The sequence below is a fragment of the Rhinolophus sinicus genome, chromosome 17, assembly GCF_057876585.1.
Source record: "Rhinolophus sinicus isolate RSI-liver-muscle chromosome 17, RSI-T2T, whole genome shotgun sequence".
Taxonomy (NCBI): Eukaryota; Metazoa; Chordata; class Mammalia; order Chiroptera; family Rhinolophidae; genus Rhinolophus; species Rhinolophus sinicus.
In genome coordinates this window covers 17,945,251-18,017,339 of record NC_142517.1, presented here as the reverse complement: position 1 = coordinate 18,017,339, position 72,089 = coordinate 17,945,251, and positions in this window count along the sequence as shown.

Sequence of the window (72,089 nt, the reverse complement as noted above, 5' to 3'; positions counted from 1 at the left end):
GGAACCAGAACCCACCTTTTGATTATTTTCTAAGATGAAAAATGTGTAGTTGAAATAGAGGTCTTTAGCTGCCAAAAACCCCATATTGATCCGTTGGTCTGTGATATGACAGCAACTTCGTACAAAAACAATTACCCCAAAATACCACAGACTGAGAAAATTAAAAAGATTAGTGTCACTATAAAAGGCTTGTAAATAGGGAAGGTACAGATTTCTAATACCCCCCCCCCTTTCATTATATCTATTTAATCTGTCCTAACTTCTGGATTTTGTAGATTACAGAAGAATATCATATATGTACTATTGTTTTTACTCCCATGACAGCTGTTTTTCCAGACACAGCTTCTGTAATGGACAAAACAACATATTTCCGACAGCTAATATGCAGCATTTAATCCTTAAAGCTTTTCTGCTTTATGCATGCTCACAAGATATTCAGAAGCAGTTAGATTTTTCCTGAAGTAAGAGGCCCCAATGAGCAGCTGAGTCCACAACTAGGTCTATAATTGTTCTCCCTTCCCCTGGGTCTTCCTTCGGAACTACAGTCAGTGACAAGCTTGATGAGTTTCAGCTTTGAAACATTGAAACATTGAAAGGAGAGTTTCAGCTTGATGAGCTTCCCTTTCAGACCCTATAAATTTTACACTGGCTTAGTCAGCCCTGACAATTCCATGAGCCAATCAACTGTAGCAAGTCTCTTATCTGAATATAATATTCATATTTATCCTTAAAGATAAGGATAAGGAAAGGAAACAACTAAAAGAAAAGCATAAAGCATGATTATCTCAAGTAATTATTACCCAGTATCTCAGTACATTTTTTTTTCCAGAGAGCTCTTTAACTAGACGTTTTTTTTTTTAAATACCAGTGCTTAATAATTTTACTTGTTAATATCAGAGACTAATAGCTAAAACAAAGTGAAAAAACTATAAAAATTATTGTACTAAGTAAATTCTTTAAATAAGAAAAGGTGCTTTAGAAATACATTCAATGTGATGACTGCATTTCTAATTATTCCTTAGTTCTATGTGATTTAAGAGTTACAGTTAGAATGTTTTCTTTGACTACAAATTTATATTTATTGAGATTAATGAACTAGTAAGAACTATAAGACTCATGGCCTTCAAATATACTTATGTAATAAATTTGCCACGTACATTAGAAAATACTAGGACTGCAACATATCTTGCACTTCATTTTAGTTTACAGTTATATAACCCCAAGAAAAGTAAGGTAAAGCATAAAGGGTTTGTCTGTAGAGTAAGCACTGAGAGAATTTTTACCTGATACTGCCGGATTTGTCATCAGAAAATAAATTGTCCATGTGTCATCTCACGAAGTGTGTATAAAAGGATAGGATTTAGAAAGAAGTGCCATTGTACACAGAAAAGGATTCTTTCAACTCAGAATTTCATCAGAAAACAAAATGAGGACACTATATAAATAAAAAGGAAAAGGAAAAACTACATGTATGTGTGCATGTTCAAGTTATTTAAATTTTGAATTATTGAATGGTGTACTATAGATATAAACCAGTGTTTATATCAGGCAGTTGAGGATGACGGTAATTGATACTCAGTAATTAAGATTTTTCTCGGTGTGAGTCTTTAATTTTGACTTATTAAAGATAAAAGATGAGTATTAAAAAGAAGGTATTAAAAAAGAACAATAACAACACCTAAATGAGTTTGTTTTGTTTGTTTTAACAATACTAATGGGAAGTACCAGGAAAACAGTCTAGAGATATTTTAGATATTTTTTCTCTTTTTTTCATTTATTTGTTCAATTTGTCTTTTTGTAACTTTTTTTTTTTTTTTTTTTTCCCAAAATGAGAATAAGCAAGGAGTGACCAAAGGTGTCTAAATAACAAGACTGTGTAAAGGATTGGTTCATCTGAATCCTGTTAATGGAAATATGAGGCCTAATCTCCAATGAGAGGAGAAAGGCAAGGGGATGACAATCATTGAACTAAAAGAAGAGGGACTAAAATATGTATCTCACAAAGGGCAGCAAAGTGTAGATCTCAAATCCTATTTTAATCACATTTAATAACCCAATATTTACTTGCTCTCACAAGAGCAAAATAGAATGACATCAAAAACATCCAAGTCTAATTTTTGTACAGTAATATGAAGATGCTGGTATTTTATAACCTTCTTTTCACTTCTTTCACCTTTACACTCACTCACATTTAGACACAGGAAGAAAAGAGTAATGAAAGTACACTTTGAAGAAGCAACATTAAATAACATTTGACAAGATTGGGGGTGATCAGTGTGGTATGGTAAAAAGCAGATCAGGGACACAATTTTGAACATATTATAACACCGGGTCTTATATTAATTTTTGCTCTGAAAGACGCATTAGAGCTGATTGTCTGGCTAGGTCTTATTTTCAGGGAAACATGGTACATAACATGCAGACATATGTCGTGAACATATTACATGGCATTTGCATTTTTTGCTGAAGAATAGCACCTGCAGAGGCATGAAGTTTCAATACAGGGACATTTAAGAAGTAGATTATTAGATAAATGACAGTCAAAGAAGCCTACTAATAAGGCTATTAATTAATCAATAACTAAAATGGTTTAATGGGCAGAAATTGTTGATGGGATGGGTGAGTGGAGGGGAAAAAAGTAAGAGTCAAAGAGGAGCAAAATAAATGTTAAAGTAGAATCAGTTTTTGATTAATTAAACATGATAGATGAGGAAGAAGGAGTCAGATTATAACTACCTATTTCATAGACTAGAGAGTTTGGAGAAATATATTATTATGATGAAAATTAAGGAGTTATAATGAGGCTCTAGTTTTAAATGAATGTGATTAGATCAGTTTCATCCATATTAAACTTGAGCTAATACTGGAAAATAAGCATAAAAACAGACAAAGAAAAGCAGAAACATTTTAGAAAGGGGACAGAAGGAGGTCTGGGATATATAAGGGCATTCTAAAGATGATGTTCTGAAGACAAATGTTGACAAAATTTTGGGAAATACCCATGTGTGAGAACAAGATTTGAGGAATACAGAAAAGTAATGGAAGTACCAGAAAGTAATAAGCAAATATAGGAAAATAATAGGATACATATACTAAATATGCCTGCACATAGAGAGGATTGAATTTCTGGAAGATAATGATTCCTCATTACAAATGCTCCTGACATGAAAAGAAAGGAATAAAAAACATAGATCTAAAACATGAATTAAATATAATAATTACATTGTATGCTAGAAATTGTGTAGGGGAAGTTATATTTACCGTTAATGCTAAAATATTCATTTTCAAATTAGCATGAACTGCTTTTAAAACATGCAAACTTCTTGTGAAATGCGCCATAATGTAAACTATTAATCATTCCCTTGAAATTTTAGAGACTAGAAGAAAATATGAGAAGTGGCTATGCATCATATTGACACTCATGTCCAAGAAATTGATACTCATTCCATTCTTAGTGTCAAAGTTGTTTGATGTTAATTATTCAAAATACACACAAATTGTGAATAGAATCTTATGTACATGCCCGCACACAATATCTACCTATATTGTACATTTGGTTCATCTGATCTTACTTTTTCTTATTTTGATAAATATTTTAAAGGTATTATATTATTTCAAGTCTAGATACATTGCAATGGGTCTTAAAATACATTTTTTACAAAACTGTATGAACTATATCATATCTAACAAGATCAGCAAGAACCCCCATTATACACTGTGCATATTCAAATTATTGGTATTATTTTAAATGACCCATATAAATTATTTAAATGGATTTTCACATGTCAATTTTTAGACAGGTTAATATGGCAGAGTATAATAACCCTTCATGTATCATTCAGCTATAACAATTATCATCTCATGGCAAAAATTATTTTATATTTTTATTTCTCTAACCAAATTATTATGAAGAAAATCACAGATATCTAATTTAATTAAATTTTTAAATATTTCCACATACAGGTCTACAAAATAAGGTCTTATGTTACATAACTCCAACAGTATTATTATTATTATTATTATTATTATGCTGAAAATATTAATTGCTGCATAAATTTTACACATACACACATAGACATACACACTCAGAGTTATTGTTGGTTATTTGTATCATGCTTCAAATGCAACTTATAAATTGAAATAGGTTGTTATGTCTCAAATTTGTTTTTAATATATCACTTCTTTCTCTAGCTCTTTATTTTGCCTTGAATAGGTATAGGAAAGATTTAACTCAGATAGGCCTGGGTTACTCCAACCCTCCAGGTTTCCAAGAAATCTCTGACCTTGCAACTGGTCCTTGCCTGACTTCTGTGAGATGAGCTCTAAGCCCTTGAATTATTTTGCCTGACAAGTGTTGTGTGTGTGTGTGTGTGTGTGTGTTTTGTTTTGTTTTGTTTTCAATGCTTCTCACCTTTGGGCACAGGGCACTAAATTGATCAGATAGTTTATGCTGATGTTATCTATGGTGAATACCTGTTTTTGCTCTGGGAGTTAGTCTTACCATGTGAGGTCAAACATGCAGACACTGCATGAATAAGTTACAGACCTCCAATAAATACCTTGGACACAGCGTCAGATGAATTTTCCTTGTTGGGAAATGTTTGCCCATGTCACACGTTCTTGCTGGGAAAATCAACTACATCTAGGTATTTCCACTGGGAGAGGACAACTGGAAGCTTGAGCCAGTTTCTTCCACATTTTGCCCCATGTGCCTTTTCCTTTGCTTATTTTCATCTTTATATTTTTACTGTAATAATACTGTGTTTGTATCATGAGTATAACAGCTTCTCGGAGTCTTGTGCATTCTAAGTCATCATTGAGCCTGATGGTATCATTGGGGAGTCCCAACAAACTGTCATTTATACTTGAAGTTTCTAGCTTGTGTAGGCTACATTATTAGAGGGACACAAAAGCCCCGGCAGAGAATGAATGTCTGCTTCCTTGAGTTGTCTCCAAACCAAATTTATCCATAAATGTTATTGGTTCAATATCAAGATTAGTGTCCTTATGAGAATAAGAAGGTACCTGGGGAGTTGTGTCTATAAGACTCTTGATCTCCTCAATGTCGTCTGAACTCTTCTCTGGCTGTATGGCGCTATTTGCCTTTGTTAAATCCTTATGTGATTATGCTCCGTGTGTTGTTGTGAATACTTTCAAATTCATAAACCTCAGTGACCTTTATACCTTTATTACAAAATGAACAATTAAAACTAATATTAAAGCATTTGAAATAATAGTACTAAGCATTTGTGATCTAATATTGACCATTTCAATAACTTCATAAAATGAACTGATCTGATCAGGTACATAAAATCAATTCTGTTATCAAAATGTTTTTGTATTTAAAGAGGAAAAATTGCAATTAAGCTGCACCTGTATTCATTGATGTAAGAAATGGACCAGGATACCAAGGAAATGTCATAGCAAGTAAATAAATCCATTGGAAGAAATTCAAACTTTCAATATCATAGTATTAAATTGCATGCATAAAAATAAAAATCTTAAAAAATATAAAACCAAAACCAATTTGATACAAAGTCTTGAATAATTTCATTACAATTAGTATTTTGCTGACCCATATTTTCAGTATGTCTAAAGAACAGAGGTAGATTCCAGTTTCTTTTTGTTGTTGTTGTTGAAGCTTCTTAATTAGAATTTGTTTTCTGAGATTTCCACAAAGCAGCTCTACACAAAATAGAAAGTAATTAAGGCATTTCTTACTACTCCTGCCCATAGGAGATGAAAGCATCAAAAAATTAATTGAATAATAAATACCACAACAGGGAAACATTTTTTGAATATCACCAGCCTCCTGGCTGCAGTCCCAGAAGCAAATGAACTTATGGTTTGTCAAAACTGGAAAGCAAGTCATAGGTTCTCCTTTAATTCTACATGAGAAGAATATATGAATATATATATATATATATATATATATATATATATATATATATATATATGATCTCCTAAATCACCAGTGATAAATTATAACATAATGTAAAGTCCTATAAATGAAATGAAAGAAAATAACATGATCTGTATTTATACAGCACTGCTAAGTTAAAAATGTTGTGTAAGATTTTTGGAATAATGGCTATATAGGCCAATAATAACACATATTGCACATGTTTTTATAAAACCACATCATGGCATTTGTTTCTATTGCTTTGTCAGCCTGTCAGCATTATTATTTTTTCTAGCCAGTCAAAAAAAAGTATAAGAATATTCTAGACCTTATATAGGTCATACTGTTGTTTACTATTTTCATCAATAAAATGGATGATACAATAGCATACTAATTTGGTTAGCAGATACCATTTCTTTTTGAAATATTTGCTTGGAGGTTTGGATTAGAAATCAATTAGAACTGAACAGGCAAGTTTTGAGACTGAAGTTGTCAGAGATAAGTTATTAGGAATCAATACTTTAGCATAATCACAGCATGAAGAGAAATGTCTGTAGATCTAGCTCATGACATTCACTTGGATCTAGGTCTTGCTCATCTCTGTAATCCTTATCTTAGCCATTCTTTATACTCTCACAACTATCTCCACAAACTCATTGTTCAGCCAAAAGGAATGACCCCATTCTTCCAGAGGGCTATAATGGCCACTTTTTTTTTCTTATTACCCTATTGTATTCACTCAGCTTCAGTCATTCCATAAAGTATCATCGACCTCAGAGACTTTATGTTCACCCTAACATGATCTTTATGTCACAGGTTAGGATTAGTATTTCAAAAATGTATTAACTACCCTTTTACTTTTTCCACTTTGGTCAGATGTCCTTATTTGGAGCTCTTACTACATACACCCTCTAATGCTTACAATCATAGCATGAACCATATATTTCTGCATTTGTTTTTTATTTGTAATTTTACCTTACGATTGAAACCTTCTTGAGGGAAGTGGGCATATTAATGTTATTAATTTTCTACAAATGATATATAGCACAGTGGTTGATATTAAGCAAGTACCCAATAATTTTTTTTTTTTTAAATTTTAAACATTTTCACTTTGTTTAATGTGAAACATTAACTTTGTTTAATGTGAAACATTTGTTTGTTTGTTTCCACAGCTTAATGGGGGAATAGTTGCCAGAGGGTAATGGAGGTGGTAAAGGGGGTCAAATATATGATGATGGAGGGAAAATTGACTCTGGGTGGTGAACACACAATGTGATATATAGATAATGTATTATAGTATTGTACACTTGAAACCTATAAACTTTTACTAACAAAGTCACCTCAATAAATTTAATTTAAAAAATAATATCAGAATGTCAGGGAAATAAAAAAAAAGAACAGTACTAGAAACAAACTCTCTGGGGAAGAATATTCTCCCCTTGTCATCCCTGCTTGTTCCCCATTTTGATACTGGATTTCACTTGGGATTGTTATACTTTCAACAGTTAAAATTCTGGCAGCCATATATTTCTGAAAGATCCCCAAAGCACTGCTGCTCAAGTACAGGGGTCTGTATATTTTGGTTCCAGAAGCACATCACCCTAACAAAAAAAGATATTGCTCAGCCAACCCCTATGGCCCACACAGGCCATGCACATGTAGTGGTTAGAAAGCCACATTATCCTCCTTAAAGTACCTTTCCGAAGGAAATTTTAATTGACCAATAAATGAAATTACAAACTTCAGTTCTTATTTTTGGCAATTTAAATATTACAACTCAATATCAATGAAGCATCAAACAACTATCCAAGACTGAAACCCCTACATAAATAGGGGTTTAAGCCTACATAAATAGGGGTTTAAGCCTACATAAATAGGGTTCTCCTATAAAATAGGAAAACAACCTATTTTATAGCTGTGTGACCATAGCTATTTACCAGTGAAACAATACAATATTATGAAAATAGTGGTTACATGAATCATAATTTTGTCAGGCAAAAATCACTATCAAGATTTTGATCAACACAGTATACAGTCATGTTTATTAAGACTCATGAAAAATTAATATATAACAATGAAGGTAAGGATGCAGACTGCATGTCATGGAAGTATCCCTCAACTTGAAACATGAGACTGTAAAAGGAAAGCAAAACTTCATACTGGAACATATTTAAATATGAGAACATTTAATGAACATATACAACCCAAAAGATTATTGTGAAATGTAACATTTTTTAGCTTCAGGTGGATATAAAGGATTTTTCTTTAATTACTCATCATTCTAATTTATATTTAAAATACTACTATATATGGCTGTTTGTTTTTTAAAAGCAAAATGTAAGATTTTTTTAGACAAAAGATGAATAAAAAAGAATTTTTCATGATATGCTTACATAAACCAAACTACCCAGTGACTATGGATAATTAATTATAGATTTGTAGATTTAAAGAATTACAACAGTTCAGCATATATAGAGGGTGCAAAAAAATGTATACAAGTTTTAAGAAAGAAAAAATCTGTGTTAAAATTGTAATACAGTGAATGATGCTAGCATTCATTTGATTAACACCATCTTTTGAGCAAACGCCATAATACACATTGTTACCGTAATTCAATTCAACTTTGAAAAGTAATACATAGAAAACATTTCTTAAAATGTGTACATTTTTTGGCACCCCCAGTATTTAGTGTGATAAGAATTACCTGTGCTACACAACTGAAAGCATTTTCTCACTTGATGACCGATTTCCATTTATTTATTTATTTTTTTACATTATTGTAAAACTCTTCCTACCTTCAGCAGAAAATGGCTTTAATAACCTTCACCCTTTTGTTCTAGTATGTTTCCAGAACAGTAGGCATCTTTTCTCATGAGACCATCCTTTAAATATATGAAGATCTCTGTTGGAGGCATACATGGAGAGGACGTGACCACCTATTGGTTGCCTCTTGAACTGGACCTGAGCAATTGGAGACTACTCACCTCTTCCAGTCGTTGGAGTGTTTGTTTTACCTACTATTCCTGTACTAGCTGCCATTCCAGTATGCAGCCTTGAGAGAGTAGGGTGTTGAGACCATTTGAACTGTATATATGGCTGAACCCTGCAAAGGCCAATATATACACTTTTAAGACTTTGATGGCTGGGTGCAGAGATCTACTCATTTTGCAGATGCCCAGAGCAAGCCTCATATGTGAGTTCCCTGGCTTGTTAAAACTGCCACCTACCAATCTGGAGTGTTCTACTTCTTTCTTTGATTTCTCCTTGCCTTCCTACATGTATGGGGGCCAGCTTCAAATTTCACCTGTAGATTCATGTAGATTCAACGTTGTAAATCTACAGTCTCATTTACTGATAGGAATTTTTAGTTTGTTTTGCTTGTTTTGTTTTGTTTTGTTTTGTTTTGTTTTGTTTTGTTTTTTTTCCCTAATGCTGCAGGTCGTTTCATTCCAGTACATCTAATGAAAATGGCTTTAGATTTCTAATTTCCTGGATATGCTGATCTGACAATATCTAGTTTTATAAATCAGCTTAATAAATAAATGCAGTCAAGATATGATTCTAGAAACAGAACTTTCATTGTTATGAATCCTAGACTTTTGTTTTCCACCCTAGACTGCACTGGTTTAATGATTTCCACTGTATTTGTACAATGAGGATACTGCAGTGAACTAAAACTCTTTGTAGCCAGTCCTATAGAGGTCATGTGTTTCAGACTGAAATATGGTACCTTACCTTGATCCATATTAAACTTTAATTTCATTTCTTAACACTATCACCTTGCCAACAAAACTCTTTCTTAAATCATGGTCCTGGTTTTTATTTGTAGAATATTTATTAGCATACACAAATGTTTTTATTTCATTTAAAGGCTGATTATGCTCTGCTTTTCAGAAAACGAATTATTTTTATACTCAGAAAAATAAGTAATGTAAGTAGCTATCTTTTCAAATTTATTTTTATTTATTTTTATTTGTTTATTATTAGAACTAATCTTAAGCAATCTCTGAGTTAATAAACTTGTCATGCACCCTTTCCAATTGCTTTTAAAATTTATTTATAAAGTTATTTGTCACCACTATGATAACTCACTCAATGTATTCTAATAATATTTAGCTTAATAGATTTCTTGACTGAAAACTGGTCAAACAACTTATTATGTAGTGGGAAGATAAAAACAAGCAAACCAACAACAACAAAATAACTTTTCTCATTCTCCATCCAGTTATATTTTTGGATGCTTTTCCTATAATAGATGCATAAGAAATGTTTCCTGATTTTTTTGTTTCTTTGTTTAGTATTATTCATTTATGGTATTTGAACAAGATAGGAATAGGAATGATGCAATCACAATTTGGACTTGGAAATACTATCCAGTAGATAATTAAATACATTGCATATAATTAAGGCTGAAAATACTTCTGATGAGTAAAATTTCCTCAAAATCATATACAAATGTAATCTTAAGGAAGATTGAAGGGCAGTTGTGCTATTATTAAAGTTATTAATTTTTTTAAGGTTTATTGCTTGTACTGTTACAAAGAAAATCTAAGACGTGTTGTTAAACCTGTCATAAAAATTTGCAGAGACTCTATTTGTTTTCTAGAGCATTTGCATTATTGATTTAAAAAAGAGAAATAAATACTTGGAGGAATTAATTTAGGTGGGATTGAGTTTTCAATTAACAAAAACAACTAATAGGTTGTGGTATTACAAAACAGATTTTTTTTTTTTTTTGTGGAGGTGGGTATTTTTTTTTTAGATAAGAAGCACCTCTGTACGTTGTGATCAAATGAAAGGACAACATGAAGACTGGTTCTTTGATCAGTATTTTTCTTCAGTCTTATCCTCTCTTAAAATAGGTCATATTTACAAATGACCATGTTGGTTATATGTCATGTAAATAGAAGTTTCAAGATGTGCTGACATTAATTGGAAAAAAAATATCCATGCCTTCTTCCCTAAGATATACCTATATGTTGTCATTTTCCCAGAATAGTAACTTTAATCATCACCTTTGGAAAACACTCACCTACTAATTTCATAAAATATATTCAACCTAAGCAGTGACTTATAGTGCTATTTTTCAAACAAACTGTCATTTTTAGACACATTAATCATGTTTATTGATTGTAACAAATCAGGGCACACTAGGGCAATTTAATGCACACCATTAAAATAGAACAAATTAAGATATGGTCTACTCGTGCCAGACACTGTAAACATTACACCATGGCTGTGGATCATGTGACTACACTCCAATGCAAAAAATTACATGTTTGGAGTCAGAATTTGGCAATTGATAGATAAATTATACTCATGAGCTAGCATGAACTTAATGAAATGAAATATACCTGGTCGTCTGCATACAAGCATACAACATTAAGTTTAGAAGTTCAACATAAAATTTTCTACCACAAATTTATATAGTTGGAAACATGTTTGCTAAATGTTACCTAGACTATTATACAACTACATAGATTTCAGATTTTCTGTTTATTTTTATGCTAGTCTTATGCTTTGATTCCCAAACTTATTAAATTCTCAGTAGGTTGGGGGGAAAAAAAAAGGGAGGGAGAATTATTCCTTTTCCAACACACACACACACACACACACACACACACACACACACACACGCACAGAGATACACACTCATGCATACTCCATGACAAAAACATTTTTCTGGTGCAGTATCATTCTGTTTAATGTGTTTAATCCCAGGAGACACTGTAGAAACTTTTTGGAGTTGTAACCAAAAATCATGATTGAGGGAATTCTAAAGTGACAGAATCTTTTGCTCTAGAGCAGTGGTTGGCAAACTTTTCCTAATGGCATGATAGTTAATATTTTTAGGCTTTATGACACATTCAGTCTGTCATAACCACTCAGCTCTGCTGCTGCAGTATGAAAGTAGCCATAGACAATACAAAACAAATGGGTCTGTTCCAATAAATTGTCATTTAGAGAAAGACATGGACGGTTGAAGTTGCCTTGAGATCCTTAGTATGCAGATCCTGGGTCTAAGACTAAATCAAAACACATGAAGAGTTTAAACCATCATGCTTATGATAGGCAAAGATAAGCCAAGGCAAAACTTTTTATTTTTTTTCTAATGATAAGATTTATGATTAAAGATATCAGTATGCACACTTAAACCCTAATACCTTTCTTGGTAGAAAGTGAATATAACTGTAATAGTTGTGGTCTATGTTAATAAATTGACTTATATTTGCTTCAACATTACTACCTCCAGTACCCTTTTTTCTCCATTTGTGTAAAGAGCAAAATAAGAATATTGAGGCACCTTTATATAAGGCTAAATTGTGTATATATTTATCAATTTTATATATTTTTATTTGTTAAATGTAAACAGCATTTATGTTAAGAATGATCTTAACTAATCATTCTACTGGCCTATTTCTTTCTACTGTTCATATATACAGTCTTTTAGATACATAATTATATACGTTCACTGTTTTATTTCAAATTCCTAATTTTAATTAAAAACTATTATGTAATAATCTTCTGAGATTAATTGAAATGATATATGACATTGAATTCATACTACTGGAACCTAGGATCACATACACTGAACTGGTTTAAGTTCTACCTAAATACAATTATTTTTGTAAATTTAAGTTTTCCTTCACTTGTTAATTTATTTTCCATAAATACACATGTAAAGATGAGATGATCAAATTTTATCATACGATCACCACTTTTGACCCAAAACCATACTGTTTTCTGTGAGTTCCACAATTACTGACAATAAAAGTACTAAATTTGACAATAACATCCTCCACTGATAGGTTCCATTTTATTCGTAATATATTTTCTATTTCCTTCATTTGTTATTTTCTACAATATATTTTTGTTTTGTTACTGGTGATACAATTTTTGATTATTTATATTTGTTTATTGACCAAATATATTCAAAATTTGAATGAATTACTATATGGTATATTTCAACATTATTTGTCATCGTGTCAAAATATTTCCCACCTCTTCTGACTTATCATTTTATTTTCTTTGATTTTGTTGATTAAAATTTTTAAGTAGACATATACTTCTAACTGCCAATGTTTCTCTGTAATGTAATTTTATTGCTTTAAAAGACTGCAAAGATATGAAAAACAAATGATGTGTTAGTAAAATTTGACCAGAATTTTCTGTGCTAATAAATCTGAGGTGTGGCTGTGATACAAATGATTAATAATTATTGCATGTTTATAAGTATTATTCTTCTTTATCATAAATATTACAAAACCTCACTTTACGTTATGTTACATATAATTGTTATGAGACAAATAAAATGAGATAATGCAAATGACAGTGGATTATAGGCTGCAAAGTGCATTGAAAATAAAGTCTATTATGATAACTATATGCCATAACCAAAGAAAGTTCTGAATTTGCATGATGTGTGTCAAGCAACTTAGAACCAATTTCTATACTCACTGTTGGGATAGTGTGATTGACATTGCAAAATGGTAATGGAAATCATGACATTTTAATTCAGTGCATATAGTTTCTTAGTATTGGAATTTAGTGGATATAAACTATGTGTAATAAAAATGCATATTATATGACACAAAACAAAAATCAAAACTTTCTAGACATTACACTTTCAAATACCAATTAGCGAAGTTTGCCTTATAAAGGTACTTTTTGATATGTTGTAGTGGAACTTTTGTATTTTAGCCTCACATTACACAATTTGACCATTTAAATCTTTTTACTTTGTTACTTTTGATTGAAAGATTATCCAATGAACTATGCATTTAGAAAATGAAAATATGTGACTTAGAAAAAATAAGGAAGAAATGGTTAAAGAAACTAGTTTGGAAAAAGAATAAAAGAAACATACAAACAAAACCAAAAGGTCTATTCTTATATAGTGTTGCTTATATTGTGCTGAATTTTCTTATATAGTGTTGCTTATAAAATGGTAAGCAATAAATAAACACACACACACACACACACACACACACACACACATTTTAATGCTGATAGAAGCCTGATGAGTTAAATTCTATCTTACTTATTTTACATACAGGAAAGCTGAAGTACTGAGAGATAAAGTAACATGTCCTGAACGGAACTAAAATTTGAATGTAGGAAATTCAGCTGTACTTTTCATAACCGTAAATACAATACTATACTGGTATTCAGAATTTTCAAAACACCCCTTCTTGTCGAACTCTTTCTTTAAACTCTCCTTCATAGCAAGTGCTTAAACTGCACTGCTTCTCCTTGCTATTTAAATATAAAGTTTTTGAAACTAAGGAGGCGGTTATTTTTTTAATCCTCATATTCTAAGTTCCTAATGTTATCTACTGGCACATAATCATTTCTAAATAAATGTTTGCTAGGAGCACGAATTCTACCTCCAAATTGGTATGCTTTTAACTACATCCCCAACCTCATCTTAATGTCTTTCTAGTTATTCATCAAAGACTCGGTTCCAATTCTCTTGCCAAATGTGTCATTACTCAAAATCTCCTCGGACTCACATACATTTTATGATATTCTGTTCAATGTTCCCCAGGATTCTGTATGTACTTCTACAATAGCACTTTTCATTGTATTGTCTTTAATTTTTGGCCCACCCATGTCCCCACCAGGCTGTTTCAGGTTAGGTATCATCAAGTATTTATAGTTGCATTCCCATGCCAACACAAAATGCTTCATCTGTCATAGTGTAACCACTTAAAAAGTTCTGCAAGTTAAAAGACAGTAATTTCTCTTTTCTCTCTGCCTTCAGTATTAAGAGACTAATGAAATTTTGGCCAGTTCAGACTCTATACATTAAATAATGAAATTCGTTGTAAGATACATGATTATTTCTAATATGTAAAAAAAAAAAAAAAAAAAAGTATAAAGGGAACAAAAGTGAATCTCAGAATCCAGGAAGGAGAGTAAATTCCTAAATACACCATAACAATTTGGGCAGCGTGTCATTGGGTAGGGGAACGTGTAGGTTTTTAAATCATAGTTGTGATGAGCCATCCTCCTGCCACTTACAAATTATGTCTTTGGTCAAGTCACCATGTTACTTAGACTTAGTTTTGCATTTTGTAGTTAACCATGCATATTTATGAGGTTACTTTAAGGGTGAATTGAAATATATGCGAAAAAGCTTTGTAAAATGTCAGTATAGTTCATGCAAAGCTAAGTAATGTGCAAGACCCCAACCTGCCACAGCCTCGATGCATAAACTAAAACAATGGTTTAAGCATTTTTGACACTGAACTAAAGTTGGTGTGTGTATTATAATTTTATGTTTTAATAGTATAAGTAAATATTTTGGAATGGTATACATATAAATGCGTGTTTGCATGTTTTATTTTATTTTACATGTATATAAAACTTCACAAATAGTTGTGTTTGACTATGAACTTTGCTATGTTCTATTATTTTATTCTATGATACTTGTCATTTATTTATAAATGCTATTTAAAACACAATTACATAACTGATTTTGTTACCCACAGTTGAATCAAGTCCCAGAATTTGAAAACCACTGTGTGATAGTCTGGCTTACTTTGGGGAAGATAACAAGTGTTATCATGGGAAAGAGGATTTCAATGAATTGTGAAAATTATTTTGGTACTCATTAGGAAAATTTAGAAATATTCTGGTTTTCCCCATTTTTTGACATTCTTTAAAGCTTAACTTGCTCTGTTAGTAATAGGCAAGGCCAAGAGTCTTACTTTGATTAACAAATATGAGAAGTGACATATTTTAGTTCTATATAAAGGACTAATAAACTGTGAAATTTGCCATCTCCATCTCTTGCTGCATGGCAAGTCTCTATGTACCTTGTGATACAGCTCTTACAGCTTTGGTGTCAGGGTGAGAAGACGTGGGTACAGCATCAGGCAGCTTCTGTAGGACACATAGTAGGAGTAAGAAACAAATTTGTTGTATTCTGACTGATTAATAAACTTAGAGCAGTATTTTGTTGATGTAATAACCCAATTTCATTTAGTTTGTCTGTCTAGTCAAGTGGAGATAAAAAAAGAAAACAAACAATCCAAAAAAAACATTATTAGATATTGAAATGCAGACACCTATATTACATAGTGGTACAAATATATTTTTAAATGTTGCCTGCAGAAACTTCGAAGATGTATCATCTACCTAATACGCTTGTAGCACAATAGCAAAAAGTGAGAAATTAGAAGACAGAGAATACATAAATTTTTAAAAAATGCAGTGTTAAAATAGAGAACAGAGACACAGACACACAAGAAGAATACCAAGTGATGAATAGAGACAGAAATTGGAGTGATGCATCTTCAAACCAAGAAAAGTAAAGATTCCTAGTGAACACCAGAGGTATAAAGAGGCAAGGAAGGATCCTCCCCTGAAATTTTCAGAGGGAGGATGAACCTGTTTGATTTCAGATTTCCGGCCTCCAGAAATCTGAGACAATACATTTTGATTGTTGCAAGCCACCCAGTTTGTGGCAACTTGTTCTGGCAGCCCCAGCAGACTGATATATGAGTTCAATGTCTTATCTTCTAGGAGAAGGTATGCCTTGGAGCAAATAGCTAATTTATTTTTTCTCAGTCTTGTCACTGTTTAATATAGAAATGGGGAAGTACGTCAACTCCCATTATTTTTTAACAGAGAAGAGTTATGTCAGTTTCAATTCTCACTTATACTACTTCCTCACAATCAAAATGGAATTTATTGACTAACAGAGTAGTAATATATGTGTACATATAATATTAGGATAGGCTAGGGAAGTAATATTTGACTGATTTATTTAAACAATTTTATCTTATTTCTATGAAGAAATGTAATAGTTTCTATACAGAAAAATAAATGCATGGCTTTATATTATATCACTAGAAAGACGGTATAATCCTTAAAGTACACTCACCTTCTGAAATAATTGGACAGAAGTAATATACTCACTATTGACGAACATTGTACCTTGGACATTCAGTTATAACAAAACCTACTACTCACATGTAAAGCTGAACTAGGGATTGATTGGTGCCTGGCCCAAAGTCAACCATTGAGAAACTGCAACACTCTAAAGATAAGGTTTATCTTCAACATTTTCTGTAACAGGGACCCTTTCTGGTAGACTCATCGCAAGAACAAGCATAAATAGTAAATAGTGCAGAGTCCAGTGAAATACAGGAGAAAAGCAGAATGAAGAAGCTATGATGTAAAGGGAAAGAAAGTAAACTTATGTGTTCCCAAGAAGGAATGAAATGCAGTAATAATAAATAACTAATTTGCTCTTAGAGAAGATCACCAGAGTAGGGAAAATAAGTTTGCGTGTATTCTTAGGGGGAGTATGCCATGCAAAACTTGAAGTGTATTTTTCTACTTTCTGTATTACTTAATCTGTGTGGCAAAAGGATTTATTGTTTTATTCTCTCTCTCTCTCTCTCTCTCTCTCTCTCTCTCTCTCTCTCTCTCTCTCTCTCTCTCTCTCTCTCTCTCTCTCCCTGTTTCTTTATTATATGAAGATTCAGTGAGTCAGTTAATTTGACTCCTAACAAAAATACAATTGTAAGCAGTTGTCAAAATTTGTAGAAGCAGGAAAATTTTAGATCACATGAAGGGAGTAAGTATACATCCATGAACATGCGATAAGTTTTAGTGAAGCAAATAATGCTTTGTCTAAATTCCAAGGATTTAATTGACTAATTAGAATTGAAGACTGAGTCTGAAAAAAGATACACATAGTTATACTTTGGAAATAAAGGAATTACTGGCATCGCTACAGAATTCATACTTCATATCTATGTTTTATAGAAGTTAACAAAACAAGACAAATGAACGACTTAAAAAACACAGACACCTGTACTTCAAATGTGAAGAAGTGATGGGTGCGGAGAGAAAGGGAAAAGATGGGGGTATGACAATAGGGTGTGACAGTGTTGATTAACACTAATTGTTGTACTTGAGAATAAATGTAGCTTGTTGTAGTACATAGTCTTGGCTAGAACAACTCCAGATAAAAACACAATACACTTGAGCTATTTAAATGATCGATTAATTAACCCATGGCTTAGTTCTGGCTGTTCTTTCCTCCCCACCCTGATCTAGTATCCCTGTTTATTCTTTACCCTTCATTGTGTTGTGAAGACTGACCTGTATAAACTTTATCAATAGGGTCTCTTTTCTTCTGATTTTGTGTTGGTTTTGACCAATAGGAGCCTTGGCAAAAAATAAGAAGGAAAGAATATGAGTTTGTCACATTTTTCCTTCATTTTCTCCCATTACTACCCATGTTACTAGGAGCTGAAGGTGTTACTACCACGGTCAGGGAGGAACTTTCTAATAAATACTAACCTCTCAAGTTCATTAAGCATTCTTTATTTTTGATTCTCCAGACAGAAGGATGGTAATAGATTTGTACTGTAACTAGTCCTAGATTATTGTACTGTCTGTTTCAGTTCTCTCACAGTTAGTTCACGTGTCCGTAAACAGTCCCTTTATTTATTTTTTTCCTCAAATTTCTGGTTTTCCCAACTTTACTGAGGAATAATTAAAAAATATAATTGTATATATTTAAAGTGTATAACATGATGATATGATATGAATATATATTGTGAAATTATTACAAAGAAGATCAGGATAATTAATACATCAATTACCTCACATAGTTAACTCTTGTGTAGGTGGGGGTGAGAATGTTAAAACCTATTCAACAAATTTCAAGTACACATCATATTATTAGCTACAGTCATCACGCTGTACATTAGATTCTTTGAACTTATTCTTCTTAACTATGCTTCTTGCTGGACTCTGACTAGCACAGAGTCTGGAGACATTTAGTTATAATTCCACAGAAGCTTTGGAGTTTTCAGTTAAAGAAACAATAAAGAAATTCAAAGGTCAGAACTATTTAAAATGATTGAGCTTTGCAAAAAAAAAAGAAAAAAGAAAAGAAAACGAGATTTCCATAGAACATTTTGCGTTGTCATTTTTATTTATATTATAAATATCATTTCATATGTAAAGATATCTCTGAAGTGCTCATTATATTTTGAAAGATAATATTATCTTATGTTTCCAAGAATACTAGTTTATTGGCTGAAGGTCTATTCATTAATATTTATTTTCCTTCCCAACCTACCTTTCTCTTCTCACCATCTACATTTTTCATCCACTGTTCTATGCACTCTGTAGGCACTTCTAGACCCATCCAAGAGATCTACACATCTTTATCATCCACTTACTTAGATTTACCTGTACATTCATAGAAGTAAAACAAACCTTGTGATTCCCATTCAGGATATTATGATGAAGAAATGACATGAACTATGCAACCTGTTCTAAAGTCAGGTACATAAAATAGCAAATGCATAGATAAATAAACAAACAAACATATAAATAACTACAGGCTGTGGAAAAAAAGACAAAAGACCTCTGAGCACTAGAAATAAAACAGGAGCACCCAGCTTTAAGCATAAGATTAATTGTCCAGCCTTCTGAGCAAAAGGGCTTAAAAGGGGGCAATCTGGTGGGGAATTTGACCTTAGGTGGGTGATTAGAACCTAAATCAACCTACATATCATAGGTGATTAGAACGTGAACCACTGAGAAGCTGTATGGTTTGTCATTGTTTAATAAAACCATATTATGATACCTGAACTAAAGAACTTATTCAGAGCTGATAAAGGCTGGAATGTTTCCACATTATATGTATGCACCAAAGGAAAGAGTAAAGAAATAATATATATATATATATATATATATATATATATATATATATATATATAGTAGTTGTACTATATATATATAGTATATATATAAGTAGTTGTTGCAAAATCACCTTTGCATTAATCTTCTACCATTTGATGCATAACAAATGTAATACATGATTACTTACATTACTAAGTTATGAAATTTCAGAACTACAAATGACATGAACTATTTTATTCTATCAGACACATAAAGAAAAATTAAATATATTTTCCAAGATCTCATAGATAATTAAGGAAGAAGATGTGATTGCCAGCATTTTGATACAGCTTTCCACCTTTTGCATAGATCATCTTGTACTTTTCTTAATTAACTTTGTAAGTACAGATACTTACATTAGACATTTCTCACTTCCACAACACAGATTTCTTTAGTCACTAATACTTCAATTGTAACAGCAAATTTGCCAGGCTTAAATCCTAAATTAATGATAGATTAAAATACCAGTGCAATAAATATTTCAGAAGTTAAACCAATCAAGGTTTTCTGTATGTTTTTTTTTTTTTTTTGGGGGGGGGAGGGGCGAGTGGGAACATAGGAACTAAAAAATGCATCAGCAGAAAAATAACTCTTTAACATTTTTAATTGTACACTTGTCATTTACTTATTAAAAATGTGACCATTAGTTATGATGTGCCTGATACATATTTAGGTGTTGTTGACACAACATAAAAGAGGGAAATTTAAATATAAGATAATTTCAGATAGTGATAAGTGAACTAAAGAAATTAAAATGTTAATGAGCTTCAGCAAAACAAAGGTTTCATCAGGTAGAACCTCTTGTTACATGACAATTCATCAGAGACATAATTACTGAGATAGTCAGTAATCAGAAGATTAAAATAACAAGAGCAAAGACTCTGTAATTAGTAAAAATAAGAGTATAGCTGCAAAAACAAAAACTTGGTGTAACCTGAAAACAGAAGTAAAGACAGTCTGGGTGCAGCAGAATTAGGAAAAATAGATCATTTTATGTAGGAAATTCTAGACCATGTTAAGGTGCATGTGTTATTTTAAGAACAAATGGTAAACCTTTAGAGTTTTCTATTTTATGACTTTTTAAAAAAAATATGGTTGAAGTACATGATTTGGGAGTTAAAAAGATCATTTGCTGGCTCTGATCTTGAAAGAAAAAATATTTCAGACATTAGAAGAGGAAACAATTCTCAAATAAAAAATATTCTGATATATCCAAATGGTTGAGAAACTTATGGAAAGCTTAACAATTGTACTAATCATCTCAGATATACAAATTTTGGTGACTTTGACATGATTACATTCAGAAACATGGCATATGGGAGTGTAAATTGGTGCATTCAGTTTGCAAAATTATTGGTATCCACTAAAACTGCACATTTCCATCATATTTACCTTTTCAAAACACTACACATAGATTCCACTCAATAGAAACAAGCACATAGATACACCAGTGGACATATTCAAGAATATTCAAAATAACCCTATTTATAATAGCCGCTTACCTAGAAACCACCTTAATTCCCATCAACAGAAAATGCATGTCTAAATTACACTATAGTAGCTCAGTGAGAATGAACAAACTATAATTATGCTCAGCATATTTAAATGACTCTCACAAACATAAGGTTGAATGAAAGAAGACAGACACAAAATTACACTGTTGTTTCCCTTTATGTAAATGTCAAAAACAGGCAAAATAAACTTATGCTTATAGACATGGGTGACCTTCTGGTCATGGGATATTGACTATTTCTGAGGTCCTGCTATATTTTATTTCTTGATCTATAAGGTGGCTATATGGGTATATATGTTTTGAGAAAATGTATCCATTTGTGTGCCTGATTTGTAACTGTTTGTGTGTTTTCTTTCACCTCAGTAAAATAATGGAAAATAAAAAAAAAGAACTATGAATTCCATGTGGTACATGACTGTATGTGGAGAACATAGTAGATAGAAGACATTGCTGTGATTTTCATAATAATGGCGACTTGCACTAGATTTGGGAGGGGATGGGGTGGTTGAATTCACCATATATCCTGGAAGCAACAATTATATTACATGTTAGGCTAAGTATAATTATTTGTGAAATTGAGTTCAGATCTTATTTCTAGATATGTATACAATAAATCTCAGAAATTAAAAAATGGACATAGAATAGAAATTTAAGTTAACAAATTTTGTTTATGAACTGTAAATAAAACACATCTGAATTTTATGGAAATATTATCTAATATTTTCTAATTATTTCAAATTATTTCAATTATTTTCAATTAATTTTAAGGTTATAAGAAAAAATAACATGTTACAATCCCTAAGTTACTGCATGTAATTTCTTAAAAAGTGGTTTCTTTTACCTGATAACTACTTTAAGGAGATTGTAATTCTAAGTTCTCTCTCCTTTCTTCAGTATGACACTTTAACTTTTGTTTAGTATCTTCTCTATGAATTGTTCTCCAAATAAGGCAAGGTGACATAGCTCAAGGCTCCAGCCTTTCCACTTTTGGAACAGGGAGTTAGGAACAATAGTTTAGGTGGTAATCTAATGGCTAGATTTATAGTACAACAACACTGGGAAATATCCTATTGGTGAAATCCCAGAAAGATCGTCATGGAATGTTAACAAAGAGGAACCTAATGATTTTCTTTCCCTTTACCTATTAATCTCTGTCCTCTTCTTCCCCATGATCACCAATCCTAAGCAGGTAACCCTCAACAAATTTAAGGTGGCATGAAAAGTCAATACAGTATAATTTTTAAGAGCAGTGCAGACCATGTCTTGGAGGAACTTCCAGGAAAACTGTCAAAATAAATAAATAAAGGACACTAGGATAAAAACAAACACAAACCATTTATCCAGAGGTTCTATAGCAAGGTACTCAACCACCATCACTTGTGTTTGGCAGAGACTCCACGGCAGGCAGGGTGTAGGGAAAAGGGAATGTTTCAGGTAGGTTCTGATGGGAATTTTTAGGAAGTGTGGAAATAAATATCACTCAAACAAGAACAATGGGAGTCTATATGTTTAGAATTTGCTATATAACAAGGAATCATCCATCACTTTCTCTTGACAAAGCCTCAAAGTCAGGCAGTAGAATAAAAAAAGCTTTTTTATAGTGAAAAGAAAGAAAAGACTTCAGGGTATGCTCCACATATGGTCCCATTAAGGCATAAGAAAGCTGGGGATGGTCCAACTAAAAGTGGGCACTTTATGTGTATTAAAGATCAGTTTTCTCTTGTTGGTCCAGATTTGGCAGTGGGGATAAAAAATAAAAGGAAATTGGCCGTCATGAACCAAGTCCTGACTCTTCTAGGCCAATAGCTGCAGAGGTCCTAGTTTGGCTTCTTGGACTTGTTGCTGCAGAGGAGGTGGATTAAAGTTCTATCATCATTTATAGTCTAGCTATTAACATTATTCAATCTATATTCATTTATACTTATATCCAGTCTCTCACTTGTGCTGTGTTACACCATCCAATATTCCCTGAAAAGCTGAAGGACCTATTTCTCAGCTTCTGGAATTCCCTGCTACCAGGTCCAAATCCATATCTCTTTTCTTAGGAGCAACATACATCCAATTGCTGGTAGATGTGCAGTTTGTTGTTGTTGTTGTTGTTGTTGTTGTTGTTGTTTTTTTCAGTTTTTTCCAAAACCACTTTCTCCACCTGAGAACACTATGAAGGGACCATACAGCTCCAGATCACCCCAGGGGGTTTGCCAAGGTCACATTATGACTGAATTGAATCTTCACTTTCTTCTCTGCCCAATCCTGCTTCTTTCACTTTTCCCAGTTGTTGATCACAAGATTTCCAATGACCTTCATTCCAACTTAAATGTTCCCAGGGAACTTGACCTCCCACTTCAAATAATAAGATTTCTATCTGTGAAAGGTGATAGTTACCACACTTCTCAGCTAGAGATATAGTGATTTATTTGGCTACACTTGTGTAAAAATTTGCAATCATCATTAACAGAGGTTTTAAACATATGAGGGTTTACAACTTAGTTAAAATTACTTAAAATATAATGACAAACCTGTATGTCTATACCTATATATTTCAGTCTACAGCAAATGAATGACTCCATGAGTTGGAAGATCGTGGACTCTGTTAAACAGGTATTTAAATTTTCCTTCTCTATTAGATTCAAAAATTCCGTGATATGTTTGTCAGTTCTTGTTTGCTTTCCTCTATCATGTTATTTTTTTTTCACACTCCAATACCCAAGCTTTGCTAATTTATCATTTTCTATGTCACATAATATGTTTCAATTGTGATGTATTATTATCTGTTCACAAGTTTCCCCTTTTAATGAAATACAGAGCACTTGGTTGTCCTACACTGAGAGTCATCTTCTATTCTAGAAATGTGTTTATTTTCTTATTCTGACCAATAGACTCTGTGTTCTGAAGGCAATTAGTAGTAAATAGTCACTAAATTATTAAAATGTCTACATAGGCATAAAATCCGTTTGCAAATTTTCTCCTAACATGTTCGTAGAATTGATGGTTATATCTCTTCAACTTTCAATCAACAGGAATGGGATAGCAAGCCCAAGGAAAAATAAAATTTTCTTAAAAGTGTAGAGTTCATTGGAGACAATCAGGATTGAGAATGCTACTAGTAATTATTAGGGCATGCCTGATCAACTTGTTTGTTCTTTCACATGTGAATTACTGAATTGTCTTGGAATAAGCATGATGATGATTGAAATTAAATAACATAGGTTAAAAATTGATTTTTATCTTTATATTTTATCCAATTATGTTTCCTACCATTTATAGGCATAATATAGCATTTGTCAAACATTTTACACACAATACCTTATTTATATCAACTACCTTGAATGGTGGGCAGACACTCATGTATACTTTTGCAAGCACAGTAAGTGAGAAACGAGGCTCACTTAGTTATCATGCAGTGTACCTGGTGATTAAAACCAGGTCTCTACAGTGCCAAGCTGTGTGCATTTTATCATTTCCACCACATTTCTTCTTAATATATCATTGAGCATTTTTATGTATTAGCTATATTTCTGTCCTATTCTTCTTGTACTTCTTAAATAAAACTCTGGAAATGAGTACCATTTGTAAGGATGCATTATATCTGACAATACTGAAGAGTGTGTCTCCAAGATTCTCACAGTCATTTCTCACACACTTCACTGATGCCAAGAGATGAATTTCACTTCAGTTCTCTTGAATTGGCTTCAAAACATAGTAGTTTTTAATTAATCTCTTCTTCGCTAGTTTTTCTCTACTTTATAATTCTCATTAGCTTTAAATAACATGTCCCAGACCATCAACTTTTATGCTTTTGTTTTGTCTAAGAGTTTGAATAAATTTAATTACTGAATACTTTCCCAAGGTTCTATAAATTTGATAGATACTTTTTTTCCTTAAATCTGTTCTTCCTCACAGATCATATTGAAGACTGCAATTTCTCGGATATTGGCCATATTCTTACGTTCCATGGGAGGTATAAAAAAAGCTGTCAATCTTCTCAGTGCCTAGAAGCTGTATATATGTGAAAATGCCAAGCATTCACAATAGCAGATAGAGTTTTATTCATTTTTTTCATTTATAAGCTTATTTATATGTATATATTCTGCCAATCTTCCAATTCACCAAAAAAGATGAAAGTTTCATTATTTTTCTTTACTATATAAATACATAAATATTATTCTTAAGTATATAAAAACTGAAATAAAAGAGAAAAAAAGGCACAAGGAAACCGGTAGATGCGACTACTATTCACCACAGTATTTCACGATTATTTGCAAAACCCAAAATCCGAAGTGAATATTTCAAAAGCTGTTGCTACAAGAATAGCTTTTAATCTGCACACTTTCGTGCAAGTCTGTTCTTCAGAAAAATTGAGGCCTTTGAATTAGAAATTAAACGTTTGTGAAAGAAAAGTTCATCAGGGTTCTGAGCACCTAGAAACACGGTCCACATTTCCTCTTGATAGACCAAAAAAAGAAAAAAAGAAAAGAGGAAAAGATGCACTTTTTTTTTTTTTTTTTTTGAATGGGCACTGTCTCATGTCAGGGAACACAGTTGTGAGGATAGAAACTGGGCTTCTTTCAGTTTTCTCACATCTCCTTTCATGTACGCCCTATTTTGCCAACCACAAAAGTGGCTTTGGGAAACAGCAGAGCAATAGGATAGAAAGGAACACACAATGACACTATCATATCTTTCTAGGACTGCTAAATATTAGATTGCTATGAAATAGAGAAATGGACTTCTAAATTATTTAATTTTCCATTATGTTTTGATTGTTTGGTACTGCAACAAAGCCTGTATCATAAAAAAATACTGTTGTTTTTCTTGTTTGTTTGTTTAACATGAAAGCCAAAGGACACTGGGAAAAAGAATACAAAAATGATTCCCATAGGAAAACAAACAAAAGGCAGCTGAAGATAAACTCCTAATAAAAATTCTAAAATAGGAGAAATGTACACTGAGGAAGACATATTTCCAGCAGCCTATGAAATCACTCTGCTCTTTCTTGAAGAATATTTCTAAATGGTTATGCTCAGTGAGTGTAACATCTCCTTGGCAACCTCAAGGCAAAGCAACTACTTATTTGAAAGTATAAAAAAAGAGGACCAGCTAAACTTTGATGATAACTAGTGTGACATATAATGATTTAGTGGCATTTTGATTTTTAGAGGTTAAAAATCAACACTATTACTTTTCAAATTGATAGGTGATCCATATTCAGGTAGATGATAAGGACTGTTTTACATTATACGGAACACATATACAGAAAAGCATAGTCATAAAAACAGCATTAAGTGTAGGTGGCCACTAACAAGTAGAATACCAGAAATTCAGTTTATATATTTTGATTACTTTCTCCCTCTGGAGAATAAAACAACTTTTGTTAGAAGTACTTGTATTGGTACAGATATTGGTTATGAGATCGCCACATTATCCTCCAAGGTCATGACAAAGCTTTGCCAGATGCCTTATCAGCACTTCTAAAACAAGCTGAAAATCCACTAATGGTAGCATTGTTGTCTAACCTTGCTGTTAACATGAATCACCAATTTACTACTTGCCAAAGGTGAGCTCCAAGGAACAGAAGAAAGATTCTTTAGGGATCAAAAAATTACCTTTATAAAAGGTTTGGAAATTAAAAATAGTAGATCAGCAAAAAGATAAGAAAAGAAACTTAAGAATAAAAATAAATTTAAAAAAAAATCTATCAACCATAGCAGGTCATTTACTTAAAATGTTAGTTTAAGGTGTAATTTAAAATGCTGACTCTATTACAAAGATTTAGCTAGTTTGAATCACAGCTTACTGAGTTTTCTAATTATTCTCTCCTCCACTTTTACTTCCTTGAAAGGCTAGCGATCTCCCATTACTGCCTCAGGTTTATTTAATTATGTATTACCCATAAATGGCACTGTTTATCCATTTGTAAACTTCAGGTGTCAGCATGTATACAAAACCCTTCCTGTTGAAACAATGCATTTTGCATATTTTTTAAAAATGTGTTGTACTTTCTTGAGTCCCTTATATCCCACAGAACACTGTCTCCCTTATCCACGTGTAATGATACCATCAGAGCAAGAACTGTAAGTCACTTAAAATCAGAATCAAGAAAGAAAAAAAATAGATTAATGTGTTTCCTAAATTATCTCATCTAAGCTTCAAATGAAGAATTGTTTTGTCTCATAAAGAGTCTAAGATGCAGTCCGATTTACTCTATCTGATGGGTTTTAAAAATCTTGCTAATTAGGCTTACTGGGGAAGAAATAGCTCTCTGCAGAGACTGATAAGGGAGAATAAGGGAGAATGCCAGGAGCATGGCGATGCAGGAAAATGAGTTTCAGAAAATGTGCTCTTCTTGATTTTCTGATCCTCTCACAGAATACTAGATGGCAGTAAAAGAAAGGGACAGATGGTTGGAAACAAAAATGGCAAATAAGAGTGCTGGTCAATTTCAGAAATACCCCTTATTATGGTGTGCACTCATAATTCATGTTAAAGCCCTGTACCCAGTACCTCACAATTTGACCTTATTTGGAGATAGAGTCTTTAAAGTGGTAACTATACTTAAAATTGAGTCATTAGAGTGAGGGTTAATCTAAAGTCTTGTGTTTTTTAAGAGATTAGGACACAGGCATAGGGAAAGCACCTGACACATACATGCAGACAAATGACCGTGTACATACTGGGTGAAAAGGCAGTCATCTGCAAGCCGGGGAGAGAGAATTCAGAAGAAAACAAACCTGGTGACATCCTGATCCTAGCTTTCCAAATTATGAGAAAATAAAGTCTATTGTTTAAGCAACCCAATCTATGGTATTTTGTTATGGCAGCCCTACCTAAGTCATAGATCTCTACCTTTTTAAAGAGGATATAATAATTCAGGAATCCACTCACCTGCCTAGAACAGGTAAATAGTAGAACAGAAAACAGTGGGTTGGTCCAGGGAAGTGGCCTGACCAACTCTCTCGCTGACCAAAAAATAAATAAATAAATAACATCTTCCTTTTTCCCTTTACACTCTGGCTTCCTGCCCTTAGACTGGCCTTATTTCACATTGTTTAAGTGATTTCTAAACTTCTGTTTATACCACCTAGCAATTCTCAACTGATCTTAACTTTCATTAAAAACAAACATAATAGCACTTAAGGAATTTCAGGTATGGTAGCGTTGAACGTGAATCTCAGAATGCTAAGGATCAGTCCCACATCCATAAAAACTCGGAATGCCCTAATCAGTATTCTCATAGTCAGCTAGCAAATATAAGCAAGGATCACATTTGTCATTCAGAGGTAATTCTGCTCAAGCACAGAATTAGTGTAAATATGTCTCAAAATTCATGTTGAACAGGCTATATCACCACAACACCAATGATCACCCAGGTATAAAGGGCTTATATGAAGCTTTCTAGGTTTGTTCTCTTTTATTTTCACCTCTCTCATATGTGAGGATTGTTTAATATAGATGAAGGCCACTCATTTTTTAGTTAAAATATCAATAATTGATTTGAAATATGTAAAATATTTATTATCTTATCCTGAATGTTCAAACTCTTTTACAAATCTTCATATGATCAGGTCCAAACTAGTTAAAACCTGCTCACAAGAAAGGAATTATATTGAGAAGATTAACTATTTCCTTTAAAAATTATGAAGAAACTAGGGGTAATAAACAATAAAAAAGCAAAATAATCAAGTATCAAGCTATCCATAAGAAAAAGTATTAGTTCATATAACATAACTTGAATATGATAGATTGAGGAGATTTTAGGTAAAGCTAAGACAAATGAATTGGTCACACAGTAGATTAAGATAGTGGAAAGATATCTTTTTAAGAATGAATTACAGTTTACTTACAATATATCAATTTGCTATTTAAATGTTTAATTAATTTTAGTTGCATAAAAAACACAGATATAGTATGTGTAAACATGCAATATCACAGAACTGTAAAATCAAGCTATTGTGAGAATAATAACCATTTTAATTATTTTAGGTAATATTAAAATATGTTGGAAAACAGTATAAAAACAGACTCCTCCAAAATCTATTATTTTCCCAGTATGTCTTGATTATCATTGTAGCTTAGAAATTTCCTTCTATTATACTCATATGTCTTGAAGTCTTGTAGTGTCATTCTGACTGCTCTTCAATATTATGTTAGCTATTTTGATTTTTCCATATACTTGTATAAGTTTATTGAAATACACAAAATAACTTGTTGAGACTCGGATAGGGAGTGTGTTGAATCTACATAAGTTGAGAAAGCTGACAACTTATAATATTGAGTCTTTCTATGCAAGAACATCAAACATTCCTCCACTTATTCAGATCTTTGATTTCTTTCCTCAGACTTTTATAGTTTTCTTCATATAAGTCTTGTACATATTTTGTTAAATTCATACCAAAATATTTCATTTTTTTGTTGTTAATATAAATTATACTGTTTTTAATTTTCAACTCCACTTGGCTGATATATGGAAAAGCAATTGACTTTTGTATATTACTCTTACATCCTACAACTTTACTACAATTGCTGATTAGTTCTAGTGTGTTGTTTTGTTGCTGATTCTTCAGGATTTTCTGTGTAGATAACCATGTCGTCAGTAAACAAAGGTATTTTCTTCCTTCTAATCTACATGTTTTCTTTCCTTTCTTGTCTTATTACATTATCTAGAACTTCCACCACGATGTTGAAAAAAAACTAATAAGATACATCATTGCTTTGTTCTTCATCTTAGTGGAAAAGCATATAGTTTCTCATCATTAAGTACAATATTAGCTATGGATTTTTATGTATGTTCATTATCAAGTTGAGGAAATTTCCTTCTATTATACTAAATTTTAAAAACCTAAATGTTTAATTTAGGGCTACCATACTAATGAACACAAAACATATCTCATGACAATTGAGACCGTTTCAATGAAATTATTTGGGGTTACATTTATTTTGGTTGTTACTTGTTTCATATTTTAGCAGCGCGTAGCATCAAATTACCTAAGATAATTCTGAACAGAAATGCATATTCAAGAAAGAAAAAGGACACATTAGTGTCACACACAAGTCTAAGGGACATTGGTCACTTGTCTGTCCCTAAATAATGATCTCTTTACTATATTTTGATATTTTCCCACCTTGTGAATCTTAGTCAGTGAAAGAGATCACTTCTACTATAGAAATAGAAGCAAAATCAGACATTTACTTTCTTGAGTAGTCTTGGAACTAGGTTAAAGCTCCGAAAGCCAATGCACACCGTATACCTCTAATTTAGAGCTATTATAACAAAGCAGTATGCATAATGAAAAATGTACTCAGATGGTGAACAGTAGTGACATTTATTGCTGCAGCAGCACCCACTATGTAAGGCATCAGTGCTTGTGCTACTAATGCAGTTCCATGCCCAGGGCCAGTAGCATGATGACCGAAAAAATAAAAACTCCTAGAGCTCTCCTTTAGTTTCTTCCAAATTGTGGCTGTATGATCGATGTGTAGTATTAGCACTCCACATCCCTCTACTGAAGTGTGGGTGCAGTGGTATCCGTCTGGGCATCAGATGAGCTTTAACTTCAGCTATTTAGTATATTTTGTTTGTATCTTTCTATTTTCTAAGCTTTAATTATAAGCCGCCCATCCAATATTCTTTTAATAAAACATTTTTATGTTTAATAAGATATAATCTTATTTTATTGCCTGCAACTAAGGTTCCTATATAATAATCTAGCATTGATTATCTACTATGGGCAAAATACTAGGATGTAATTGTTTTTGAATTGTGAGGAGTTATAATGTATAATTCTTCTTTCCTTCTTTCTTTCTTTCTTTCTTTCTTTCTTTCTTTCTTTCTTTCTTTCTTTCTTTCTTTCTTTCTTTCTTCCTTTCTTAAATTAAAGTTTATTTGGGTGACAATTGTTAGTAAAGTTACTTGGTCTCAATAACTTTGTGAGTTTATAGCTCCCCAAATCTTTGGAATTTCCTGAGAGATAAGAGAAATGGGAGCATCTTGTGTTGTAATATTTGGTCACTTGTCTTCAGTTCCTAAAAACACTTCAGAGCCATCAATGTGAAATGGATGCCTGGTTATTCATAACAAGACTTTTTCACCACAGTGGAGTTTATGGTAATGAAGGTGACTTTTAAAAAACACCTAACTACAGGGGTTGGTGTCCAAGAGAACAAAACATATGACTAGAAGCTTGGAACTTCAATCTCAATCCCTATCTCTGCAGAGGGGAGATGGGTTAGAGGCCAAATCAGTATCAAATGGCTAATGATTTAATCAATTGTGCCAAAGTAATGGAGCTTCCATAAAAACCCAAAGGAGAGTGTTCAGTGAACTTCTGCATTGGTGAACATATGCTGATGTGGGGAGAGTGGTGTGCCTGGAGAGAGCATGAAAGTCACATGCCCCTTCCCACATATCTTTCCCTATGCTTCTCTTCCATCTGGCAGTTCTTGAGTAATATTTTTTGTAATAATCGGTAATCTTGTGAGTAAATGGGTTTTCTTGAGTTCTGTGTGCCAGTCTAACAAATTAATTGAACCCAAGGACGGGGTTGTTGGATTGGTCAGAAGCACAGGTAAGAGCCTAAGCTTGTGGCTGATGAAGTGTATACGTGAGTATGTTTTGCGGGGAGAGGCAGTCTAGTGGGACTGAACATTTAACTTGTGGAATCTGATGCTATCTCTGGGTAGACAGTATCAGAGTTGCGTTAAATTCACAGACACCCAGCTTGTGTCTAAGAACTATTGGTGTCAGGAACACACTCACATTCTCATTCTGTTATTGTGTTTGGGAACCCAGTTTAACACTGAATCTCCAAAGTGATCCAAAATGACTGATTGACTCCTGTTCTCCACCTCTGCCTGCCTTGAGCTATGCAGATGATGATAGATAGATAGATAGATGATAGATAGATAGATAGATAGATAGATAGATAGATAGATAGATAGATAGATAGAGGCAAATGTTAGGTATGTAATTGTGGTATATAGACATAGCACAATGATCTCCATGGTTCATCACAAAAATAACCACACAAACATTATTTTCTCTTTCTTTTGTGGGTTTGCATTTTTCTGATTTGCTCTTTATTTTTCCTCCCTTTAGTTTCCTTAAAACATATTTTATATAACTAAAGCCTATTATTATTTTACCATACAGATTTTATATCATTATTTTAGTCATACATTTGATACTTAATAGTATTATTATAAATCATTAGACAAATTGATCATTAATGACTGCACATTTAGTATAATTTACTAAATGACCTATTAATTCATATACTTATAGTGCCACCTTTAAAATATAGAAGTATTCTATAGTTACACATTAAAACAACTGTAAGTAGAACTAAAGGCTTGCAATTATATGGTCCTGAGTTTTGTATAAGGTTTGTTCTTACCATCATGTAAATTATTCCACTTATTTTGAATTTTATGTTTTGATATTTGGTATGGAAGGGGATGCTAAAGGGAAATCAGAAATAATTGTATGAAAATGATGATAACTTTAGTACCGTACATGCTCTACTCCACTAGATAAGAATGAAAACTCATCAAATACCTGACAAGTTAAATTAACAGAAGCTATTTCTCAGTGGAAAGGGATTAACTTACCTTCATAAAGAACACAGAAGACACAAAGTGACAACTATTTTGACTTCTATGTTTGGTTTCAAAGAACATGTAGCAAATCAATGTCTCAAGGTATTAAACATGCAAAGTTAGTATTTTCACGAGTTTTAAGTTCATAGAAGAGAAATTTTGGCCATAATTTATGTCTGAAGGACAGCAATATACACTCAAGATTTTTCACTCCTTAAATAACACAAACGATGACAATATCTAAAGGAATATCTGTTGCTCTTTTGTGGAATAACATTTGTATTAGGCATCCATTCAAAATGTGTTATAATTAAAAGCCACATGGTGGAGACCCTATTATTCCTTAGAGAATAACAGAGATATAGTCATTGCTATTAATAGACACCATCATCAAATGTAGGTATAGGGCTACACTCAGATTGTTGTTGACCAGAAGGAGAAGGACAAGAAAAATTTTTATAATATTAGTTTTGTCTTTTTTATTTAGGTAAAGATGTCTTTTTGGGATACTGTTTGGAGCATCACAAGATTCCTTCTACCCTAATTTGTCTATTATTTCCAAACTAAGATGGCTACCTTAGTAACCAGAGACTGAGGGACCAGATTGCTGAAGATTAGGGACATTCAGAGGAGTGAGTTAACCTTCTGCTGGCCTCCTTTTCCCATGGGACATTTTCCGAACTTAGAGAGCAAAAGAGTGAAAGCCCACAGAAATTTACGAGACTAGATGTTCCAGAAGGATGGGAAGGCTAGTGTTTTTCATGCCACTGCAAATTAGAATGGAAGCTGACAAAAACCAATATCTGGAACAAATGATTTTAAGTAAAAATGATATTCATTCTAGCATAAAATACTAAGTCAATGTGTAACTTTCAACATTGCTTTGCCAAGTTTTGATTAAAAAATTGGCAATTACATATGAATTTTAAAATCCTGTACATAAAATCAGCAACTAGGATGCAGTCATGGTTTAGTTGTAAAGACACAATTTGTGTGTTTGTGTGTATGTTTTAAAAATGTAATTATATATTTTAGGTTGACTACTTCTGTTTAAAATTATTTTGAAAAACTTTTCAAAGAATGTTTTAACTTGTAGTTTCTATAAATAATCATGTGTTTTACTATTATTATTATTATTATTATTATTATTATTTATTGTTTTATAATTAAATGTCATTATCCTTCAGACATCTCTGAGAATTTGCTTTCAAGCTCCTGGCTTAGAACTTGGATTAGGGAAAAAACAGTCTGAAATGTACAACCACATAAAGTGAAATAGTACATGTTAAAGCTCTTTATATATGGGGTGATCACATAATTTATCATTCAAAGTGGAGTTAGAGTGAAAGGGTAACCCTTTATTATTTTGTCACAGAAAACCCAGATATATGATAACTCAATGCATAAACCTCTGTGATTTAAAAGAGCACAGAGTTCACATGTATTTCACCATAAATATTGATTAAAGTTGACTTTTAAAGGAATAAACAAACTGAGAGAGTACTAAGAGTATATTAAGTATCAAGCATTATATTATATTAATATTAATATTATATTAAGTATTAAGAGTATATTGAGTATACAAAGATGAAGAGAATAGAATTGTTATGGATTTATAGGGATATCAGTTTCTATACTTGCCTATAGGTAAAATTACCACTAAAATACTATTTTTTAAATGGAGTAATGATACTGATTGGCTTCAAAATTAGAATATCTGACAATGAATATTATTAAATTTTCTCTTTATCACTTACGTTATTGTTATCCAGATAATATAAGTCAGTAACACATCACAAACATTTAGTAGCTTTTAATTTTTTTTTTCTTTGTCCATCATAATTGACATACAGACTAGAATATTTCCCACAGTAAAACCCAGATTATAATTGATAGCTCAAAGCATAATCATTATAAATATTAGAGAGACAACATAGTCAGTACTATACAAACATTTCAAAATTTGAGAAATTTCTTGGAAGTGGACAACATTCTAATAGTCCTTTTAAAGGAAATCATTATCAATTAAAATACAAATCTACTTTTCACATTTGAGATGCCTGCACTGAAATGGATAAGGCAAAATCTGTTAGTTTTCATCTGCCTCAACTTCTACCCTGCTGAGTAGAGGATACCGGAAGTCTGATAACTGAAGACTCAGTGATCATTTTCTCTGCTGTATCAGTGGATGTGCCTTTTGGCAAGGTTGGAAGCAACACCTTCTAAAAGTAGGCTATCACTCATACTCTGGCTTGTCTGGTAGAATTGTAAAATAAAGTGCTATGTGGGATACAAAATTTCAGGGTTCATAGAGAATTTTAAGGAAAAAAAACATTAATTCAGTTAAATTGGATGCAACATTTGATACAGATATTTCAATATTGTTTTGGCTGGCTGGAAAGCACATCACATACTGTTACTATATAAAATACATCAAAAACTTCATCTTGTCAAATAACGATCAGTATTTAGGTGTTAAGTATCATAAGTATTCTAACTAAGTGTGCTAAGTGGTACAATGTTTCCATTTCATGCAAATATCACACCTCATCTTACAGTTTGAAACACATAAATTTTGATCAAAAAATATCCTAGAATTATTGAAGAAAAGTGTAGTTACTCCTCAATCTATTAAATTTACATAGGTCATTTAAATAAATGTCTTAAATTGCTAGAATAAAGATTGAGAATTAAGGAGGAACTGATAAATTTCAGCAGCAACTTCAGACAATTTCCTCTGTGACTTGCACTCATGAATATGTTAAATGTTTACGTGTTAGCCCTTTGGGAGGTAAAGGGGAAGTCTTGACTTTCAGGATTTGTTGATTTCCATAGTGTAAATACACCTATTACAACTGATGATAAGCTACCTGAAAATTTGAAAGTCAGCTCCCATGAGCCCACATGAATTGACTCTAGCACACCACTGCTTGTATTCTTCCTATAGAGGAAAGAGATTATATTAATAAATATTTATTAATTTGCATATTCCTCTAAACACTACATATAACCTTAGGGATGTTAACATTTCCTTTTTCTATTGTTCATTCCCCAAAATGTTCTGATCGTCAATGATAACTTGTTTCCTATGTACTTCATTTCTATACAATATTTGTTGTTTCGTCAAGGAAATGACTATATACTTAATTGTGTGTGTGTGTATGTATTGTTATTACTATACATGCAGAGACTTGCAACATCATAAAAGCTGTTGGTGACAATGACCTTATGAGAGTAAAAGTCTATATGTTTAAGATTAAAAATCTATAGACTAAACTCCCGAATGAGTTGCCCTGAAAGTTTTCAAAGAAATTGACCATAGTCCCAGTGCTCACAACAATCAATTCTAGTCCACAGCCAGGGTTAGGTATCAATACACTGATTATTCTAGAAGAGCTGATACTTTCCCAATAACATCAATTAAGCTAGGAAAAGTTAGCATGTAGCTATATCATAGTGATGTTCTAACGTAGACACTAATCCCAGCAGCAGAGAAACCACCGCTTTGTTAATTCATCTTAAATGTCCCATTGTTTTATGGTTGTGGCTTTTCTCCCTGAGTCAGAGGTCCTGCCTTGACATTTCACTGTCCACCAGTGTGATGGAGCAAAAGCCATCCTGAATATGCGCAGGTCATTCTTTCTCTGAGAGTTACTCCTATGTGTGCTGCTCCAGAAGACTTGGAGTAATAATTGTTTGAGCATTTGCAAGACACTAGAGTGCTCAGTGAGCAATATTATCTACCGCTTCATATTTGGGAAAATATGAATGTTATTTTGAGACTCTAACTTAAAAAAAAATGTATGTGTGTGTGTATATGGATATATACATATATGTATATATATACATATATATTCAACTCATAAAATTTTATAAAAATACTAAGAAATATTTCCAGGCAATTCATATTAGAGTATGCATGTGGTTTAAATTGCAAGTTTTTAGAAAATCAAATGTATTCTAATAGTTGCCCATAACTGTCAGAATTTGGCACAGAAGTAGAGATGTTTGGAAAAGCAAGAGGTCTAATTGTCCATTTACCTTGACATTTTCACATTAACTTTGTAGAAGTAGCTTTCAAATTGCCAACCACTATATAGTGTAGTACTCCTGAAAATGAGATGCTCTTCCACTTTACTGCATTGTTTCTGAAATTTATTCTCATCAAGTCTGCTTGAGCAGTCCATTACTATCTCCCAAAGAAATTAAAGGAAATATGCAACAATTGCTTAAAGTGCTATTTGCTCATGAAAAGGCATCCTTGGAATGGAGCATTATATAATTTTCCACCTTAGATAATCAGCTGTACCTAAGTTGGCTGTAGTTTGTACTTGACTTTGAAATATGGTTTAAAAGTTGTTATTCAAATGAGCACATTATCCTTGATTTTGTCCTGTGAGCAACTAACTCCTTTGCTTGGAATGTGTCATTTAACCTAAAGGCATATTTTCTTAATTGCACCATTTCTATTACACCTGTTTGTTTCTTTGGTCCACAGGATATATTGATGTGTCCTGAATTACTGTAATTACTCAGCCACTACCCCGCTTATCTTTTTGCGTGCACACTCTGCACCTGGATAGTTTATTTGCATATTTGGGACATCTTTCCCTCCCCTGCTGCTGTAAATTGGGACAAATAGGACTTGTTATCATAGAAGAGAAGAATCATCCTTTTTTTCTCCCATTAAATACTGCTCTGTTAAATACTTAAGCAGACCGCTTGTCTCTACAGAAATGGGATGTTTCACAGTAATTTGAAAGAAAAGTCCTACTAGAGTTGGCACTATAATTTGCTTGAGGCCTTTATCTAACTAAACGAGAAATATAGAGAAAGAGAGGATTTTTAACTTCAAAGCATACATATTGATATCCATTGCAAATATTTTCCTTAACATGAGGATGCTATCTAAAGTGATTTATTTTGCTAGATTAAATTGTAACTTAGTGCAGTGGTTGGGAAAGATATATTTTAAATGTGTTTGTTTGAATATGCTCACCTGAGACTTTGTCTTCAAAATATTTGTAAACATTTCAATCTAAATATGTTCCTATTGTTGAGAAAGTTGTGGAGCTGCAATATAATTAAACACAATTTCATGACCTTTTATTATCTCAATTAAATGTTGACTCCTTTTCCTTTGAGTTGGAATTTACTTTAAATTATCTATTTTTTCTGTATTATAGGCAAACGAGGGAAACATAATAAGGAGGTGGTTGTTCTTTTCCCCTTTTAGAATTCTCTTTACTATCTTAACTAAATCATATTCAGACTTGAAAGATTCTGTCTTCATCAGACTTTCGCCATAAATGTATATACTTCATTATCACAGGCAATTTTAACCTTTCCTTCAGCCGAGATCCTTTAACACATCAGATCTGTGGTTGCTTAACACTTTTAATGGTTCTACTTTTATATGCTTTATTATAAAGGAATCCATGAGAAATGATAAGTAAGGTCTTCGGTAGCAGAAAACTCTGATTTTGCTGTCTGAATTTGAACTCCGTTTTTGGAGTTCACTAGCCTTAGTCACAATTACATTATGTCTCTGTGTTTAAATACCCTCACTCACCAATATTAACTAAAACAAAACAAACTCGTTGAGCATCAAATAACACTGGAGATATAAAGTGGAAGAAGACACAGTCTCTGCCTTCAGAGTTAAAATAGGATGGTATACTATCTTTAGACCCAGGCAAGATAAGCTTGAGTCTACTCACTCTGGTTCTTCTCCATCAATACTCCACCCCCATGGCCAGGTGCCTGCTGTTCCAATGACATGTGTCCTAGCAGCATCCTCCCTTCTAAATCATTCTCAGGGTACCGATGATTTCAGAACTTTTGTCCAACAACACCAAGGCCACATACAGGGCATGCATAATTCTCTACTCATGTCAATTCTCCTAAAGGCAAAATATACTATTAGCGTGTACCCCCAAGGCCTGCAAAGTGACTGAGACACAACTATTTATGAAGGGCTTATAAAGAGTTTGACTTGCAGGCTAGAGCTCCACCCCCTAGGTCACAGCAGGTAGGGAGAGGAAAAGGGTAGCCTGCCTGCCATGGTCCAGGAACTCTGAGAAATCAAAAATTTTAAATCTGAATCCAGCATTACAGTTACTATGAAGATGTATTTGTCAAGATAGCTAGACAAAATATGATTTATTATAGCAGTTTGTAGCTTGTTGTGTAACTTTTACAAATTTAAATATATGAATCAGAGGTCTCCAATGAACTCTTACTCCATATTAATCTCTAAACCCTAACTGAATGCTTGCAAATATTAAATAAGTGTCTGATAAGAAAGAATATCTACCTATAATTTGCCTGAAGTGGCCTCAGAGAGGCCACTTTTTTCAGGATGGAATGAATGCTTAATCTTAATTTAGATAAAGTACATAGTAAAAGTATAGATACTAGGTCAATGTAAATAGATCCGCTGCTAATACAATGCTCCTTGGAAAGAAAGTCAAGTTGACAAGGGAATAGTCCTGGGTTCAATAAAGCCAGATCATAAGTTTTAAAGAGGAGTTGGCATTTCTACTTGCTGGACTAAAGTTTCTCAAATACGAGAAAACATTACGTGCTATGGTGTTCATTTCCTTTTGTTTGGTTTCACAGCTTTCCTTCTTGCCCTTCAAAGAGGAGAAAGAAGAGAACCAGCTTTGTTGCAAGCATATATTGCTGAATTTTAACCATTGTATAATTATTTGGGGCAAGATTATTTAGAGCTTGCCTGTTCCTTCAAGTCACACTTTTAAAGATCTATCAGCTCGTGAGGCCAAAGGACTATACAGACAAATGTTTTTATTTATGCAGTTTTTCAACATGGTTGAAATGTGATCTCACCATTTCTGTGCAAGCAGATTAAAGTCATAAATCTGAGTGTATCACACCACCTTGGAATTAAACAAGAGGATAAGAACTCCCCTTTCAATATGAGGAAAAGAAACAGCAACGTTAAACAGGTCAGAGTCTATGTAGAGATTTCAAAGAGTAAATTTTCAATTTGTGAATCTATGCAATAGTGTGGGATGAAGAAATAGAAGAAGCTGACTGGTCTCTGAGAGGTCAAGTCTGAGAGGTCAAGTCACAGATGAATGCTTACTAGCCCAGTTACTTGGCCACACACTGAAACCCATTGGATTCCACAGGCTGAAACAGAGGTCTAAGCCAACAGATAAAGATGTGGAAGAGAAAGTACATTTTTACTATTCCAAATTTAATAAAAATAATACTTGAGTATGTGTAAAACTATAAGTTTTTAGTCCTAGTCTCCCTTTACCTGATTTTTTCAAATAACCATCCATTCCCATCTTTATACTCATGAATATTTGTTGTAATTGAATGTATCTTAAAATATTAGACTAACTATACTCTTAGATATTTGTTTAAAATTTTAGCACAAAGTTAGCATTCAAAAGTAGGGAAACAATCAAAATAAATACTTCCCTTCAATCCTTAACAGCTGAGAGTAGGAAGGATAAAAACCTGTAGTCTTCTGTTTCTTTTTTACTTTTCTGTTGTGGAATTTTCTTTAAAATCCCAACTAGAACTCTGAATTTTAAATCTTTCTGCAGTGAGTTTCAAAACTTCATTGTTTTCTACTGAATATTCTTTTCATTGTATTAATATCAGATACATTTTGTAAGTTCTACTTTAAAGTCACTGTATACTTAATTTTAAGTCTACAATATACACAATCTATGGCATAAACATAAATAACAAAAGCAAGGAAGCATTAGCTATGAAAATTAGAATAGCAGTTAACATTAGGGAAAGGAGACTTGTGATTAGGAAGAGGCATATATGGCAGTCCTCCAGGATTCCAGAAATTTTATTTTTTGCTTTAGTTATAATACATAACTGTGTGATTTATAATGACTACATGAAATATGCATTTGTGGTTCATGTATTTTTATTTAAACATGCTCTATTACATTATGAGAAAGTTACAGAATTTATTTTGTGTATTCAATTTTGAAATTTTGCAACAGGATTAATTTTGACCCTATAGTATATAAATTGTAGACAGATAGATATGCTTAACCTATTTCTTAAATTGAAGTAAATTTTGAAGATTATTTGCTTTTTCTCTATATGGTGTTCCTAAGGATGTTTATTTTATCAAGGATAACGGCCAATCAGGTAAAGTTAAAATAAGAGCCTCTATACAGCATCTGAGAAAAATTTCAGAAATCATCTAGTCTCAGAATATAGATGAAGTATATCTAACTACCATGTAAAAATGTTTTGTGATTATGATAAAAAGAATACCACATATTGAATGGACAAAACCTATTATTAAACTATAAGCTTTATTATAATAAAATATTTCATAAAATATTCCATAATTCTCTCATTGCTATAATTAATCTGACTGAATTTTGGTGCAAATTTAGACATTCATGTCATAAATTTGACCAATATTGTACTCAATAAAGAGTGGAGACTCAGCTATCTTAGAAGATTGATTCTATAATACAAGTGCAATAAATACTTAACTTATTGTTAAATCATATTCAAAGAAATATATTTTGTCTGGGAATAAATTGATATACGAGGTCAGACATTAAGTTTCGAACTCATCCTAGAAAAAGTGCTACATATTTCATTGCTGAATATAACGATGGTCCGCTTCAAAGTACTCCCCTTAGGAAGCTATGCACCAACACCAGCACCTAGTCCACCCTTCAAAGCAATTTTGGAACTCTTTATGGGATGGCCAACAGAGCTGCTGTCGTATTAACCTTGATGTCCTGACTGTCACCAAAATGTCTTCCTTTCAATATTTTCTTTATCTTTGGGTAAAGAAAGAAGTCATGGGGGGCCAGATCAGGTGAGTGGGGAGGGTGTTCCAAGACAGTTATTTGTTTACTGACTAAAAACTCCCTCAAAGACAGTGCCCTGTGAGCTGGTGCATTGTCATGATGCAAAAGCCATGAATTATTGGCTAAAAGTTCAGGTCATCTAACTTTTTCATGTAGCCTTTTCAGCACTTCCAAATAGCAAACTTGGTTAACTGTTGATGACATTCAGGACATCAAGGGTAATACAGCAGCTCTGATGGCCGTTCTACAAAAAGAGCTCTAAAATTGCTTGGAAGGGTAGACTAGGTGCTGGTATCAGTGCATAGTTTCTCAAGGGGAGTACTTCAAAAGTGACCATAGTGATATTCAGCAAAGAGGTATGTAGCACTTTTTCTAGAATGAGTTCATGAACATAGTTGTCCGACTTTGTATTCTAGACCTCACTTAGTTCCTGGACATTTTACATGTATTTGGCACATTCTTCTAAAACTCTGCTTATGCTTAAGGTGTAAGGTGTATGGTTTCTCTTTGGTTTCAACCAAAGACTGATTTATAAAGGGAGAAAGACTTCTTTAGCATTGCATTTTACTGTGGGTGATTTATTGTATCACATATAGTATGTCCTCATATGATACACTTTTTACTGCTGTAGGTATTTCTTCTTTTGCCTTAAAAACAATGTTGAGAGTTTCTTCGGTTTGCATTATTACCCCTTTTGAGAGCTTATTTTTGTGTGTGCTCATCTTTCAAGAAAGACTTACATTTGCTAGGTTAATGGCATGTAATTTGTTTGATCTTGCCTAATTTTAATGATCAAAAGTGAGGAAAGTTCTTGAACCAATAAGACATGAGAAGGCCCCTACATGAGTCTCTTGTACACACCCACCCACTACTGGAGAAAACTGCATAATATAGCTTTCACTGGCCTTTCAGCCTCAAGGATGCAAGACATAACATTTCTCTCCTTTTCAGCATCCAAAATGATAATCATGTTTTCTGTAGAGTAGCAGTAAAACAGGACAAATTAGAATGCAATGGGACAGTAATCAAATTAATTACCAGGCGATCTGAAAATAATGTAATGAAGTAATTCAGAATTTTTTTTTCCTTTTTTTTTTTTTTTGCAGGAAAGTGATTTTCCGATATGTTTTGAGGTATTCTTTGCATTGTCAAGAGTTACCCCTTCTATTATCTATGATTATCTGCATGGAAATTAAATTGAAAAACCTATTTCCCATAATAATTTTCTTAGAGAATTAATAAAAGAATATAACAGAGCTGAATTAAGACTCTATGAATCCACACTAATTCTGACATTGGACAATCTATGTTCCTGACTGTTTGTGTAAACTACAAGACTCTTAACTCAGAGCACAACTACACATGGCAGCAGACAGGGAGGAGTAAAACACTTCTATTCTTGAATAAAATGAATCTAAACATTCTATATTGTTCAGGTGTTTTATGAACTTTTAATAGAAGATTATGCAAACTCCAAGAGATGTTACATATTCAGTGGCGAAGATGAACTTTGGCTAATAAATTTATTTTGAACTTTATCAGTAGAAAATTTAGTGCCATTATCTAGATGAGACATTTTAAAGTTGTTTTTTAAAATTTCTACAAAGCAACAGGAATAATAAATCAAAGATAATTTTGAGCTGTCACTTGAAAGAGAGTCTAATAAAATCTTCAGCCACTCTAATTAGTATTAGTTGTCGCCACTGCTGGTGTTTAAGCATACTTATTAAAACACCTAAGAAAAAATTAAAAGTGAAAAAGCAAGTGATACTATTTTTGATATTTTACTCTCAGTTTATTTTTAGCACAATATGATTTTATTAAATGGAATTAAATATGGTCTCTCAGGCATAATTATTATTCAGATTAATTCTTTTATTTATTTATTTATTTTTTAAAATTAGTTTCAGGTGCACAAGACAAAGCAAAACTTAGACGTTTATATCCCTCACACTGTGTGAACCCCCTTCCCCCCATCCACTATCCCTCTGTATGTTCCCCAAATTAATTTTCAAACCCCCATGACCATCTTGTGGTTACCGACTATTTTTCAAAACCTCTCACCTTCCCCTAATCCCCACCCCCCCGCCCCTCTACCAGATTAATTCTTATAGTTGTTAAAAAATGGACTTTGTTTCTGACATTGGTAACCACACCTACATGGTCAGCATGTTGCAGTTACCTCTACTTATTAAAGTTGTCATTATGTTATTAGCTAACTAGCTATAAAATATATATTATATACATAAACATGTTATATGATATATATAAAACAGTATACATGCATTTGATTTACAGTGTGATGTGTTTGATGCATCATTTTATTTCTGTTAATGCTTTGCATGGCTTATACACGCCGGTTAAAAAGTTATTTATATGACAAACAGGGGATCCATATTTTTCGAATAGCTCTATTAAAAACCTGATTATTTAAACTTACACACTACAGAATTTTAAATCACTAATAATATTGATTTTTACTTCATAAATCCTTACTTATCTTCAGTGACAAAACATGTAAATTGCAGTTCCAGGGATACATGCAATGTTTTACCTTCTAAGAACTTTTAATTTTATAAATGAATTGCCACAAAGATTGTATATTGTCATGTAGAAGGTTTTAGATTGTTGTTTAGTACATCCAAAAATTTTGTTATAACAGGCCTGTTTTAAAGAATGAAAACTAAAGAAAAAATACACCCAAGTTTAGATAGAAATGTTGCTACAAATGAGCTGTAAAATATCATAAACATGGGATCTTATTATAAAATCAGGCATTAATTGTATTAAAAATAACAAAATGGAAATTAGTAGTTTCAAATACATGAGATAACTGAAAATAAGATACGTGATAACACTGTGCCACATTTTGTTGAATATATTCAGAATACTTTAATGTGAGCAAATTTCACAGCCTCTGTAAGACATACTTTATGGTGCTATATCCAGAGTTATTTTTTAAGGTTAAATTAACATTAACTTATTTTCCTAAGAGATGTCAAGTAGTACTACATATAGGACTTATGTCAGTGTGAGCAGAGCCTTTGTCCGATCACTTTTTGACAAGAAGTATTAAAAACAACTTGGCTCACATGAAGTTAAATATTTATTTATAGAAGGCTGAAGGCAAGGATAAAGAAATTAGGAAAAAAAGACTCAAACTTACATAAAACATATAAAGACAGGTCACTTTACGGTTTTAATTCACTCACTCACTCATTCACTCACTCACTCACTCACTCATATTTCATTCAACGAAAATATTTCAAATCTCTGTTTAGTTTCAGATACATCTAAAATCCATTTTCTTCCCAATAGGTTACCTAATCAAGATATTGTTATATTTTATTTCTTAAATATTAGTGTTATTAAGTTGACTACATATTTAAATATGCATATTTAACAATATATTGAAAGATAGCTGTGTATCTGGCCCTGTCCTAGGAGCTGAAAGTCGTTAGTAAACAAAAGAGGCCAGAATCCTTGCCTTTGGGGATTTACTTTTTTAGTAGGAAAGTCAGAAAATAAGACTAATGCATAAAATATATATTATGCTCGATAATAATATATGATATGGAATGTGGGTTTTCACCTGGGATGTTTGTTATATAAATATTTAAATTTTTACATGGGATTATGAAAACGTTTAATCTAGAAGTGATTTTTTAGTAAAAACCTAATGGCAATATTAGTGTGGTCCCTGAAGATATCTGGAAGGAGTGCAAGTGCAAACAGCCTGACGCAGCAGTGTTTATGGTCAAACAGTGAAGGGGCCATGTAACTGAAGTAGTCTTTCATGAGAGGGAGATCAGTAGATAATGACAAAGAGATAAGAGCCCTTCTGTTTTCAAAGTAAGCTGAGAAGACCTTAGAGGTTGTAGTAGGTGTGTATCCTTCTCAGATATATATTTTAACAATGATTGTGCAGATTGTTTTGCTGAAAACAGACTGAATAAGGCACAGGAAGACTGAGAGGCCAGATAAGATGTTGTTACTTTAATAACAGAGAAGGAATTGAAATGGATCAGGATTGAGGGGCGTGGGGGGGAGGGGCCTAAAGAGAAGTACTGAAATGCTAGATTTCTTCTAAAAGTCAGTTTAGTAGAATTTTCAAACAGACCTATTGTGGGATCTGAAAAAGAGAGATATAATGAAATCACCAAGGATTTTGGCCTGAATAATTAAAAAGAATGGATATGCCTTTAATGGAGATGGGGTGGGGGGCTGCAGAAGAAAGCTTGAGAGAAGATCACTTTTGGCTATCAATATTACGATGCCTATGTGTTTTACTACTGGAAATGTTGAATCAGATATATATATATATCTGCAATGCAGGGACATTGTGTGGAGTTGAGATACAATTTTTGAATAATCCACTTATGGATGTTATTTAAAATCAAGCAATTGCATGGAAATATAAAGCAATGGATATAAAATAATGTTTTAGCTTTTGGAGAGAATAAGAGAAATAAGGGACACTTGTCTGGTTGTCCAGTAAGTTAATAAGCTAGTTACCTAAGTATGACAAGTGGCAGAATGTAGTGTAATGGTAATGAAACTGATATTACCATTAATAATAACAATTTATTCTCTATCCGTCAGGGAAACGGAACAACTCCAAATATTACATGAAAAACATCTACTTTATTATGCACTTTAGAGTTTAGGAAGTAAGCATTTGAGAGAGAAATTGGAAGATCAGAAGAACTGATGATGAGTCTGAAGCACTGGAAGAGATAGACAAATAAGAATTTGTAGAAAAGTTCAACACATATTAAGTATGTCATAACTTGGCACTACAAAGGGAGGTTTGAGGCAGCATTCTGTTGAAATCACCACCTCTGTCTCTGCTACTTCTAAGACCCAAATATAGAATGAAATAAGAGCAAGAGAATGCTGAAAACTACATGTCATCTAGGTGTCTCTAATAACCATAAAATTCTAAGAGTAGTGACCACTTCTGCTTTTGAAAATTATTGAAAGTACCACTCATCAACAGAATAGAAAATGGATTATACAGAAGTGGGATTTAGAGAATGTACCCAGCTTTAGTCTTGGGTAGTGGTATAAAGATACTCAATTCTTTAACTATATTCAACTTCCGAACAAAGACATCAGCAATATCATGCTTCCATCAAGCATGATATGACTATTGCTTAGACAGCAAGGACTCTCTAACCCACTAATCTTGGATGATGGTTTTTACAGAAGTCTTGAAGACAGGGAAACTAAATTAATATCTAAAGTAAATGCATATTCCAATGAGAACAAAGTACTCTCCCTTCCATGATGGAAGAAAACCTACATTAACCAATCTGCTAGGAGGTTGATAGTCTGAGGAATGGTGACTCATTGCCAGTGCATCTTTCTGCTAATTGCAGGTTACCAATTCAAGACTGGCTAGAGCTACATCAGCTTGATAAATGGAAATCTGAATGGCTAAACTAACATACACCATTCATTCATGTTCCTATGGCCAATATGCTTGTAAGGCAAGGAAAGGAACGCAGAAGAGAACCTGACTAACATCTTCATAATGAAATATTTTGTCCAGCTGATAATTAAAAGTTTTTTTCTGCGATGGTTGCAATTTAAGCCTTTAATTGAAGCAGAAATATCCTCAACTCTGCCTATTTAGAGGAGTCATTTCATCAATTGTCCAAATAAGTTTCTTCCTTGTCCCTGACTGTTCAGCCAAACTATTAGCTACAGTCTAAAATCAATACCCTTTTCTTGTACTAGGTAAGATCCTCAAATAGATGTGCTGCTCAAATTTCTGTCTCTAGGATTTTTCTTCACCACTATACTTCAGGGCTACCGTTGAATGGGGGTATAAAAAAGCAGGAACTCACTTTCAAGTAAGTCAGAATATTATACAAAATGTCTGAAAATCCTGGCCTACCTTTTCTTGCTAAATTAACCAGTGACAGAGAACACCCTTCTAGGCTATAGACATATATCAGGGAAGAGGTATATATTCAGTAGAAGTTTAAGCCGTAGGAGGCAGAGACATTTACTTGCCAAATATATTTAGGCCATCAGGACCTAATCAATTATGACGATAGATTCCTCCTGCCTCGTGTGGGCAGCTTATTCATGCCCAGTTCATGGAAGTTATCTCAAGTTGAATGTTATTTTGGTGGCTGATGTTCAAGCAACCAGTCTTTGGAGGGGGCTCATAGAAAGAAAAAAAATGTTTTCTTGAAAGGAAAATAGTTTTCTTCTGATGATGGCATAACTTGTTTTTCTAAAATTCTATAATTCTTCATTTTAATTCACATGTAGAAGCTTGTCATAGTTTCCATGAGCATGCTTAGTGGTCAAAGACACATTAAGGGCTATTGAATCTACTGGGTCTTGTGTAGTAAAAACATCTGGATCTGCTGGAGAGCTTTCTTCTAATCTGGGCCTTAATCAAACCTGGCAATCTTTCAGTTGGCTTAGTAAATGAATTGGTATACGCTGCTTCCAAAAATCAAAAGATGTTTACTAGCATTGTATATCTTTCCCAGGGCTAGAGGAAGCCAGACACAATAATTTGCAAAAGGAGTCTGTGTTATTTGCTACTTCCTTTTTACTAAATCTTGTCAGCATCAAGTGGACCAACATGACGTTACCACTGTATCCACACGGCATTACTTCTGATAAAGGAATGGATTGTACACCATGATTTATGTGGTAGACCAGAATGATGAAATGAGCAAAGTCCTTGTGATCCAGGTCATAGAAATACAGACAGTTTGTATATTCCTGGGATTGAATTGAGAACTCTCCTATTCAAGTGAAAGCAAATAGTTTTTCTTAGGCTTATTAAGAGGAATCGAGAAAAAGAAAAAAAGAAACAAAAAAGTCCAACAATTTGGTAGGCACATTTCATGTATTAGGGCCTCTATTGCTTTGCTTCAGTATTTTTTTAACAGATTCTGTATGTTTCTCTCACCAATATACATTTAATTCCTTGGAGATAGATGTCTTCCCTGGGCCATGCTTACTAGTGGATGAGTGATTCATGTGTGGAAAATCCACTTCAGCAATGCTACCAATTTAAGTAATTTATTCTTCTTTTATATTATTGAAAAGGATTTTAGCAATGATATTTCATTAAGTATAGTCTACCACTATATCTAGGTTTTCCAATTGATGTTAAGGTCATCCATATCAACAGTTATAACACTGCATACATTTTTAAGGAAAAATGCAAACTTTGGGGTATAAAGTTGGTGAAAGAAGAGGCAATAATGCAGATATTAATACAGGAAAGAAAAGAGATAAAGTGGCTGCAGAGAAAGAAAGTGACAACAAAATGCCCCCATTTAAAAACTGTAGAGATTCCATATGTGATCTGCAACTGTCAAAGAATATATGACAATTTTATGTAAATGAAACACAAATCCAGATAGATATTTGTCGCTGTCATATATTCTTTGGTTCACAGAAGGGCAGGCATTCAAATGTGGTAAATGATGATCATGATGAGAATATAATAAGTGTAGAATGGTTTTAATACCTTGACCTTAAAGTTGATTGTTTTCACAATTCTTAAAATAATCATAAAATCACTTTAATAAGTATAAAATGGTAGGTAGGATGAGTGATCTAGTTTCTTATCTATGGAGTACAGACAACAAAAGTAACAGATTTGTTAACAGTGGGATATGTAGAAAATAAAGATGATAAAAATACAGTAGCATGTTCCTGTTTATATTCCACAAGATCTAAAGATGGAAGGAGACAGGTTCACAACCATCACAAACCAGGACTTGGGTGGAATTGAGAAAATGACTTCTTCTGTTCTATCCATTCTCTTTCCTTTCATTTTTACTCAATGAAAAAAGAAATAAAGTGGGGCTGGTGATGTTATAATATATAAAGTATCCTTGATTCAAAGATTGACAATATATGATTTCCTGTGGCCAATATGGATTAGCAGATCAGATTTACTCATCCATCTGAATAAAAACACTGACAAAAATTATGAATAAATCGCTCCCATATCATTACATATTAGGCAACCATGAGAGAAAGGAAACATACAGGGTAAGCCCAATGATAATTGCCCCTTGTTATTATCAAGAGAACGTTTACGGAACAGGGAGGTGGAATCCAAGAAATCTCTGGAACTCCACTCGAAGTGAGGATAAAGTGAGATAGAGTGGGAAGACCAGGGAGGCCAATTCAGTGGGAGCTTACAAGGAAGCCTACCGGAGAGGAGAAAACTGAAAAGATGGAAAATTCTAGAGATCACTAAATGCTCCACCCACAGTATTCAGTTGAGTAAAATCAACACATGTATGAGGAAACTAGTTAAATCCAGGAAAGAACCACCTGAAAATATTAGAAGAAACAATGCCTGAGACTAACACAGGGAGGAGAACAAGCCTGCTCCCAACAGACAGATTCTTTCAGTTCACTCACATTTTAGAATTTCTGTTTTTTAATGACAAGTTAATTGAGTATAATTACTCAACAGCTCACCCTTTAGTTTAGGCAATGTTTCCCTCTCTACTGTCAATGAATGTAGTTGTGGAGAATTAGAAGTAGTGTAGTTTTCTATCCTGTGCATGATAGGCATTCTCCACATGAAATTTTCTCTCTCTATTTATCAAATACTTTCTAGAATTTAATGAGGATACATATTTAAGTTGAGAGTTATATTTAAGTTCTAACATGGTATGTGACATAATTTTTGGTTTTGGTTTTAAATGGGTTTCTTCTTTACGCATAAATAATTGTGTTTTTTGTGTCATTGATTATAGTGGATACTGTAGGTCTTTCCTTCATATCTTCAATTTATTTGTCTCTTCTATTTTTTTCTCCATATTAACTGTAACAATATAAAGATCCTCATCCATGCTTTTGATTAGATTTTTATCAGTGACTTCTGTGTTTCTTGTGATTTTTTAATTGCACCAAAATCTCTATTTTCATCTGTTTTAGCTGTTTCATCATCACATCTTTGAGATATTGAACATATGTTAGCATAAGGTTCTAATTTTATTACAGAAGACCCTCAGGGAATTTTTTTTGTCAGTTGTCTCTTCCAAATACATATATGTGTGTGTGTGTGTGTGTGTGTGTGTGTTCTTAGTTATTCTTTTGCAAATCTATATACTTTCTCTTCGATAGTAAGTTTCTGTAGTTGCCATATTAATTATTTCCGGTCTATTTATGTTTAATCCAGAAATTTAATAGAACATGACCAGATATTTACCTTAATATAGTACAGATATAGTATCATTTCCCATGTAGAACGACATTATTTATGTACCTTCAGAGCTACACACTTTGGGGAATGGTGTTGCTTTTTCATTTTCCTTTTACTTGGGAGTGAGAATGATATCGGGAAGAAATCATTGGGAGGCACCTACATGTCGTATTTGCAAATAGGACTCTATTTCATTTTTAAAAATATCTTATTAAACCTTATATACCGGAGTGATCAACGGGCAAATTTATCTAATTTTCCTGGCTTTTCACTTGCTTTCACAACTCAACGCAGTTCTCTAATATGAAGTATCTAATTTTCCTGGCTTTTCACTTGCTTTCAACTCAACACAGTTCTCTAATATGAAGCTGCCTTATACTTTTATAAGGTATAAAGGCCTTTCTGCTCTTTATTGACTTTAGACATTAATTCAGTTAATACAAAAGGAAGAACTGAATCTCAAAACTTAAATTTATAGATAAATACATATTGTTCCTAACCTTTGACAATAAGGAAAAGGATAAAATATTTGAAGCCAAATAATATAGTAGGGATTGGAAACACTTGCCTCAAGGGAAATCTTAGTAAAAGTGGGTAACTACCTAAGATGGTTTACGCATGAAAATAGGAAAGAATGAATGGTACATTTTTCATTATCAGGAACCCATGTAAATATAATTAAGCACTTATTTAGACATGGATGTCAATGCATTTGTGTCTTCCCTTTGGGTTTTAACATGGAGCTGATGCTGTGAACCATATGCACATATTTATAAATAGCAAACATTAACTCACTTGCTTTGCAGAAAGTATTACCATAATGTTAAGTATAATTTTTATTAGTTCAGGCTCATTATCTTAACAATTTCACAGAGAACAATATTCTCCACGAGAAGCTCTAAGCCTGCATCCAAGCCTGCATCCTGTTAAAATCAAAACCTTAACATATTGGCTAAGCAATAGGACTCCAGTTATTTTTGTTTATCTTTCCCATTGAGAGCCATACCCTCAGAAATTCCATATAAAATGAAACATTGTTGAGAATTTAGCCAAGCCACTCCACAGTATTGCTGTTTCTGCATTTTTTTTTTTTAACCAAGGGGTCTGCAGGGGCCTGGAACTGACAGTAGCCCCCCATGCCAGCTCCTGTCCTAGAAAGCAGCCTGCAGATTCACAGCAAATGTAAATTTCTGATAAGAATTACCCCAAAGCCCTGTGATTAGCAGTGTCCCCTACCTTCCAGAACCTTTCTTTTGCATGTCCCTCATGAGAAGACTCCATGTAACTTACCAAAACCCACTCTTTTGGTTTTATTGATCAATCATTTTTTAGCCCAGGAACCCCAAACGCAAAGCACTGCACCCACATATGGACACTAATAAAGGCCTGTGCCTAAGGTTCTGCTTCGCTCTCTCTCACTCTCTCTCGCTCTCTCTCCACACTGCCTTGAATCCTTCCTCCTTCCCATCCCCCACCATACCACCTGGCCCCTCAAGGGATGACAGACGTGTTCTTCCTCCAAAACATCTGAGTAATAAACTTCTCTATTTCCATTTCTCTTCTGGTCTGTTGTTGAACTAAAGCTCAGCATCCTGCACCCTGTACTCCACTTAAAACAAGTGCTAATTTGACAGATTCATAACATGTAGCCAAATAAAAAACATGTTTTTTTATTCTCTAAATTTACCAATTTACAAAGCTTAATTTTGTGAAAATATGTATATCACCAAAGTCAGTGTCCCTTCTTTTTGAAGCTATCTGTGACTTTTGTGTGTGCCTGTGTGCATTTTGGCAGATTAAAATAAAAATATAATTTTAAGTTTATAAATTTGCAATGTAAGTAAGGAGAGCAAACTAGGTAGTATAAAAAGATGAAGTTAATAAAATGAAGTATAATTTAATTTGGGGCACAAGTGGTTAATTATGAGGATAAGAGAGGACATATTATGTCTAGGAAAAATAATAATAATAATAACTAATATAAATATCTTAATAAAGTTGGCAATGCTTACATTGAATACAGATACGAATAGAATGTGGTTAAACAAGTAAGTGGTAAGAACGAAAAAGCAGGTCCTGATATCTCGCAACTGACCTCACCTTAAGCCCTACACGTTGGTATTGTTAGGAGGTACCTGGCACTCACAACTAGACTTCAGTGTTCTCTTGTTGAATGCAGACAATCTCCTAGAACTTTATAAGACAAGTTCACAGTCAATGTATACTATGATGACGTGAAACCAAAGCTAAACCAAAGACAGAAACAAAGTCACTGTTCAAACACCAAGGATAGAAAGCAGTCCACTCTCCCAGATGACTGCAGTATCTTTCCAATTGAAACTTCAACTTCATTTCAGTGCTCCTCATTTTATATTAGATGGCTTAAGATATACAATTTTATCCTTACTCCCACTTCCTGATGCACACATCCATAGCAAATTCTGTTTTCATGAACGAGACCCCAAATCACCTAACATCAGCCCAACTTCTACAATAAGTTTTTCTAACAACGTTTTTGTTAGATAACCCCTCCCACAATTATCTGTGGTGTGTGTTCTCTTCTCTCTTTCAAGGATCTGACGTACTCAATTTCGTTTCAATACAAGTGTGTTCTCAAGTTTTTTTCTGGCTGGCATGGTATTGGCAGTATCTGGAAAATAATACTATAGGAGTTAGAATGTTTTATACTACTATAATACTATAGGAGTTAGGAGTCCTTTTTTGTTTTTTTTGTTTTGTTTTGCTTTTGTTGCTTTGGGTTTTTTTGCTTCACAAAGAGCATGGCATCACAAACTGCATCAATAAGGATCCTGAAAGCAAAGGGATGGGACAAAGATTAGAAAGAGTTACTGAAAGGATCATTTAATAATGTGTAGAAAGAGTGAAGAGAAAAGTCCTTGCCTGTTCTCTCTCAGCAGCAGAAAAGGCTGAGGAAGCTATTTCTGGCACCTAGTCCCAAGGATTCAGGGACTATCTATCCCAAGCTGTGGTCTTCAGCACAAAATAGGAGCCATTGCCAAAACATCATTATGTGATAAAACAAAAGGGTAAAAGGACCTTGAGCTCTTTCTCCTCACACCCTGTAACCTAAGGAAAGTATCTTTCTTTGACGAAACCCGACTGGAAGATAAAGGCAAGAGATTGTGCTTGATTCAGTAAATCATTGACTATCTGGACACATAAAAAATGGGGCAAGGTAGTTTGTGCAGAATGGATCTGAAGTGCAAGTGGAGACTAACTATGGTAGACTAACTATAAGTGACTTAAACAAAAGGGGTTACATTTTTTCCCCTATGTATAATTTCAATATAAAGTTGACCAGTCTGGTTTCATGGGTTTGCCATCTGCACAGTCACATAAAGCACTGCACTTAGAAGGGCGTTGGACTCAATGCTATGCTGTTATCATTTTCCAATTCTTAACAATGTTTTCTTAGAATATATGTTTTGAAGGTGAAGTCCTGTAGAGCAATGGATTATGCAAGTGAGTAGTAAAGATACATACAATAAGTATGTCTTCCTTTCCTTGCAACCCATTCACACAGACATTTGTGATGTCCCCATAAACACAGGATTCCAATGGATTTACCATGTCAGGGAGTCAGTGAGACTTAACACAAGCATAAGGTAGGCAGGATGTTATATCTACAATTAAGTATGGGTGCTGACAGCCCCAAGAGGCCACACTTTCGGATCAAGAAAAAATTGTTTCAAAAGCACAAAGAAGACAATGGCATTGTAAGAAACATATGTGCCTGAGGAAACCTGTCATATCGTTTCTTGGTAATGTTCTTCCATGTACTAGCCAACTATATACATTGAAAGCAACATAGAAGGAAAGGAAAAGATGGGGTGATCAATAATTCTATGTTCTTACAGTCCTTTCTTCCCAGTAAAAAGGAGAGAGTATTGGTGGAATGGGCCCATATCAAGAAGTGAGATAAAGTCTAAGTTTTTGCTTTGTCTTGTGCACCTGAAACTAAAAAAAAAAAGAAAAAAGAAAAAAAAAAAAAAAACCTAAAAAATAAACTGCCTTAAAAAAAAAAAGTGAAATAAAAACAGTTATTTTTGTGTAATGTTTTCACTGTTTTAAGAACAAAATACATGTGTACCTATCAGTTATAGATCATAAATTTGATAATATCAGTGGTTTCATATCCACATTAAGTGCTTTTATATTTTCAGTTAAAACTGTATAGGACCGTATAATATAAAAATAAATGGAAAAACATCATGCCAAAATGTAAAATTATAGTTTTTCTTTACTTAAAATTACAGTAAATAGCAAATAAAAGCTTCATGACAATTTAAGAAAGACACCATGGATAAAAGGGAACCCTTTATATTTTTGACAATACTCTTTTTCTATTTTATGAAGAAAGTATCCCAAATTTTCTTTCCTTTTCTCTTTATTTTAATTTTGCATTGGGCTTCTTTTTTTTATTTTTTTATTTTTTATTTTTATTTTTTTTTTGCCAGCCTTTTCAGCAGTTATAAAAACATATGCTGTCTGACTCAGCTTTCTTGTGAATAGCTTTCTTGAGCAGGGTTCTCCTTCGCTTTCATGTTCATAACATGATCATGGAAACTCCAAGAACATGTTTTCATTCATCATTGACAAAACGCAGGAAAAGAAGGCTATCTTCTTCAAATGACTTTCTCTTTAACAGGAAGAAAACTCAATCCCAGTTACTGACCACCCCATGTTCCATGTTCTCGTGAAAGGGAGAACAATAGTTTGAGGACCTGGCATTGTTCATTTCTATAGTAGGAGACTCTGAGAGCAAGGAAAAGCAAGGACAAATTATTTTCAGAGACTATCAAAACGTGTGCCACAGCTATGAATACCCATTAATTTACACAGACTAAAATAGCAAGTTGGTTGGCAAAGCTCTTCACACTCTGTTGATTTCCTTTCTTTGCCAACTGTTAACCAGTATCCCTGTATTTAACTCTTTATATATTTTAGAACATTGTGAAATGGCTTCCGTAGCAGTAAACAAACAGAGTTTTATTCATCAAATTTATAAATACAGACAATGCATAAAAGGCACAAAATTTAAAAGTGCTGGCTGTTGTAATTTAGTTTTTATTACTTTCTAAATTTAAAATTATTAATTATCAAAATACATCTGTTTTTGGTCTCATGATATCTCATATCAAAGAACAAAAACAAATGAGATTTTTGTCTTTTTCTTTCTAATGCCTTTATCAAATTAACTGTATAATGTTCTACTGTAATTGGAAAATAATAAAGGGCATTGTGCATGTGTGTATGGTACATTTTGAGACTTCAGTGGTAGATAAGTTCAATTACCTCATATTTTAAATAATGGTCAGATACTGCCATCTCCTGTTTACTACACAAAGGGAAATCACACACATGCATCCCACACACAAACACACACATGTACACACTAATAGAAGGAGACATTCAGAACTTAGCTACTTTGATAACAACTCTAGGTTTGTGATTATGTTGACTTCTTGAGAGCTTTTGATTTTTCAGAACCAGAAATGAGAAATAAATACAAATTGCTACCTTGTTCCTACAAAGATTTCACTTAAAACAATGCACAAGCTTTGGTTATATGACCACAATGTTTTTGATATAATGCAGATATTAAAGATGCAGACTTTTTTTTCCCCTGACAGGAGACATAAACATCTGCACGTGTTTTTCAAAAACACTTGGCTGTTTAAGTTTGTGTTGTACCTGTGTATGGAAGCATTTAATCTCAGTGATACATTTAGCATTACTCAAATGTGATCACTCTTCACTTCTGTCACTATTTGAAACTCCTTTCAGCCTTCTGGTCCTTTACCAGGCTGTTAGCTTGTATCTTTTAGAATGTCGTAGGCCTTGGACTCAATAGAGCTTTCATTGCTAAGTACCAATCCTTGGTGCATCTTTTCTTCAGAACTCCACCTTATTCTCCACTCTATTAGCCTCCCTACACATTTTTTATGTTCTCATACCCAGTCTTTGATATCACCATATATATTTAATTGAAAAAGAAAATCAAGGTATCTCACTATTTCATAGGCTGCCCTAAATATCCCTTTTATCCTCTATGTTCTATTATGTATGTTTTGTTGAAAAATAGGGAAAATATTCATTCTAGATTATAAAAGTAATAACCTTAAAAATTAATAGAGTATTCTAGATAGAATTATTTTTCAAATGAGTTATTGGAAGAATGGTGATTTCAAAAGCCAGAATTAAATAAAAAATAAAAATAAAACAGCTCTTTCAAATGAACTAAGTTGCTGGTTTTGTTATGAGACTAAGCATTTCTAAGAGTGTCATGGGCATCTTGAATCAGAACATGTTAAGTGGAAAAAGGCTGTAACGCAACTCCATTTTTCCTAAAACAATAACTGAAAATAGCAGTTGAGGCATTGGATATGTCTACATTACACTGGAGAAGCAACTACTCCTCTGGAGCCTTAAATATAGAAAGAGGCCTTTCCACCTTGCTATTCATCTCAAACACCATTTTATTAAAGTTGAATGTGTCTTCATTGAATAGAAAATCTATGAGACAGGCAAATTCCCCTTCTGAAGCATACTTCATATGTCCTAGGGAATGTCTGCACAGCTGTGAAAAACCATCCATCCCCTTAACACACTATTTGTTGTCCTAAAGACTTAAAAGAAATTGTTTCTATGGAACCATTAGAGCTTGACTTTAAAACCCTTCAAAATTACTTCATATGCAATTATAGAACAAATAATTTATGAGTTTTCCCATGAATTAACAATACAGTAATAAAAATTGATTAACACTAATTTGACCATAAGCCATACAAAGTTTCATATTTCTTTCCATACTATCACTTCTACTAGTGTATCACTTACAGATACATAATTAGAGCCTTTGAATGTACATCAGGGGTGTCCAAACTGCGGCCCACAATCCATTGTTAATTGGCCCTCAGCAAATTCCAAAATTATATTTAGTTTACTTAAATAAACCAGGTGAGGCAATATGCACTTCACCTCAAGTGAGTGGCCTGGCTGTTTGTGTATTTTACCGCATGTGGCACTTGGTAAAAAATGTTGAAAAAAGTTTGGACACCCCTGTACTACATGATTTGTTCATCATTCTTCAGAACCGTTCTTCAAATGATTTACAACAACCCAACTCCTTTGTTTCTTTTCTATCTGCTTCTTATCATCATGAAACTATGTACTCCTCTATCACTATGATCACAGTCACATTTTGTCTTTCAAATTACTATGAATCATGAAATATAATACTTTATTTTCTTGGTTATAACCTACCTACTTACAGACTTTTAGAGAGTTTTTACTAATTTGATGCTGCTTGTTTATTTAAACTTTAGTTTCTTCTTATTGCTTAGCTCTCTACTAAGTTTTGAAAAAATGCCAGTGGGAAAAATAACAAAGGTTCTGTTCCTATCAATTTTCCTCACAGGACACAATCATTGTTTTGTTTTTCTTGCTCTAGTTTATTCCTTAATTTGTTTTTTCACTGATACCTTTTGTTTCTCATGATAAGTATATTCACTTATCAAATTTCATTTTATTATGTTGATTTTTCTGCCTATATTATTTCTGTGGTGATTATATTTATTCATCGATATTCAACAAATGAATCTATGTATGGTGTTGCATAATCTACATATCATGATGTTAATTTCATGCTTATAAGTACTGACCACCACTAACATTATCAGCATAAAGATATATTCTGCCCAAGTTAGGGCGCCAACCCAACACACTACTATTACCTATTTCTGCACCCTGTGCTCCTGACAATCTGCATTTATTGGTATTATTTATATTCCAAATTTTGTTAATCCTTTTTCTCCTATACTTAGATGTCATTTCAAACAAATTTATTGTTTTGAATTCCAAACATAACTTTCTTGCTTTTCAGTTTTTTCCTTTTATTCCCTTTCTTCTTTTTCATTTTATTCTTCTATTTCTTTACTTTCTTCTCCCCTTCCTTCCTTCCTTCCTTCCTTCCTTCCTTCCTTCCTTCCTTCCTTCCTTCCTTCCTTCTTTCCTTCTTCTTTCCCTCCTTCCTTCCTCCCTCCCTCCCTCCCTCTCTTCCTTCCTTTTTTTTTCCTTCTTTCCTTCCTTCCTTTTTGCCCCTTCCATCCTTCTTTCATGTAATCTTTAATTTTTGAGTGACCATTTTTACTATCTTTTCTAAATGTAAAAAATACAACAATGGTAAAAACGTAGAATGCTTTTGCCAGCATCAGTGTGGGGAAGACACATAATTAAAAATACACCAGTAAATAATATGCTTTGATAAATATTATGTAGGAAAATAAAGCAGAGTAAGATCTATAAGCATCGGGAGCAAAGTATTTTCCGTAAAAGGTGATCATGGGTAAGTTAACTGACATTTTAAAATGTAAACACAAACTTAAAAGAAGTGAGCACACAAATGAATTTAGATATCAGAGCAAGACTCTCAGAGGAAATATTCAGGAAAAAAATTCTGAAATGGGAATAGGAATTGGACAAGGCCAAAGAGAATAAGGGAAATAAACTCAGAACTAGCAAATGAGAATGTTATTGTAATAATAGAAGTGAAAAATGATGTGTGAATTAGGTCAAGATGTTAGCGGCGGTCTTGCTAGGAAATGGTAAAATTTCAGATACATTTTGAAGTACAACTAAGATAATAACTGTTATATTTCTATATTTGTAAATTTATAATAAATTAAAATTTTATATTATACATAATTATATAAGAAACAGATTATGTAAAATATATTTACATATATACTGCATGTTACTATATGTTATAATGTATTATATGTTATAATATACTGTATTATAATATATTATATATTTACACTATAAATGTGAGGGACTGAAGTTTCCCACATTTGGGTTAAAAAAATGATACTATGAGCTATCATTATTAATATTAAGTGACTATATTGCTCAGGTGTGGCAAAAACAAAAGTAAAGATGCATCAATTAGGATAAAAGCCAGTGAGCTACAAAAGAATAGTAAAGTGTATGATGGAGTGAATAAACAGTTTATTTCACTCTCAGGTATGTGTCCAGGCGATTTGTTCAATCCTGAAAAGAGAACTTGCCAGGATGATGGAAACATAATTTTTCTCTTGTTGCTCTGCCATATAAACAGATGATCCCAAATGATTGTCCCTGCTCTCACTGTCGTAATGGCACCATAGTCACTGAAAGGAATGGCATATTTGGCCCCTTAAGGCCATGCTTTGGGTGATACACACTGCTTCTACTCTAGTCCCCATAAGGTCAGATTCTAGATCTAGGGCAATACTTACACAGAAGTCTGAGAAAAATTGCTTTAGCTACATAGTTGCCAAGGGGCTCATCAGAAACTCACATAGTATAAAAAAAAGTGGGGATGCCATATACCAACAATTGCCAGAACTAGCATAATTTCTAATAATAATTATTTTTTAACTAACTGTAATTATGTTTTAAATCCACAGCTACTCAGAAGAGTATAGTTGCTTGGTGTTTTGATTTTATTACTGCATTTTATCTATTCACAATCAGAATGTGAGCTGTCGTAGTTGTTATCGATAATGATGTTTGTTTGTTTATTTGTTTTGCATATGAAAATTTACTCAGGATTTATTTATGTCCTAATATATACCAAATGTTTGTGTATTATTGGGTTTAATGCAAGGTATGTTGGTTCTTTATAGAAAACATGATTTACATGTAATTATTAAATACAACATTTAATCATATGACTGAATATATCAAGGCTTGATTCAAAGATTGATATCTGTGCTTGCAGCATCCTAGTTACTGTATTGGTTGAAATATTATATTTTTTGAAAATGATTTTATCATTAACCTATCAATATGAAAATTGCATTGTTATCATAAACTAAGAGCAATTTAATTAATAATATTTTACTTTGAAAAATCCTAATTTATACAGAACTTTCACAAATACATATTTCAAGGAATATTGTTAACATTTTGGCAATTAAATCAAGTTCTGCCCCCAAGATTCTGACTCCAAAACTTAATATTTTGTTTGTACATTTTAAAACATATTTCAATGTTATAACATGAAAGAAAAAAAATCTTCTGTTATTCTCTTTATTTTGTAAGGTGAAAGAAAATTAAAATTATACATATGATTTTTTACACAGTAGAAAGTTCACAGACTTAATTATCTGACCATATATATATATATATATATATATATATATATATATATATATGTATATAATCTGAACATATATCTGACATATATATATATGTATGTATGTATGTAGAGAGAGAGAGAGAGTGACAAAAAATATATACATATTTTAAGGAAGGAAAATTGTATTAAAATTGTAATATTCAATATAAACTCATAAAAAAGAAGAATACAAGTCACGTTTGACTTCTGCAGTTACAAGAGGTACTCAAAGTGGTTACCATCAGTGTACAAAACAACATTGACCAAAGTGTCCACTTGTATACATTGTTTGGCAACCCCGATAAATGTATATGTGTGTGTGTGTGTGTGTGTGTGTGTGTGTGTGTGTGTGTACACATACATACATACACACATATATCACATGTTTATCTGAAAACAATGAAGAATAAATAAAATATGGTGCAAAGTATTTACAAAATAGTTGAAAATTATTCAAACACACTAGTAACATTTTTAGAAGAAAATCTATATAAAAATTACTTTACAATTTTAGTTTCTCAGCGAGTTCTTTATTTCCAGTAAAATACCTCTGAGGTGGGTTATATTATTCAGTAACCTTTAAAATAAAATTGAAATATTTGATGTTACAACTTTTATTTACCTCTCTTTCCCTGACTGCATGTATTCTGTAAACCCCAGTAGAATTAATTGCTTAATTACAGGGAATAAAATGGAATGCTTTTTGAAAGACTTAAAATTTGTATTTCCTGCAGTGGAGGTTTTACCTGACTGCCTGGTATACACAATTTGCACCCATTAAACAAAGAAAATAACCATCTATGTGGAAACACAATTTTGACCTGATAATAAGTATAGCACAAATGTTCCATAATTTCAAGTTATTTTATATTCTAAGAACTAAGTCAGGATCTACAGTAATGGTTAATCCTTATTCGTAACCATTTATCCTCCTGGAAATAAACTCCACCTTTATTATTATAATTGTTTTCTTAGTACAATTTAAATACATAGTAGAAAATTAGGCAGTAAGAAAAGTACTAACAGTAGCTGGATCTATAGTACTCTGAAGGAAATTTTCCAACCACAAAATTTGACGAATTTATAAGCAAGACTTGCAAGACTGACAAATAAAGTTCATGTAAATATACCTGACACAGATATATATTCCCTCTGATGAAGACATATTTTAATGAAGGCTTCATATCTGCTTTATCAGCTAGCTAATCCTCTTGGCTCCTGATACCCATAGGTTCAGGGTGAATGCAGTAGAGCATGCTAGTTGTACACAGGCACACACGTACAAGCGTTATCAGAAGACAAAGAATGTAAAGTCAAATAAGTGAGTCTATTTAAGCTGTCTCCTGTGATATTATAGGAAACTTGAATCAATCTATGATTCAGTCATATCAAAATGTGGGACATAGGATGACAATGGACAGAATGAGTCACATGCATGGAAAGCAATTGAGATGGGCTAAAAACGGAGAATCAGGTAGGACCACAGAAATGTCTGTGTTGGCAGTTGTCACCAAGTATTGTATCCATCCCTTCTGTACTCTTACCTTGGTGATACATTACCTTCCCTGAACTAAACCCAAATCTGGAGAAGGTTCTAGGAACGGGAAACCCAAAACTGACTCAGATTGTTTCCAGTCTCTGGTGGGATATAAATTGGATGCTGAAATATCGAAATATAACATTATATTGAGTTATTGAAAATAGTGAGAGGGAAACACATTCCTTATAAAACAAAATATTAACTTCACACTTAACTTGTCCACAAATATCAGTACATAAAACATTGAAAAGAGATGGGATTGGAAAGTAAGGGGAAAGCCATGTTGCAGAAGCCCACAGAAATGAGAGAACAGAGATGAGGCTTTATTACCCAGAGAGGATTTTGAGTTTTCAGTACTGCATGGAAAGCAATGTTTAAAGAAATTTAATCTGGTAGTAAAAGTGGTGGAAATCTGGCACATAGTAGTGGAAGAACAAAGTGGAAGAAGAAATAGACTTTATAGATTGGTACAATTTTGAGTTCTGAAGGGTCTAATGTAAGAGGATGTATGCAGAGGAATAACTATATATTAAACTTAACAAAACACGAAATGTAGCATTTGGTGATTGATTAACTCTACCGGCCAAGGCAAGGAATGGAATTAATTGTGCTTGAAGTTGTCAGCTATGGTAATTGGAGAATGACAGAGCCAAATTAAGCAAATTTATTTGAGAAGAAAAGATGCCAATTTAAGTCATTCGACTTCATGCCATGTGTAAGACAATCCCAGTAATAGTTGAAAATGTGACAGTGGTGCAAAAAAGGATAGCTGATATTTTAGACTAGTGATGGGTCAGGAAATATCTGTGTGCATTTCAAATGGCGCAAAATGCTTTTAAATGAAAGTGTGTCAGGAGACAGTAATAGGCAGAAGATTGAAATTGGGAGGGAAAAAAGAGAAAGTAGAAATGAAGCAGAAAAGAAAAGGGTCATGGTTCAAAAAAGGTGCTAATAGATTCTAAAGGGAAGCTTTTAAATCCAGGGTAGAAATTCATGAACAAAGAAGTGATATATCTGAGAGCATTATCATTAGTATTATATAAGTGTTTTAAATTATTGTCCCATGGTTAGGAATAATATATTTTGATTTAAAATAAACAGAGGTATGCCAAAGTTGTAAGATATTAAACAGACATTTCTGTAACAGAAGATAACAAAAATACTGTTTAAGAGCATAGCAATCAGAAATTCAGCAAGAAATAAATCTCTGCACTGGCACTATTTTTTTTTTTTTTTTTTTTTTTTTTTTTGCAGTTTTCCTCTCATGTTTCTAGTTATAAAGAGTCTCTCATTGAGTGTTTGTCTGTTCTGTCAGTTTATGGTTATTTATGCAATCAATCCAGTATACAAATTTGCTGCCTTTTAATCTGCTGTCCTCTATGTCTTAACTTAATATTTTTTTCAAACAATATAAAAGTGTAGGAACTTAAATGGTGTAAGGTTTGTAAATTCTTAATGTGTGACTCAACCATTGTTTGTTTTTTTCCTAAATATTTTTCTTTTATGCATTTATTTATTTAGTATAGTTGACATACAATATTATGTTACATTTGTTTCTGTTGTACAATTTAGTGATTCCAGATATTTATACCTTACAAATACCCACTAATTCTAGTAATCATTTTTCATCATGCAAACGTATTACATGGACTCTAAAGAAATGTTTTCGATTAAAACCAAATTAGAAAAACAGAATACTGAATTAACATTTTTTTTCTATAATTTCCTTAAATAAACTCCCAGTTTTTGTGGGAAGGTAGGAAATTAAGTTAGGCAGGCATTTTCCTCTAAGTTGTAAAACTACTTCTTGTCATAAAGATATGAGAAGTTTATTTTTCCTTTAATAGTAAAAAAAAATGTAACATAGATGATCACCCCAATTGCCTAGTGAATTTTCGATGAACTTCATGTGAAAAATGGTATTGTCAAGTCCTCTTACTTGAGGACAGGTTATCATTTGTCTTGAGAACATATATGGAATGGGCTATATCTGCTTAGCTACATCTATATAAGACCATGAGATTTATTTCTGACTTGCAATCTCTCAGCAGTTTGAATGTGATAAATATCACATTTTGGTTTAATGCTTATTCAACAATAAAATTGTTTCCTTCTCTTCTATCTTTGTGGAGAGGTTTTCTAGGTTGGGAGGAGATTTTGTTTTTAATTATATTTTCATATATATATATATATATATACATATATATATGTATATATATATATGTACACACACACACACACTCATATATATATATATATATATATATATATATATATATATATATATAATTTGTTTGTTTTGTTTTGTTTTGTTTTCCTGGAGCTACATACTTTGAGTTACACAGTTAAGTTCTTCAAATAACTTCTGAATGAGGGAAGGAGAAAGGCAGTATTACAGTTCAAAAAATGTATCTGAACCAAAACTGTCATTGTTTCTCACTTTAAATTACATTCATGTTACAGTTTAGTTTCTTTATTATGTGCAGTCCAGATGCAGAAAAGATTTCTCATGAATATAATTAAATTGTTAAGTATAATTTTTTTAACTAGGATTACGGCCACATTCATCTCTTCTGGACATCTCCTTTCAATCATCCCTCCTTTGTCCCCCACTTTCTGTCTAGTTTGTTTTTGGTTATCTAGTAATTTCAATGATTTTCATTGGTGCCAAACTTTTAGGGTTTAAAAAAAATACCCAACAAAATAAATGTATGTTGTTTTAAAAAGCTAATCTAAGTTATTATGCACACAAAGACATTCACAGATACACATTTACTCATAATATTTTTAAGCTCTCTCTAAAAAACAGAATTAGAATTTTTCTACTCCTTTGTCTTCTGATGTAGTCTTGACTATGATTGTTAAACTTTTAGAATTTTTAGAGATTCTCCATAAAAAAAGGTATACGAGCTGACATTATACAAGCATAGCCACATATAGTGCAAGTTGAATATCTGATAGTGCTCTCTAATGCTTCTTACGAAGCAGAACGAAACAGACTCAGCCCTTCTTATTTATGATAGTTTTAGGTCTCTAGTTCTTTGTATCTAAGTATTCAAGTATTATTTAATTTCTGGAGGCTAACCAATACATGCAGAAATAATGTATATTATTGTTTAATATTAATAATGATTCAATACCATTACACACACTTCATTGAATGTCCCTATTTATCCAGCACTAAGATAAGTGCTTTATCTACATTATTTTTACATAATCTGCACAATTTATTCATTGCCTCATGAGCAGTGTATTGTTACAACTCTAGAAGTGTTAGAACATGTGGTTCAGAGTCAAATGTCAGAGGCAAAGATTTCTGTAGCCTAACTGTAAAGCCTGTACCTTTAACTAGTATGCTTTAATAAGAATTCTTGTAAATAATGGCAGTGCTTGGGATAAACAAATCAGTTCCAGCCGTTGGCACTGCTATGGTGTGAATGTTTTTGCCTCTCCAAAATCACATGTTGAAATTCAAACCTCCCAAAATAATGGTATTAGTAAGTGGGGCCTTTGGGTGGTGCTTATGCCATGAGGGTGGAACCCTCATAAATGAAATTAGTGCCTTATTAAAGAGACCCCAGAGAGCTCCCTAGCTTCTTCCACCCAGAAGGGAGCCTGCACCTGACTGTGCTGGTAAACTCGTGTCCGACTTCCAGCCTCCAGATCTATGAGGAGTAAGTTTGTTGTTTATATGCTATTCAGTCTGTGGTATTCTGTTACAGCAAGCCAAAAGGACTATAACAGGTATGCTGTACACAAACTAAGGTGAATTCTATCTTTCTTCTTCAGCAGCTGGGTCAAAACACCTGTATGCCTATGACCAGTTACAGGAGACCACCACAGGAAAACGATGGTAAAGCCATAAAAATGGCTGGGATTTGGACACAAAGTGAAGCGACATTATGAAAAGCGAAAGTGGCAGAGGCGAAGGAAGCCAAGCAAGCATTTCATGAGTCTATGAGAGACATTTTAAAAAGCACAGGGAAGGATGATGGGATTTGAACTTGCATTCCTTTAGTGTGGTGATTGCAGCACTGAGATGAAAATAAATCTTTCTGCTTCTATTATCATTCAGAGAATCACCCAGATCACCATCGGTGTATATATGTTGTATAAAATGCCATACCATGCGTTACTGATTAAAATACTTACCTTACAATTTGTTCATGGGTGCATGTTTTATTCCTAACTCAAAATTATAATCCTCACAGATCCCAAAACTCAAGCAACCAGAAAAATAATTTGTCTAATTTGCATTAAAGTTAGGTAGTCTTGAATAAACTGAAACTTGTACCAGAGATTAGAGATGGTAATAACAAGGTGGTAATATTCTCAAAGTTTCAAAAGTAAAATTTCCATTGAAGCAGCTTTGTAGGGTGAACAGGATTTCCCTATGGAAATAATAGGGGGGGAAATAGCATTTGCTGTAGAGATCACTCTACGAAACAATGTAGAGATTTAGAGGAGGTCATTGAAATTACGGGAACTGATGGTAGCTTGGAAATGGATTAGATCATACAGCATGTTGAAGTTTTGTAAGAAATTAGCTTAATTAGATACGTATAGATATGTTTAATATCTTAAAATTGTCTAATAGTTTGTGAATATTCTGCAATGGGGAAGAATAAAGGAACATGTAAAACATAAGAACATATATGAAATAGTTTGACTAAAAACAATAATTGTGCATTTTTAATTACGGAAACAAAATTTTGTGATTTTATAAGTTATCAGCTAGTATGGACAGTTACAAAAATGTTCTTAAAATAAAATTTTCCCTGTTATAATTTTCTATGCAGAATAAAGTGTGTCCAATAATCTCACTCACCATGTAAATTGTTATTTTGATACCAGCAGGATTGGCTAAGCATTTCAAAAGTTCTCTGAGAAAAAACGAGTCATAGCTATTGTCCACGTACATAATTGTCTGTTACTCTACCCCCGAGTCACTCCTTTATGCTACTCTAGAGAATGAAGAATAATAAAGAAGATCACCCTAGGAAGATGTCAGCAAACAGCACTTGTAATGTTGACTGAACTTCTTCAATGTGGTTGGAAACAATAATGGAATATTGATCCAATCATCCCATTCTTATTTCCCTGTTTAATTTCCCTTTGTACATAAGTGTCTTATATATCCTGATCAGGTACTGAATTATCTATGACCCTTTGCAACATAATTCATAAATAAGAATAATCTCTTGAATTTTTGTCATATGGGACTACATATGCTTTGCTGGGGGTCCATGCTCCCTAGTATGAATTAGAGTATCTGTACTTGAACCATATTTTGGGGGATCTGACTTGATGATATATTCTACCTTGTGCATTGAGTCTAGTTTACTTTGTATCCCCAGCAGAAAATATCTTTTGTTAATACCAATGATTTAATCTCACTAATTCTCAGTTTACTCATCTGAAGAATAATGAACTGCTAGAGGATAGGCTTACATTGAGTAAAATTTATTTGTAAATTAAAATGCACACAACATTAAAATGTATGGTGGTAAAACTTCAGTACTTTCCTCACATAGCTACATTGTTCAGTACTGTAGGCAGCACTTGAGGCGGACAATCTGAAGACCTCTTCTCTCTGACTAGCTCTCTTTCCATCTTCACTTCCCACTCTCCCCACATCCAAATTATTCTGCTGCCCTATCTATACTCAGTCTTCTGTGTGGTACCTTAATAAACTAATAAAAGAGTATGTATCAAATGGTAATGTCCCTGAGGTCTTTTTCCCTGTAGTAGCCTTGCCGTTGATGAAGGCTATATATATCTCAGGGGCATTCCTCTTGTCTTCTTAACCTGCCTAGAACCTTCAGTGAGCTCTTTATATGAACCCAATAAAAGTCCTCATGGGAAGGAATGAAACAATGACTGAGGGATTTTGGAATCATACTTTTTCACACCAATACACACTTGGAGATTAAAATTCATTAACAATTCATTTGTTTTGTTCTTATTATCTTTCATAGCAGCATGTTCCTTCATGATGGCCTTAGAACTGAAAGAAACCAAGTTTCTTGGCTTTCTTAGGAGGGAGAGTGTCTGGTTTTTCCCCTTTGTTATGAGAAAACAATCATCTCTGAAACCTTTCCATATCCTAACAGTATGTGAAAGTTCCTTAATTTTATATGCAAGGAATGCTGTTGTGCCAGAAATATACATATGAAAATAATTCAGCTACATGGTGATATGCTCAATGTATAACTAAACAGTGTTCTAAGTACTATCAATGATTCCTTTACGTATGTGTTGTCTTCTATGCATGTTGCTATACTATAAGGCTAAAGTGAGATTTACAATAACAAGACTAAGCAAAATATTGAAAAATATGCTTATATCATCAATGTTTCTAATACTTCATTAGGGTAGAATAATATAGGAGATTCTTCTTTGTCTCTCTGTTGCTTCCCTAAACTGGCTGGGTGTTTCCTGTATAATCTGAAACCAGCCGTTGTATGCTGAGGGCAGGGAGAAATGGAAGAAAGAGGCAGCCCACTCCAGACTGGTTTGTAGTAGATTTAATAAGCAAGGGAACTTATTTATGAGAGGTTTGTCTTAGGCTGCCCCAAAACAAATAGTTTTTTGCATCTACCTATCAAATCTTAAAAATGTATATAGGGGTCTTAACTGAGTCCCGTCACATATGCAGGGGGACTTACCTGGGTTCAGTCCCACAAAAGGTCGTACGTTTCTTAGTGATGTGTACCCAGTCCAGTTAGTCTCATCACTACGTTACTATCTCAAGGATGCATCCTTGGGGTAGTTTCTGGGAGTGTGGAAGGCAAGTGGAATGTGTTCCAAAGACAGGGGAGGAATGAGGAGACTCCAATTAAATCAGGTCAAACCAGCAGTAATATCTTCTTGCTAACCTTCCCCAACACCCTCTATTTAAAAACATATCTTTATACTTAGGTTATACATGTGTCCTGATATTTTCACGGAAATAAAATAACTTCCTATGAATGTATGGGGGTAAGGACCACTTTGAAAATATTTGGCTATGGTTCCAAGTTTTAGATTACTGTCTCCATCACAAATTGGTGTAAAAGATCCCGGGAACGTTTTACCCACACATGTATTGTCTCATATTCTGTACTTTGCTCTTTTTTTAACTTCTGCAGGGCACTTGCCCCCACTTTCTTTGTTTAGGGTGGTTATGCTTCTCTTCTAACTTTTGCAAAAAGTGCCGTGCATACCCTTTTCTTTTTGCTGTATTCCAATTATAGGTATTTGGTTACAGCAAATATTTTATCTAATAAATGAATGATTGCAAGAAAAAAAAATATGCATATATTTCATGGGTGACAAGATTATTCATAGAGTACAGACTATGTCATATCCTTGGAAATTATAGGAAAAAATATAATGAGATCTATGTCTAAATATTCAAAACAATTTCTTTGTCATTTTTATTTTGCATAGGAAATTTGGGGTATGGGAAAAATTTAACAGATTGGAACTAAAATAAATGGCTCATGAACTAAAATAAATGGCTCATGAAACAGTAAATCAGGTTGTTTTAGTTATGATTGAACACCTGATCTATTGCTGAGCTATTAGAAGTTATTTTGAGAACAAAGAGGGATAGGCAGAGAAATAATGAACCACTTTTATTTAAACTGTCAGAGCTCTCATGAAAAATACCTAAATTAGGGCCATTGGATAACCTATTCTTCAGTAGAGTTTTATTACAAATACTTCTACTTTGTGATAGAAAGCTCAACACTGTTGAAAAATTAATCACTTGTTTGATGAACTCATGTAAAATAAGCTACAGATAAATAAATATTTAATTGCAACCTACTCATTGTTAAATTTTTTGACAATATTAGGTTTTTTTCCCCCCTCTAAATTTTAGTGGGATATAATGTGAATATAAAATACGTAATTTCTCAGTATCATCAAATGATATATGCCATACATACTCGTATTGATTTCTTATATATTTTTGACCACATCAGCACTTTTAGCAATAAGACAAAACTGGGCTGAAAATAATGTAGACTTCAAGGGGGTGATCAGATGCCTTTGAAAAACAGACACAGGAGCGTTAGGAAGCTTTAAATGAATGAAGGCTATAAGAAAACTGTCAGCGATAAAAGGCAGACTATTAGATAATGAAAGGTTAGTTTGCTCAAGGAAGAGAATTGGTGATGCTGCAGGTGACATTCATTCTTGAAAGTCAGTGCTGTCCTTGAAGACACATTGTAACTGTGTTACCCACGAAGATCAGGATACCTGGCTGTGACCATTCTGGTAATTCATCATTATGCAAAGGCACCAATCATAGAGTAGTATCAGTGTGGATAATTCAAGCACAAATAAAAAACGGTGGCATGTTCTATCGTTAGCTATCTAAAAGAGCTCAGGATTGTCTCTCATTCAATAAATAAGTTAATTACAATTATTTTTTTTGAATATGTATTATGTGTAAGACTTCTGTGAGAGGCAGGATGATCATATTTCAAAGTGTTTCTTTTTTTTATAATATTTTCCCTCCCACAATTTATCATTTGACAGTGATGTGATACAGGACAGGTGGAGCTACGGTTTTCATTTGGCACAGACATAATACATGATTTGAGTTTTAAATTAATTTCCAGTATGCAAACATCTTAATAAGGCAGAAATATACAAGTTACCTTACTTCCCAGATCACTGGATTTTAAACAGTACTTTCTTATGCTTTTGTAAACAATGATTTTATTGGGGGATGTTATATCATAAATTCTTCTTTAAAATATTGTTGAGTGTTAAATATTAGAAAATAAAGCTTTCATTTATAGAAGAAAAAAACTTCTAATTAAAAGGCCCTTAAACTTAAAACAAAAAACAAACAAACAAACAAACAAAAAAACCTGAGAATTTAAAAGGCTCTTAAAAATACATGAGGATCTGGATTAAAAAATCCATATTGGGCAAATGCCTCAGATAAAACAGCTTTTCAGAACTTCATGAACCACAGTCCTACTAAGATCCAATGTCATCTCTAGAGCACTTATTTTGGGAAATATTTCTTAAAGTTGTTACCATTCTTAAACCATGAGATGTATATGCAAGTCATGGTTACTTTTTATATTCAAAATACTTTTCTTGGGAGTGGGGAGGAAAAAGAAGACTCCAAGGAAAGGACAAAGGGAAGCTTGGAGGTGACTGATGTTTATTACCTGGGTTGTGGTAATGATAATATGTGTGTACATATTTCCTAAATTGCCACATTGTGTATATTAATAATATGCAATTTTTTGTATGCTAATTATACCTCGATAAAGCTGGGGGGGTATATTTTATGGGCAGCAATGATTATTCAAAAATAATGCATCATTTAAAAAATTTTAAAATTATTTTCTCATATGTCAGAAACAGATAGTAATACAAGAAGTAATAAAGCTTATTTGAAAATATAAACTAAAAAATCTAATTATTACATTTGTTAATGACTGTACAGTGTTTATATATAGTCCATGATCACAAAATATATTTAATAATTACTATAGGGTTGTAAATGTTTACACTATGTTACTTTAAAAAGCACACTGAATCTTAAAATTAGGAAGTAAGTTGGTGATTGCTATGATATAAGATAGAACCATGG